The sequence below is a fragment of the Emys orbicularis genome, chromosome 1 (assembly GCF_028017835.1).
Source record: "Emys orbicularis isolate rEmyOrb1 chromosome 1, rEmyOrb1.hap1, whole genome shotgun sequence".
In the NCBI taxonomy this organism is placed as follows: Eukaryota; Metazoa; Chordata; order Testudines; family Emydidae; genus Emys; species Emys orbicularis.
Genome location: NC_088683.1, coordinates 152516663 through 152588751, shown reverse-complemented (window position 1 = coordinate 152588751; position 72089 = coordinate 152516663). Strand labels below are relative to the sequence as shown.

Below are 72089 nucleotides of genomic sequence, written 5' to 3'. Positions count from 1 at the left end.
CTGCTGAACCCCCCCGCGCAGAGCGCCGCCGAACACCCCCCGCCGAGCGCCGCACCGCCGAAACCCCCGCCGAGCGCCGTGCCGCCGAACACCTCCACCCCCCGCGGAGCGCTGCACTGCTGAAGCCCGCCCGCCCCCCCCCCCGCACGGAGCACCACCAAACACCCCCCACTGAGCGCCGCGCCGCCGAACACCCCCCGCCCCCTGCGGAGCACCGCGCCGCCAACCCCCCCCCCGCTGAGCGCCGCGCCGCCCCCTGCCTCCCCAAGATTGGCCGCCCCTTACCAGGTGCCGCCCCAAGCACATGCTTGGTTGCCTGGTGCCTGGAGCCGGCCCTGGTTATCATGTCCCCTTTCAGACTTCTCTTTTCCAGACTAAACAAACCAAATTTTTTCAATCTTCCCTCATAGGTCATGTTTTCTAGACCTTTAATCATTTTTGTTGCTCTTCTCTGGACTCTCTCCAATTTGTCCACATCTTTCCTGAAATGTGACGCCTAGAACTGGACACAATACTCCAGTTGAGGCCTAATCAGCGCGGAGTAGAGCGGAAGAATTACTTCTCATGTCTTGCTTACAACACTCCTGCAAATACATCCCAGAATAATGTTCTCTTTTTTTTTGCAACAGCGTTATACTGTTGACTCATATTTAGCTTGTGGTGCACTATGACCCCCAGATCCCTTTCCGCAGTACTCCTTCCTAGGCAGTCATTTCCCGTTTTGTATGTGTGCAACTGATTGTTCGTACTTTGCATTTGTCTTTATTGACTTTCATCCTATTTACTTCAGACCATTTATCCAGTTTGTTCAGATCATTTTGAATTTTAATCCTATCCTCCAAAGCACTTGCAACCCCTCCCATCTTGGTATCATCCACAAAACTTTATAAGTGTACTCTCTATGCCAGATATTCTTTGCAGATTCTAATAGAGCCTCATTAATTGGGAGAGCAACTCATCCCAGCAAAGATGTGTGCAGAATATCTAACAATTTATATGGAGATTCTTGAAGCCCTTCAAGGTGGAGCTATTGTGATTCTGTCACTCTTTCAATGAAACTTGAAGTCATTGGATAAGATGATGTCGAAGGAATCACCACCTCATCCAAAGACAAAGAGGAGATGGCCACCACTGCCTGAATTTCCTCTTCCCTGGGCTGCTTTTCCTCCTCTGAGGGTTCTCCAGGTTGTTTAATCTGAACAGAAAGTTCCTGTGGCTAAGTAGACTTATGCCTGAGTCACTCTCTCACTCTGTGATTGGAAGTATGTTGCCAATAATGTCTGAGGGATTCCATTTTGGCCATGGTGGGGCACCATAAGGGAAAGAAAAAAGGGGCCCAAGGGGATGAGTACTAGGGCACATGGGAAACTTGATAATCCCTACAGTGTTTAGAGTAGTGGGACATCCTAGAATCCCTCTCTACAACATAATCTAGGGAGTGAGCTCTAGGAGAATAGATGGGCAAAGCGCTTCCACTATGTTGAGAATCAGAAGGTGAATAGCATCCAACTCAGAAGGAGGAGAAGTAGGGGTGGTGGGACATAACCCTTGAATGGAGTTGGTACCAGAGAGGAGGATGGTACCATTGAAATCCTAGCCTCATGTACCAAAGGAATATACAGTCCTCCTGACAGTGATGGGGACCTAGGGTCCTCAGTAGACTGTAGGGCCCTAGATAACATATATTTGATCAGTACTGATTAAGGTTAAGATTTTGTCATGGTTACTTATAGTAAAAGTCATGGACAGGTTGCAGGCAATAAACAAAAATTCACAGGAGCTTGTGATCTGTCTGTGACTTTACTAAAAATAACCCGGGGTCAGGGCTGGGAGGGTGGGGGAGGAATGACAGCTGGAGCTCCATAGGGGGGACTGACAGCCCCAGCCACGGTGCGGGGATGCACAGCCCCGGCTCCAGCACACAGAAGCTCTGCTGACACCAAACTGGGCTGATGTTGTGAATTAAATTGGAAGTTCTTTAAGATTAGATGGCTAAAAGGCCACAATTCCACAATCATGAAAGAGGACAACTTTGGTTAAAAAGTCCATCCTGGTTCAGTGGTGACGTGAAGGCAGTAATTAGAAATAAAAAAGCAACATTTAACAAATAGAAAAGGGAGAAATAAATAGCAATTGATATGAATTTGAATTTATGAAGTGTAGAAAATTGATAAGGGAAGCTAAAGACAACAGGGAAAAGTCCATGGCTTGCAGAACTTAGGACAATAAGGTATTTTAAAATAGATTAGGAACAAAAGAAATCCCAGCAATGGTATTATTAGATTGAGATGTTAAAATTGTTAATAATGATGCAGAAAGGGCAGAAGTGGTCAAAAATATTTCTTGTTGTGTGTTTGGAAAGAAACAGGATCATGTACTCATATATATGAGGATGACGTAGGGATTACCATTCCATTAGTAATGAAGGAGGATGTTAAACAACTTCTACTAGGGATAAATGTTTTTTAAATCTGCAGGCGTGGATAACTTGCACCCAAGAGTCCTAAAAAAATTAACTGAGGAGATTTCTGGCCTGCTAATGATAATTTTTAATAAATCTTGGAATATGAGGGAAATTGTAGAAGAGTGAATACCAGTACAATAGCACTTTTCCAAACAGGAGAAGTGGAAAAACCCAGTTAACTATAAGCCAGTTAGCCTGACATCAGACCTGGGGGAAATAGTGGAAAAGCTGATACAGGATTCAATTAATTAAGGATAGGAATATAATTAATGCCAGTCAACATATTTTTAATGGACAATATGACTTGTCAAACAAACTTGACTTCATTCTTTGATGAGATCAAGTTTAGTTGATAAAGGTAACTGCATAGTTGTAGCAGACTTTTGTAAAGCATTTGATTTAGCACCACACATTCTGATTTTAAAATTCCCACTATTAAGTATCATAAAGCACAAATTAAATGGATTAAGAACTGGCTATCTGACATACCACAAAAGGTAGTAGTCACTGAGTAATCATGATTGAATGGGAATATTTCTAGTGGGGTTCTACAGCAAGCAGTACTAGGCATAACACTATTCAACATTTTTATCAATGTTCTGGAAGTAAATATAAAATCACTACTGATAAAATTTATGGGTGACAAAGTTTGGTGGAATGATAAGTAATGAGGAGGACAGGGCAGTCATACAGAGTGATCTGAATCGCTTCATAAACTCGGTGTATTCATAGATTCCAAGACCAGTCTGACCTGCTGTCAAACACAGGCCCACAGACCTTCCCCAAAATAATTCCTAGAGCAGATCTTTTAGAAAAATATCCAATCTTGATTTGAAATTGTCAGTAATAGTGAATCCACCACAACCTTTGGTAAATTGTTCCAATGGTTAATTATTCTCAGCATTCAAAAATTACATCTTATTTCTCATCTGAATTTGTCTCGCTTCAAATTTGGGGGGGAGGGATAGCTCAGTGGTTTGAGCATTGGCCTGCTAAACCCAGGGTTGTGAGTTCAATCCTTGAGGGGGCCACTTAGGGATCTAGAGCAAAATCAGTACTTGGTCCTGCTAGTGAAGGCAGGGGGCTGGACTTGATGACCTTTCAAGGTCCCTTCCAGTTCTAGGAGATGGGATATCTCCATTAATTTTAAAAAACTTCCAGCCACTGTATTGTGTTATACCCTTCTCTGCTAGATTGAAGAGCCCATTATTAAATATTTGCTCTTCTTGTAGGTACTTATAGATTTTAATCAAGTCACCCCTTAACCTTCTCTTTGATAAACTAAATAGACTGAAGAAGCGCAATCTAACACGATAAGACCTGTTTAATCATTCTCATGGCTCTTCTCTGAACGCTCTCCAATTTATCAACATCCTTCTGGAATTGTGGGCAGCAGAACTGGACACAATATTCCAGCATTGGTTGCACCACTGCCAAATACAGAGGTAAAATAACCTCTCCTCTCCTATGTGAGACTCCCATTTATGCATCTAAGGATTGCATGAGCCCTTTTGGCCACAGCGTCACACATGCTCGGTTAATTATCTACCATAACCCCCAAACCTTTTTCAGAGTCACTGCTTCCCAGGATAGAGTCCTCCCCATCCTGTAAGTATGGCCTACATTCTTTGTTCCTAGATGTATACATTTACATTCAGTCATATTAAAATGCATATTGTTTGCTTGCTACCAGCTTACCAAGCAATCCAGATTGCTCTGTATCAATGACCTGTCCTCTTCATGATTTACCACTATCCCAATTTTTATGTCATCTGCACACTTCATAAGTGGCGATTTTATGTTTTCTTCAGGTCATTGATAAAAATGTTAAACAGCACAGGGCCAATTATAGATCCCTGCAGGACCCCACTAGAAAAATCACCCATTCCCCGTTTACAAATTATATTTTGAGACCTATCAGTTAGCCAGTTTTTAATCCATTTAATGTGCTAATTTTATATTGTTCTAGTTTTTTTAATCAAAATGTCATGTGGTACCAAGTCAAATGCTTTATAGAAGTCTAAGTATATTACATCAACACTATTATCTTTATCAGCCAAACTTCTAATCTCATTGAAAAAATCAAGTTAGTCTGACAGTATCTATTTTTCAAAAACCCATGCTGACTGGCGTTAATTACATTATCCTCCCTTAATTCTTTATTAATTTAGTCCTTTATCAGCTGCTCCATTATCTGGCTTGGTGTCAATGTCAGACTTACAGGCCTATACTTATCCGGGTCATCCCATTTACCCTTTTTACATATTGCACAACATTAGCTTTCTTCCAGTCTTCTGGAACTTCTCCAGAGTTCCAATACTTATTGGAGCATTAACGGTCCAATGAGCTCCTCAGTCAGCTCTTTTTAAACTCTTTGATGCAAGTTATCCAGTCCTCCTGATTTTAAAATATCAGTTAGTAGCTGCTATTTAACATCCTCCATAGATACTAGTGAAATTGAGTGTTATCAACGTTATATGACTACATCATCTGTTTTTCCCAAACACAGAACAGAAATATTTATTGAACACTTCTGCCTTTTCTGCATTATTATTGATAATTCTACCATTTCCATCTAGTAATAGACCAATACCATTGACAGGATTCCTACTATTCCTAATATACTTAAAAACTGTCTCCTTAAGTCTGCTGGCCATAGATTTCAACTTGTGTCCCTTTCCTTCCCTTGTCAATTTTCTATAATTCCTAGCTTCTGATTTATATTCATTACTATTAACTGTCCCTTTCTTCTATTTGCTATATATACACACATTTTTTTATAGCTGCCTTCACTTCCCATCTAAACCAGGTCTTTTTTAAACCAATATGGCCTTCTTCCTCAATTGCTTTTTAATACAGCTAAATGCAAAGTTATACATCTAAGAACAAGGAATGCCGGACTTATCTCCAGAAAGTAGGGGCTCTATCCTGGAAAGCCATAACTCTGAAAAAGGATTTAGGGCATCCTACTGGACAAGCAACACAACATGAGCTCCCAGGGTGATGTTGGAGAAAAGCATAAGAAACAGCATTTGGAAGCTAAGCCCGGACAAATTCAAATTAGAAATTAGGCTTACATTTTTAACAGTGAAGATGATTAACCATTGGAAGAAAATACCAAGGACAGTGGTGGATTCTCCATCTCTTGATGTCTTCAAATCAAAGCTGGATATCTTTCTGGAAGATAGACTTTTGGAAAATATAAGTGATTGGGCTCAGCACAGGGGTACTTGGTGAAATATAATGACCTATGATACACAGGAGATCAAAGAAGCTGATCTAATGTTTTTTTCTGGTCTTAAATGCTTTGAATCTAAGAAATTTTCTGTGACTTATGGGGGCATCCTAGGAGGGGTTGGTGGACCAAATTCTGGGTCATTTGAGCATGAGATTCCTAAGAAAAAGACTTCCTAAAAATCATGTGGCTATGAAAACCCTTTTATTCTTATTATTTATTCATTCATTTGGTGCACCTAGGGCTCAAACTATGGTTCTGATCCTTCCCAAACTGATATTACCCACTTAAGATTGATCTCAGCTAGTGTCTGGTACTCACTGCCCCTTTGGGAAGCAATATTTTAAAAGCTATTGAGGATAAAGTTGGGAACTCCACCTTGGCTCAAGTTAAACTGATGCACCAAAGAATGAAATGTGCATGTGTAGCAAAACTTTGTCTCTTTTGCAAACCAGAGGATTTGCAAAACCTGACAGCATAACTGGATGGCTCAAGAGGACATGCTATGGCCATTGAACCTGAGCAGCACCCATGTGTAGGGGCCCTACCAAATTCACAACCGTGAAAAACACAACACGGACTGTGAAATCTGGTCTCCCCCGTGAAATCTGGTCTTTTGTGTACTTTTACCCTATACCAGTGGTTCTCAACCAGGAGTACACGTACCCCTGGGGGTATGCAGAGATCTTCCTGGGGGTATGTCAATTCATCTAGATATTTGCCTAGTTTTACAACAGGCTACATAAAAAGCACTAGCGAAGTCAATACAAACTAAAATCTTATACACACACTGACTTGTTTATATTGCTCTATATATTATACACTGAAATGTAAGTACAATATTTATATTCCAATTGATTTATTTTATAATTATACGTAGGGCCCTACCAAATTCACGACCATGAAAAACATGTCATGGACCATGAAATCTGGTCTCCCCCCATCAAATCTGGTCTTTTGTGTGCTTTTATCCTATACTATACATATTTCACAGAGGAGACCGGCATTTCTCAAACTGGGGGTCCTGACCCAAAGGGGGGTCACAAGGTTATTTTAGGGGCATTGTGGTATTGCCACCCTTACTTCTGTGCTGCCTTCAGAGCTGGGCAGCCAGACAGTGGCAGCTGCTAACCGAGAGCCCAGCTCTGTGGGCAGCAGCGCATAAGTAAGGGTGGCAATACCATACCATGCCATCCTTATTTCTGAGCTGCTGCTGGTGGCGGCTGTACCTTCAGAGCTGAACTCCCGGCCTGCAGCTGGTGCTCTGAAGGCAGTGACGCCACCAGCAGCAGTGCAGAAGTAAAGGTAGTAGTACTGCAACACCCCCCCCCCACCCACCCACACACAGTAACCTTGCGACCCCCCCCCCCCCCACACACACACACACAGCTCCTTTTTGGGTCAGAACCTCTACAATTACAACACTGAAATTTCAGATTTAAATATCTGAAATCATGAAATTTATTATTTTTAAAATCCTGACTGTGAAATTGACCAAAATGGACCATGAATTTGGTAGGGCCCTAATTATATGGTAAAAATGAGAAAGTCAGCAATTTTTCAGTAATAGTGGCCTGTGACACTTTTGTATTTTTGTCTGATTTTGTAAGCAAGTAGTTTTTAAATGAGGTGAAACTTGGGGTCTGCAACAAATCAGACTCCTGAAAGGGGTACAGTCATCTGGAAAGGTTGAGAACCACTATATTATACAGATTTCACAGGGGAGACCAGCATTTCTCAAACTGGGGGTCCCAACTCAAAAGGAGGTTGTGGGGGGGGGGTCGCAGTATTGACACCCTTACTTCTGCGCTGTCTTCAGAGTTGGGTGGCTGGAGAGCAGAGAGAGAGCTCTGAAGGCAGTGCCCCACAGGCAGCAGCACAGAAGTAAGGCTGCTGCTCTCTGGCCACCCAAGTCTGAAGGCAGCGCTACCATCAGCAGCAACGCAGAAGTAAGAATGGCAATACCATGACCCCACCCCACAATCCCCTTTTGGGTAAGGACCCCTACAGTTATAACACTGTGAAATTTCAGATTTAAATATCTGAAATAATGAAATTTACAATTTTAAAAATCCTGACTGTGAAATTGACCAAAATGGACCATGAATTTAATAGGGACCTACCCTCAGGGCCGGCTCCAGGGTTTTGGCCGCCCCAAGCAGCCAAAAAAAAAAAAAAAAAAAGCCGCGATCGCGATCTGCGGCGGCAATTCGGCGGGAGGTCCTTCGCTCCGAGGTGGAGTGAGGGACCGTCCGCCGAATTGCCGCCGAATACCTGGACGTGCCGCCCCTCTCCAGAGCGGCCGCCCCAAGCACCTGCTTGACAAGCTGGTGCCTGGAGCCGGCCCTGCCTACCCGTGTGCTTTAAATTTGAGTTCTAACACTGGCAGCTTTCAGAGAATGAGCGTCATATGCATTACTTGCATTCTGCAGGGGCAATTTTTGGAAGTTTTGCCCAGAGGCCAAAGCTTCTGGTTTAAAAGCTGGTATTTCAAAGTGCTCTAAAATCCCCATGCAGATTCTAATATATATATATGGAGATATACCTATCTCATAGAACTGGAAGGGACCCCAAAAGGTCATTGAGTCCAGCCCCCTGCCTTCACTAGCAGGACCAAGTACTGATTTTGCCCCAGATCCTTAAGTGACCCCTTCAGGATTGAACTCACAACCCTGGGTTTAGCAGACCAATGCTCAAACCACTGAGCTACCCCTCCCCTCCTTATTTTAGAAATATTGTCAAGGAAATTAGCCTTAACTAAAGAGAAAATGAAAGATGCTAGTATGCAGCAGCATTAGGGTAGTGTAATCATGCTACATGCACCTCACCCTATTTCCTCAACAATGGGACTGAATGTGATAAAAAAAATGCCAACCACCGAATCATTTGGTCAAGGGGTTCATGATATACAGCCTTCCCTCCCACCCCCCAACATGTGATGCTTATAACATTTTCAGATTCTTATAATTATTATGAGTATAGAGCTAGGGAAAATCTAAGGCACAAATCTTCATGAAATTTATAGTATGGACTGCTAGAATCCAAGGACAATGAGTTCAAATTCTCCACTCAAGCAATTTTTGGTCTGAACATTAGCCCTCTCTCTGAGTGAATGGGACAGATACATAGTGCTCAGACTAGAATAGGAGCTGAGAATGAGCATGCTCAGTGCATGGTACAGGCCCACGAGGGCTGATACTGCTTGCCCTTCAATATTATCTGCTCTAGTTCAAACAGGAATTATTCTGGGGAAGTTGTATGGCCTGTGTTCTACAGGACATCAGACTAGATGATCACAGTGGTCCCTTCTGCCTGAGAATTTATGAAGGTACACATGCACCTCTCAAATCACACCGACAGCTCTGCCAGTCTGCTCCAACTAAACTCTCCACCATTCAGTATTGCTACACCTAACAGTGGACACAACTGCAATGCATGCAGATAAATGCAGCAGTTCAGTAGAGCACAAAAACAAACAATGACACATTCTTATAGTCCTTCCTCATGTCATCTTTTTATGGTACCACCTTTACCGAACCACTCTCAGATCCAAGGGGGCAGAGATAAGATTGTGTTGTTAAGGTGGAATATATCTTAACTCTTTTCCTGGTTTTCAGCAGATTAAGTTTAGCCAGCCATTTAAATTAATAAATAAGGGCAGGCATGAGACACAATTGGGCAACTTTACCTCTGTTAATGAAGTTTTCGGGCTGTTAAGAAGAAGTTGTAAACTTGACACAGGAATTACTGAACAAAGTGTTATGCAGTAGGACAGACTAAACTATCACACTGATCCCTATTGGACTTAATACCTATGAATAAAATAGAAGGAACTATCGTTACCAGCCTGTATCCCAGTTGGGACCCTCAGGCTTTGTTCAATAATGAGGGTTGCAAAGCATACAAATGTTAATGGTAAGTCACTGTATGAGGTTAGTCTAAAACTCAGTCTAAAACTGCAGCATTACATTCCCTAAATCCAAAAACAAAGTCTAATAACTATTTCTATGCCAAATGATAGACCTTCAGCATGACACCATGCACTAGTGCTCACCAAGAACACTGCAGCAACATGTCTTATACTTCCTGCAAAATTCAGCTTTCAACAGGAACCATGTTGCAATTTTAATTGCAGAGCAGCTATTGCTGCCCTATAATACAAATAAAAATCCCGTATTGTTGCTCTCTATGCATGTGTTTCAGCATCTTTTTTTCAACACTACACTCCAACAGTGAAAAAGAATACATTTTTCACTAAAAAAAAGGTTCAGAGTAGATCTCCTATTAACGTCCATGGCAAAAAACAATGCAAAGAAATGTAGCTACTTTGCAGTGCCCTTAATCTCTCTACTTCCAGATATTCCAGCAGGCCCACTGATTCTCTTACAGGCTGTCTTTCAGTTTCTCATATCCTTAAGAAATCCTTGTTTGTAGGTCTTTAGTTATTTGCTCGTCATAATCTATCTCATATATGTATAGATTCCAATGCCAGAAGTGACCATTGTGATCTAGTCTAACATATATCACAAGCCATAGAACTTCCCTAAAATAATTCCTAGAGCATATTTTTAGAAAAATATGCAATCTTCATTTAAAAATGGTAAGTGATGGAGAATCCACCGTGACTCTTGGAAATTGTTCCAATAGCTAATTACTGTCACCGTTAAAAATTTATACCTTATTTCCTGTCTGAATTTGTCTAGTTTCAGCTTCCAGCCATTGGGTCATGGTATACCTGTCTATGTTAGACTGAAGAGCCCATTATTAAAGATTTGTTCTACATGTAGGTACTTACAGACTGTAATCAAGTCACCACTTAATCTTCTCTTTTGTAAGCTAAATAGTTACTCAAGGAGCTCAATCACGATAAGGCAGGTTTTCTAATACTTTAATCATTCTCATTGGCTCCTCTCTGAATCCTCTCCAATGTATCACAATCATTCTTGAATTGTGGACACCAGAAATGGACACAGTGTTCCAGCAGCAGTCACGTCCACATAAAATAACCTCTCCGCTCCTATTTGAGATTCCATTTGTGCATCCCAAGATCACATTAGTTCTTCTGCTTTCTGTCTTACATATTGTCTGCTGTAATTTGTGCTCCTTTCCATTGGCTTCAGTAAAGTTGGATTTCCATTGTCGGAAAGATACTTGCTTGGCTTGATGAACCTCAGACTTTGCCGCTTAGCCATACAGAACTTTTTTGATCTTCCTCCTTTCTTTTTTTAAATAGCTGGCTGGACTTCACTGTGTCCATCTATTCTGGTACCTATCTGGCTCCCATCAGCATAAGATCTGCCTGCTGGAGGTGTTTACCTGTCTTCAGTGTTAAACCATCTGTTTAGTGCTGAGGTTAGAGGGTCCTTTGAAAGGAACCTGATCTTGAGTTACAAAAAACACTACACTGTTAGGAAGTGGCTTTCCAGGTTTATCAGGGCATGAAGGGTTTTCTTAAAAATAATAATAAAAAAACCTACTGAAATTGAAATACAAATATGCATCTAATGCACTATTAAGGTTGAAAATTTAAATACCCCAGAGTCAAGAAAGGAAATGTGAAAGGTTATCAGAGCACGCTGAAGTTCAGCCTCACTGAACCTATGCAGTATTTTTAAGCATGAACCAGGCTGTCAAGTGAGCCCGTAATATACCTTGGGCAAACTCCACAGCCAGTGGTTTCAATCAGGTTAGGCAGATGCAAAGAAGAGTATTTGGCCCAGTAAGTGCAATGTGGCATGCGTATACTGCTCAGACCTTTAACATTTAGCATTTCCTATCTTTCAAAGTACTACACTTAGGAGGGAAAAAACAAATGCACAAATACAAAATGGGGAATAACTAGCCAGGTGAAGTACTGCAGAAAAGGATCTGGGGGTTATAGTGGCTCACAAATTGAATGAGAGCCAACAACATGATGCTGCTGGAAAAAGGCAAATGTAATTCTGGGGTATATTAACAGGACTGTTGTATGTAAGACGCTAGAGGTAATCATCCCCTCTACTTAGCACTGGTGTGGCCTCAGCTAACATATTGTGTCCAATTTTGGTCACCCCACTTTAAGAAAAATGAGGACAAACGAGAGAGTTCAGAGGAGAGCAACAAAAATGGTAAAATATTTAGAAAATCTGACCTATGAGGAAAGGTTAAAAACTGGGTATGTTTAATCTTGAGAAAAGAAGACTTGGGGGAGGCGGGGGACTTGAAAATAGTCTACAAATATGTTAAGGGCTGTTATAAAGAATGAGTGTGATCAATTGTTCTCTATGTCCACTGCAGGTGGGACAAGAAGTAATGGTCTTAATCTGCGGCAAGATTTAGGCCGTATAGTTAAGCACTGGAATGGACTTCCAATGGAGGTTGTGGAATCTCCATCACTGAAGGTTTTTAAGAACAGGTTGGACAAAAAAATGCTCTAGGTAGATTTGGTTCTGCCTCAACACAGCGGGCTGGGCTAGATGACCTCTTGAGGTCCCTTCCAGCCCTATACTTCAAAGATTCTGTGACTTGGTGCACGTCCATCAGATGCCCTTAACACTGCATTAACTGAGAGGTTTTATACTGAATATAAAACAATTCATGATGTTCTGTCCCTCCCAATTCCTGCAGTCAGTTTCATCTTAACAGAAAAAAATCCTGTGTCCAGTGTGCAAGTCTCTGAATGGCTGCTCCTGGTGCACAGGAGCAGGAACACACAATTGTTACACTCCCCAGCTGCTCACACCCATGCTGGTGCACAGGGGCAGAACAACTCATTCCCACAGTGGTTCACCCTCAGTCCTTAGGTACACAAAAACAGGAGTGCATGATTCTCCCATGTTGCTCAGTCAGGCTCCAGTTCACAGCAGCAGATGCACACACATCTCACATTTGGTCACATGGACAGGAGCACATGGTTACCACACACCTAAGCTGCCCATACTCAGGTCCCAGTGCATATGGACAAGAACACCCAATTCACTCCCCTTCCAGATGTCCATTTCCATGCTGGGTTCACCAGAGCAGAAACGTATGATTCTCTTATTTACACCTACTTCCTCCCACACCTCAATGGCAGGTCATACTCAACCTGCAGCCAGAGGAAGGAGTATGATTCATAAACTCTGGTGGCTACATAATTCTCACACCCACTAACAGATGTGTTTATCCTTCTATTCCCATATTAATTCATACTAATACCCTCTGCAAGGGGGACAATACTGCATAATTCTCATAGCCCATAGTCACTGATTCACTTCTGGAGCAGCAGTATATGAATATCACACTCCCATGGCTATTTACCCCCACACTCCATCCACAGGAACACAGAGTTCTCATCATCCCATAGCCATTTCACTCCCTCTCTGGGGAGTAGGGCAAGAGCATGTGCGTCTCCTAGCAAGCCATTCATGCACAGGGGAAGGAGTACACAATTCTCACACTCATACAGCCTCAGGCTGACACCCAGCACATCATTCTCACCTCTCTAGCAGCTGCTCATACTCACACCCAATAGAGGGCCAGGACAATTTCACAGCCCCTTATGCCCAGTACACAGAAAAGGAGTACATAATTCACAAAAAATTAATTGAATTTGAATGCATAGGAATCAATGTCCTGACAAGGCCGAAGGTGGTCTGCTACAGAACACCGAATCAAACCAAACAGGATGAGTTACTCCTTAAACATCTATCTGATGTACAGAAAGAAAAACTGTGTTGATACAGGGAACTTCCTAGCTAGAGGACTCATATAGCCAGTAGAAATTATTAGTTTCTAAAAAGTATAGATGATAATTTTCTAACAAACAAGGTATTGCACCCAACATGAGGTAACATTTTGGATCTCATTATGATGGATACAGATGAAAATCATTCGACTGGAAGTTGGCAGTTGCCTAGGGACCAGTGATCATTACCTGATTACATTCTATACGGGCAAAGAGAGGATGGTCCCAACCAGTAATATGTAACTTGGTGCTTCAAAGGGGCTAATTTCCCAAAGCTGAGGAAAACTATGAGTGAAACTGATTGGGAGGAAATTTTCAGACAGAAAAACGTGAGTGAAAATTGGGAGTTCTTTAAGAATTTATTTGATGGCCAAAAAGCCACAATTCCACAATCACAAAAAAGGATAACTTTGGGTAAAAGCTCATCCTGGTTCAGTGAAGTGAAGACAGCAATTAGAAATAATATATATGTAAAAAATGGAAAAGGGGGGAATATATAGCAATTTATATAAATTAGAAGTTATGAAATGTAGACAATTGATAAGGGAATCTAAAAACATTAAGGAAAAGTCCATGGCAGAGCTAAGGACAACAAGAATGGTTTCAGAGTAGCAGCCGTGTTAGTCTGTATCCGCAAAAATAACAGGAGTACTTGTGGCACCTTAGAGACTAACAAATTTATTAGAGCATAAGCTTTCGTGGGCTACAACCCACTTCTTCGGATGCATATAGAGTGAAACATATATTGAGGAGATATATATACACACATACAGAGAGCAACGATCCATTGTCTACAGCCAAGCTCTAAGATATAACCGCATTTGCTCCAATCCCTCAGATAGAGACAAGCACCTACAAGATCTCTATCAAGCATTCTTAAAACTACAATACCCACCTGCTGAAGTGAAAAAACAGATTGACAGAGCCAGACGAGTACCCAGAAGTCACCTCCTACAAGACAGGGCCAACAAAGAAAATAACAGAACACCACTAGCTGTCACCTTCAGCCCCCAACTAAAACCTCTCCAGCGCATCATCAGAGATCTACAACCTATCCTGAAAGATGATCCTTTACTCTCACTGGACGCCCCATCATCTCAGGCATTGGCACCCTAACATCAGGCTTGTCTGGTTATGTGGACTCTCTCCTCAGACCCTACGCTACCAGCACTCCTAGCTATCTTCGAGATACTACTGACTTCCTGAGGAAACTAGAATCCATCGGTGATCTTCCAGAAAACACCATCCTGGCCACTATGGACGTAGAAGCCCTCTACACCAATATTCCACACACAGATGGACTACAAGCTATCAGGAACAGTATCCCCGATAATGTCACAGCTAACCTGGTGGCTGAACTCTGTGACTTTGTCCTCACCCACAACTATTTCACATTTGGGGACAATATATACCTTCAAGTCAGCGGCACTACTATGGGTACCCGCATGGCCCCACAGTATGCCAACATTTTTATGGCTGACTTAGAACAACGCTTCCTTAGCTCTCGTCCCCTAACGCCCCTACTCTACTTGCGCTACATTGATGACATCTTCATCATCTGGACCCATGGAAAAGAAGCCCTTGAGGAATTCCACCATGATTTCAATAATTTCCATCCCACCATCAACCTCAGCCTAGATCAATCCACACAAGCGGTCCATTTCCTGGACACAACTGTGCTAATAAGCGATGGTCACATAAATACCACCCTGTACCGGAAACCTACTGACCGCTACACTTACCTACATGCCTCCAGCTTCCATCCAGGACACACCACACGATCCATTGTCTACAGCCAAGCTCTAAGATATAACCGCATTTGCTCCAATCCCTCAGATAGAGACAAGCACCTACAAGATCTCTATCAAGCATTCTTAAAACTACAATACCCACCTGCTGAAGTGAAAAAACAGATTGACAGAGCCAGACGAGTACCCAGAAGTCACCTCCTACAAGACAGGGCCAACAAAGAAAATAACAGAACACCACTAGCTGTCACCTTCAGCCCCCAACTAAAACCTCTCCAGCGCATCATCAGAGATCTACAACCTATCCTGAAAGATGATCCTTTACTCTCACAGATCTTGGGAAACAGACCTGTCCTCGCTTACAGACAACCCCCCAACCTAAAGCAAATACTCACCAGCAACCACACATCACTGAACAAAAACACTGACCCAGGAACCTATCCTTGTAACAAAGCCCGATGCCAACTCTGTCCACATATCTATTCAAGTGACACCATCATAGGGCCTAATCACATTAGCCATACCATCAGGGGCTCGTTCACCTGCACATCTACCAATGTGATATATGCCATCATATGCCAGCAATGCCCCTCTGCCATGTACATTGGCCAAACCGGACAGTCTCTACGCAAAAGAATTAATGGACACAAATCTGACATCAGGAATCATAATACTCAAAAACCAGTGGGAGAACACTTTAACCTGCCTGGCCATTCTTTGACAGACCTGCGGGTGGCTATCTTAAAACAGAAAAACTTCAAAAACAGACTCCAAAGAGAGACTGCTGAGCTGGAATTGATATGCAAACTAGACACAATCAACTCAGGGCTAAATAGGGATTGGGAATGGCTGAGCCATTACAAACATTGAATCTATCTCCCCTTGTAAGCATTCTCACACTTGCTTCTTATCAAACTGTCTGTACTGGGCTATCTTGATTATCACTTCAAAAGTTTTTTTTTTTTTTTTTCTCTCTTACTTAATTGGCCTCTCAGACTTGGTAAGACAACTCCCACCTGTTCATGCTCTCTGTATGTGTGTATATATATCTCCACAATATATGTTTCACTCTATATGCATCCGAAGAAGTGGGTTGTAGCCCACGAAAGCTTATGCTCTAATAAATTTGTTAGTCTCTAAGGTGCCACAAGTACTCCTGTTATTTTGACAACAAGAATGCAATTTTAAAGTATTTGAGAAAAAAAGGGTTACTCACCTTTCTGTAACTGTTGTTCTTCGAGATGTGTTGCTCATATCTATTCCAGTTAGGTGCGTGTGCGTGCCACGTGCACAGATGTCAGAAACTTTTTCCCTGGCAGCTACCCATCGGGCCGGCTGGGGAGCCCCCTGGAATGGCGCAGATATGGCGCTCTATACAAGACCCTGCCGGCCTGACCCCCCTTCAGTTCCTTCTTGCCGGCTACTCCGACGGGGGGGGGGGGGGGGGGAGAGAGAAATGGAATAGATATGAGCAACACATCTCGAAGAACAACAGTTACAGAAAGGTGAGTAACCGTTTTTTCTTCTTCGAATGCTTGCTCATATCAATTCCAGTTAGGTGACTCCCAAGCCTTACCTCGGACATGGGGTCGGAGTCAAGGAACCGCAGACTGAAGAATCACTCTGCCAAAGGCCACATCGTCGCGAGAGTACTGAACGATGGCGTAGTGGGACGTGAAGGTGTGCACCGAGGCCCACGTGGCAGCCCTGCAGATTTCCTGGAGGGGAACGTTTGCTAGAAAGGCTGCTGACGATGCCTGAGCTCCTGTGGAGTGAGCCGTGACAGCAGGCGGAGGGATGTTTGCCAAGTTGTAGCAAGTATGGATACACGCGGTGATCCACGAAGATATCCGCTGGGAGGAGACCAGTGCGCCTTTCATCCGCTCTGCGATGGCGATGAACATCTGGGTTGTCTTACGGAATGGCTTTGTTCGGTCTATATAGAAAGCGAGCGCCCTCCTAACGTCCAGCGAATGGAGGCGTTGTTCCCGAACGTCAGCATGTGGTTTTGGATAAAAAAACAGCAGGAAAATATCCTGACTTACATGGAAACGGGACACCACTTTTGGCGGGAAAGCTGGGTGAGGTCTCAGCTGAACTTTATCTTTATGGAAAATGGTATAAGGCGGTTCACACGTGAGAGCTCGTAGCTCAGACACCCGACGTGCCGAAGTGATGGCCACTGGGAAGGCAACCTTCCAGGAAAGATAGAGAAGTGAGCAGGAAGCCAGCGGCTCGAAAGGAGGGCCCATAAGGCAGCAAAGAACCAAGTTAAGGTCCCAGGCAGGCACAGGCGGCTTCCTTGGAGGATGGATTTTTTCCAAGCCTTTGAGGAAACGCCGCACGACTGGGTGTGCAAACACCGAACGCCCAGCCGCTCCTGGGTGGAATGCAGAAATGGCTGCAAGGTGAACCTTAAGGGATCCAAAAGCTAGGTACTGGTTCTCCAAGAACATCAGATAGTCCAGGATGCACGGGATTGAAACCTGGAGCGGGGCACCAGCTGCTGAGCGCACCAGCTGGAAAACCTTTTCCATTTAGTTTTGTAAGTAAGTCTAGTCAAAGGCTTGCAACTTTCCAGGAGCACCCGCCTTACCAAGTCCGAACAGGCACGCTCATCCTGGTTCAACCACAGATCCTCCAGGCCGTGAGGTGGAGCGACTGAAGGTCCGGGTGTAGGAGACGACCGTGGTTCTGCAAGATGAGGTCGGGGCTGAGAGGTAGGCGTAGGGGAGCCTGAATTGACAGGTCCAGCAGGATAGGGTACCAACATTGGCGCGGCCAGGCAGGGGCCACCAGTATGATGTCCGCCTTGTCCCAGCGGACCTTGAGGAGCACCTTGTGGACCAGCGGAAATGGCGGGAAGGCGTAAAGCAGTTGGTCTGACCATGTGATCAGAAAGGTGTCTGCGATTGAGCCTGGGCTGTGACCCCGGAAGGAGCAGAAGGCTGGGCACTTCCTGTTGGTCCACAAAGCGAACAAGTTGATTCAGGGAAATCCCCAGATGCGGAAAACAGAGTGAATGATGTCCGGGTGAATCGACCATTAGTGCGTGAGAAAACACCTGCTCAAGCTGTCCGTCAGTACATTCTGGACACCCGGCAGGTATGAGGCCTGAAGGGTGATGGAGTGGGCTAAACAGGGAAGGGCTTCTTGGCAGAGCGGCAATGACCAAGCTCTGCCTTGTTTGTTCAGATAGAACATGGCCGTGGTGTTGTCTGTTAGGACTGCTATGCAACGGTCTTGTAAGCAGGGAAGGAATACTTGGCACGCAAGGCAAATCGCCCTGAGCTCCTTGATATTGATGTGCAGGGGCAGCTCGTTCTCGTTCCATAAACCCTGCGTTGTCAGGCTCCTGAGGTGCACCCCCCATCCCAGGGCAGATGCGTCTGTAACCAGGGTCAGGGTGGGTTGAGGGGGATGGAACGGGACCCCGGCACCCACCATACGGGGATCCAGCCACCAACGGAAATGGATAGAAATATCCCACCTGTACCGTGTGGCGGACCCAATGGTCCGATGTAATGAGGGACCAGGCATGGTAGAAACGGGATAGATGGTTCAGAAAGGGATAATTGTTCGGGATGTGAGCCTGTCCTCGAGCGTACCTTCAAAATGGATGCTTAGGTCCCGGAGGTGACTTGGATTGCCCTTGACCCTGCCCGGGGGGGGGGGGGGGAGGGAGGGGCGTGATGGTCTACATTGAGAGTACCTGCTTCTCTGACGGGAGAAGTCCTGCCTGGGTCTAGGTGGGAAGGGGCATTGTTGGGTGGTCTGGGGCTTAAACGGCTTCCTTTGAGTAGCCAGGGTATGCATGCCCAAGGATGTAATAGTATTTCTTGTATCCTTCAGGGTATGCAGGCGGGAATCGGTTTGCTCTGCAAACAGGCCTTGGCCATCAGAGGGGAGATCTTGTATGGTGTGTTGCACCTTGGGCAGAAGACCCGAAGACTGGAGCCAGGCGTTTTGACACATGGCGATGCCGGATGCCAGAGTGCATGCAACCGTGTCCGCAGCATCGAGGGAACCCTGAAGGGAGGTTCGAGCTACCAACTTGCCCTCCTCGGCAATGGCCCTCAGTTCCGTATGAGCCTCAGCTGGGAGAAAGTCTTGGAACTTACGGACTGCAGACCACGAGTTGAAATTATATCTACTGAGGATCGCAAGCTGGTTCGTGATCCACAGCGAAAGGCCACCAGTAGAATAAACTTTTCTTCCGAAAAGGTCCAGCCGCTTGGCGTCCTTTGATTTGGGCGAGGTGGGTGAAAAGGTATTTGTATCCCCTGGTGGGGACAAAGTATTTTCTTTCCACCCCCTTGGCTGTGGGGGGGATGGAGGCTGGAGTTTGCCAGAGAGCTTTGGCATTGGTTTGAATGGTTTTGTTCATGGGGAGAGCCACCCTGGAAGGCCCTTCTGGGCCTAAGATGTCCACCATAGGATTCTCCTCCTCCACAACCTCCTCAACTTGGAGGTTCATATTTAGGGCTACGCGCCTAAGTAGATCTTGCAGGACTCTAAAGTCCATCGGAGGTGGGCCAGACGTGGACGTGCCAGCCACGGCCTTGTCAGGGGAGGACAAGGACGATGCTGCTGGGAGAGCCAGATCGGAAGTGGCCCCTTGGTCTGCTGTGGCTAGATCTTCCTGGGCGCCTGGGGTAGTCCCTACCACAGGTGCTGACTCCACGGGTTGCTCCGGGTCTGGAGGAGGGCGGTTGAGGGTCGCCTCAGGAGGCTGGGCGTCTGATCGTGTCGACGGGCAGGCAACGGGAGGGGCGCCCTGGGCCTGATTATATGCCCGGGGGTCCAAAATTGCCACTGGGGTTGCCAGTGGGGCACCAAGGGGTCATGACCAAGGCTTCCTGGGCCCGACTGGGGAATGTCCGAAGCCCCTGAAGCTCTACCCGATCTACTGGAAGGGGATTGGGAGTGTGACGGCCAAGGGGGAGCGGTGCGCGAATGGAGCGAGGGGGGCACCGAGTCCCTTGACGGACGAGGGTCATACGGTGATCGGCGTTGTAATGCTGGCCGTGACTGTAACTGGTGCCATGTTGAAGAGTGGTGCCACTCCGGGGACTGGTGCCGCTCCGGGGACCGGTCTGTGAAGAGGATTGGCGACACATCATGGGTCGGTGCCGAGGTGACAGCTGGCGTGGGGATTGGTGCCCCGAATGGTGTCGCGAGGTTGCTGAGCGCGATCTGGACCTCGAGTGGGACCATGTTCTGGCAGTCGACGGCGACATCGAGCGTGAACAGCTCCGAAGGTCGGGGCTCCAGGACCAGCGCCGCGAGTCTAACCGGTGTCGTGAGTCAGACCGGTACGTGGAGCGGTGCCCAGACTCTGAATGACGCTGGGACTCAGAGCGGTGTGGAGATGCTGGTCCAAACATCGCCAGTTTGCCCTAGACGGTACCGGGACTTGTGCCGGAGCTGGTGCTTGAATCGGGGACACCGGTGCCGTCATTTCGATGAGCCCTTTGGCAGCCTCGAAGGTATCTGGAATGGAAGGCAATGTAACATCTTCCACTTGTAAAGTCCCTTGTGGCGCGGGACTAGCATGAGCAGACCGGGGCCTAGCAGCTTTGTCAGGTTTAGAGGCCTGGTCCGAAGTTTGCTTGGTTGGGGCCGCAGCGACCGCTTCTGGCCTAACGGCGGGTCCTCCCAAAGCTTGCTTTTTTCGAGCAACTGGGGAGTGAGAGCGGTGCAGGGGTGGACGCCTTTGGGGCCCGGGAGATCGTCGGTCCCGAGGCAGGCACGGGATCTTTTGCGGTGCCGTGGCCAGTACCATTGGGGAAGCACTGCGCACCAAGGTGCTTGGTCCCACGTCTTGGGAGGGATGCAATGCGGACTCCATGAGGAGTTGCTTGAGGCGGCTTTCCCTCTCTTTTCTTGTTCGGCACTTGAACGCTTTGCAGATCTTGCACTTGTCAGCCTGATGGCCCTCCCCCAGACACCTAAGTCAGGAGTCATGGGGATCGCCCGTGGGCATGGGCTTGTTACAAGAACTGCAGGGTTTGAAGCCCTGGGACGGCATGCCCCAGAGCCCCACAGGGCAGTCATTGAAGGGCGGAACTGTCCCCTACTAAACTACACTTAACACTACAATAACCACTAAACTACACTTAACACTAAGATAACTATCAACAATTAACTAACACAGGTAACTACGAAGATAAGAGAAAGCTAGGGATTAGCGGTACACTTGATAAACAAGAGACCACTTTTCCAACAACCGTCACGGGCAGTAAGAAGGAACTGAAGGGGGGTTGGGCCGGCAGGGTCTTATATAGAGCACCATATTGGTGCCACTCCAGGGGGCTCCCCAGCCGGCCCGACGGGTAGCTGCTAGGGAAAAAGTTTCCGACATCCGTGCATGAGGCGCGCACACGCACCTAACTGGAATTGATATGAGCAAGCACTCGAAGAAGAAGAAAAGAAATCCAATCAATGGCACGGGCCCATTACTAAATGGAGATGACAAAATTGTTAATGATGCAGGCAAGGATAAATGTTCAATAAATATTCCTGTTCTGTATTTGGAAAGAAACAGGATGATGTAATGATGATGATGATGATGATGAAGTACTTTCCAATCCATTAGTAACTAAGGAGGATGTTAAATATCCTCTAAAAGGGATACACATTTTTTTGATCAGCAGGCCTGGATAACTTGCATTTAAGAATCCTAAAAGGGTTGGCTGAGATCTCTGGCCCATTAAGGTTATTTTTTAATAACTCTCAGAATACCAGGGAAATTCTAGAAGATTGGAGTGCCAATGTCATGCCAATATTCAAGAAGGGGACATGGGATGTGTGACAGTCTGTACCGTTATATTCACCCCTTTTACAAAACTATGATAAATTTTGTACAAAGTATGTCCTGTGAGGTATCATTTGAAGACTCATAATTTGCTGATCATTATTGTCCTGGCAAAATATGTGTGGCAACAATTTATAAGATTCTACTGTACAGGCAGTCCTCGACTTTATGACATTTGAGTTACGACGAATGGCACTTACGTTTATAAATTGTCATTGTGTTTCGACTTTAAGATGTTGGGTTCAACTTTACGACACTCGATCCAACATTGATCCTGTGGGAAATTCGCGTTACGACGTTTTCAACTTAAGATGAGATTTTCAGGAACTAATTGTATCGTAAGTCTGAGGACTGCCTGTATAATGTTAAGACATCCCAAATCTGGGGAAGCAGGTACAAACTAGTTCCTCAGAGACAAAAGGCAAACTGATGCCTCAGTCAGGTGTCAATGAAATCAAATGGACTATCACCTGGTTGAGAGGCCATTCTTTGGCAGGAAAAAGGGTGTAAGTGAGAAATTAACATCTTGGAAAAGGAACAGCTGGAGGTTCCAGTCCCCACAGACTTCCTGTCTCCTGAACCCCAGCTGGAGATGATTCTCAAAGAATAGGAAAAGATACCAGAATGGGGAACAGATGCTCCCTTTCTCTCTACCCACGGCAGCTGCAACACCTGAGAAACAAAGAAACTGCTTTGTACTGAGGAAGTCAGCCAGTAAGACTGCTGAAACATGTGGTGAGAGAGACTTTTGCTTTCAATTCACTTAGCTTGTTAAATTGGGTATTAGTTGCATTTTACCTTTTATTTCTTTGTAACCAGTTCTGACTTTTATGCCTCATTACCTGTAATCACTTAAAATCTTTCAGTAGTTAATAAACTTGTTTTATTGTCTTATCTAAACCAGTGTGCTTGGATTCAAGTGTTTGGGAAACTCCATTTGAGATAACAGGATTTGTGCATATCATTTCCTATTAATAAATGACAGACTTTATATGAGCTTGTGTTGTCCAGGAGAGGGCTGGGCAGTACAAGACACACATTTCTGGGGGAAGTCTGGGACTGGGAATTTGCTGGTGTTGCCTCACAGTGTATTAATGAGTGGCTGGCCATAGCACTCATACAGTATAACTGGAAGTAATTTACATGCTGGAGGCTGTGTGTGAGCAGACCAGGAGTGGTTGCTCTCACAGCCGTGTAAAAGGCATCCCAGGGTGGAGAATTTAGGGGGGACAGCTGTTCAACAGTGCAGACTGTATCCTGGGTAATATCACAGGATTGACCCAAATAACAGCACAAGAACATTCTGATTAAAAAATAGCACTATATAATATCACTAGAGCACATGTTAAACTGGCTGACAGATCTCAAAAAGTAGTTGGCAGTGGAAAATTATCACTGAAGAGAAGTGTTTCTAGTGGGGTTCCACAGGGATTGCTACTAGGCCAGATTTTCAGCAGTGATCTGGAAATATAAAAATCACTGTTTGCACAATTTGTTGATGACACAAAGATTGTCAGAATGAGGACAGAGCATTTCTACAAAGCAATCTGAATTGCTTGGTAAGCTGGGCCCATTCAAACAAAATGTGTTTTAATACACCCAAATGCAAAGTTATACACCTAGGAACAAGGAATGATTGCTCACACCTACAGACTGTATTCTGGAAAGCAGGGGCACTGAAAGGGATTTAGGTGTCATAATAGACAAGCAACTCCCAGTGCTGCAAAAAGGACCAATAAGATCCTTAGATATATAAACAGGGGAGTACTGAGCAGAAGGGGGTGATTTTACCCCTGTACATGGTATTAGTCAGACTGATACCAGAATACTGCATCCAGTTTTGGAGTCTATATTTTAAGGATGTGGAGAAACTGGACAGAGCATAGAGAAGAGCCACAAAAATGATTTCTGAGCTGTGGAGAATGCTTTACAGTAACAGACCTAAAGAGCTTCATCTGTTTATCTTCTCAGACTGAAGTGACTTGATTTCAGTATCAAAGTATCTTCATGGGGAGAAAATATTGGGTACTAAAGGGGTCTTTAATCTAGCAGAGAAAGGCATAACAAGAACTGCTGGCTAGAGCCTGAAGCTAGATTAATTTAAGTTAGAAATTAGGCACAATTTTTAACACTAAGGGTAACTAGTGGACCAAACTACCAAGGGAAGTGGTGGATTCTCTACCTCTTCAAATCAAGCATGGATGCCTCTCCGGAAGATAGGCTTTAACCAAACACAAAAGTGATTGAGCGCCACAAAGGGGTAACTGGTTAAATGTAATGGTCTGCAATATACAGATCTGACTAGATGATCTAATGGTCCCTTCCAGACTAAATTTTGATGATACAATGCATGCATAGGAGCATAAGGACATAACGCTCACAACTCCAGCCCACTCATGCCCAGCACACAGAGGGAGGAGTATGTTCCTCTCTGTCAGAATTGTTCACACTCAAAGGCAGAGACGCACATTTATACAGCTGCTCACATAGATACGCTGGTGGACACAGGAAGGAACACACAATTCTCGCCCGCTTACCTTGTGCATGGGGCAGAAAGATGTTCATGCTCACACCAGCACCTCCATGCCCCAGTAAGCCTTTTACACCAATTTCTTTCTATACAATGTTGTAAAACACCCACCCTCCCGCAGTAGTTTATACAGAAACTTGCGATCTTGGGGTTTTTGGGTTTAATCTCAATAAATATTTTTTCTCCTACTTCCTTGTTCTCTTTCTTCTGAGCCAGCCTTCATGATCCAATTAAAAGCCAGACAGATAATTACATGATAATCCAGAAACCATATGGACCAAAAAAGGGGGTGTTGAAAAAAACTCAAAGACAAAAAGAGGAAAGGGGGGAGGGGGGGACACAAAGATTGAAAATAAAAATTTGCCTGGATAATGCATTTTATAAACACAGAGATAGAAACAGTTACAGCAATAACAGAGCGGGCCAGGGGTAGGAAATAGATTTTTTTTTTAATAAATTCAAGGGGCTTTCAGTTTATTCTTGGCGGCTCCCCCTTCTCATTGGTTTGGTCTCTCCTTGTGGGGGTATCTGTTCCCTTCCCTCAATTGTCCACCTTCTGGGGAATCCATCTGGTCCTGTTTCTAAAAGAGGCCACCATTACCATGTGAGTCCAGCCCGTCTTGGCAAGAGGGAGCCTGGAAGAATGCCCATGGTGAGACGCGAGCAGGAGGAATTAGCCTTTTCCTGCCTCCTTGAAGAGGCTGGTCTGTTCCGCCTCCTGCTTTGGGAAGCAGAAGCCAGACTGCTGAATTGAGTGGAGGAAGGGTGAGGGTCAGAACCCTGCCCCTCGTTCCTGGGAAGGGGACATGGGAGGGGTGGGCAATGAGCATTGTGGCAGTCTCTTATCCTCCCACTGCTTTTTTGGTTTCCTGATGCTGCCCGCAGACTCTGAGCTACTATTGCATTATTCACAAAGGGAAGGCCCAGCAGTGACCTGGAACCCACTCCCCTGGATCTCTGTGGGGTGGTCTCTCTCCTACAGTTGGGTGGCAGACAGGGCAGCTGGACCAGACACAGACCCTGCCCGTGTTCTCCAGTGGGGGAGAAGAGAAATTGCAGCCCTCCCACATCCTCCAACAGCTTAGGCAATGTCAAACCCAGGGAATACGCATCACCTCCCGTCCCCAAGAGTTCTCCCTTTCACCCAGGGAGCAGGGAAATTATCCAAGCCTGGGGCGGGAGAACTGACCCCTCCTCACTTTCACAAGTAGGAGAGGGGAATGAATGTTTTCCTTTAGCCACATTAGAAAATCCTAAAAAAACCCCACACAGTGAACCCTGTCAGAACCTTCAATGCCCTGCTTCCAGCATGCATCCAAGTCCCTCTGCACAAAAACAGCCTCTTTCCATCCCATCCCGCCACGTGTGGCCCAGAGGGTGCCCCCTCCACCAGCCTTCAAGACACATTTTAAAATTATACAGGAGGCAAAAATTAGGCCTTTCTTGAGTGTGTGAACTCAAAGGCTCGTGTGTGAGGAGCTGGCTCCCAGCACAGAAAGGGGGCTCTTGCAGGTGAGAGTATCCCCTCTTTGGAGCAGGCTGTTGCATAAGATGCCTGTGAAGACAAGCTATCACTCCAGGGGCTGCCATTAACAGGGTACACTGCCAGGAGAGGCTGTTGCACAAGGAGAGGCCAGAGGCTGTTGCACAAGGAGGGGCCATTGCACAAGCATTGCCCCTGGGTATAGGCTATGCACGAGAGGTTTTCTGCTCCCTGGGTCAAAGTCTCTCTTAGGAGCTGGAGAGATGTTCCACCTGGATGGTGCTGGTGCTGACAGTGAGGCAGATGTTCTTGTGGTGCTCTGAAGTCTTGTAAGGGGTCAGGTCAAAGGAGCAATGGGATGGAGGGTTGGGGGGGTTAGTGTCTCCAGAAGGGCCCCCCGCTGCCCCACCACCCTGCGGCTGGAAGTGCTGCTGTTGGGAGGCCTGAACTTGGGCCTGTGCCACTTGCTGCTGTGGGTCAGGGATGTTGTGTTTCCGCATGTGCTTCATCAGGTATGTCTCCTGTGAGGGGGAAGGAAGGAAGGAAGGAATCAGGGTGAGAGCGAGCTCCTGGAAAAGCAGGTATCAATGATCCACTGGGGACAGATCTCAAGACCTCTCCCACCCAGCACCTCTTCAGGGATGAGGACTAAATCTCTGCCCACCGGGGGAGTACTTCCATGCCTGCTCTGCCTTCAGTGATACTCACTGAGGTGTAGGCCCGGCTGCAGATGGAGCAGGTATAGACCTTGGCGTGCTTCACTGTGTGCGTAGCCAGGTGAACTTCCAGCGAGGCAGCATCTGTGTATGCGCGGTGGCAATTGTGGCACTTGAAAGGTTTGTCTTTGTTGTGCTGCCGCCTGTGGGACTGCAAAGGGGTGGAGGAAGGAGGGAGAGAGAGTGGAGGGGAGGGGAATTGGATGTTAGAGCTGAAGATGCCCCCTCATGACCTACTCCTTCTCAGGCCACAGGCCTCCTTATTCCCAGTATCCCAAGTGATTGGGCTCTGGGCTCGTTCCTTGGGGAAGAGCTCTCAGTTCTTGTCCCCCACCATCCCAGTCTCCCTCCTGCTGGTTCATTGGCTGTATTTGAAGAGGGGAATCTCCCAACCCTCAGCAGGCTCCACTCCTACCCCTCTCCTCTGTCCTTCCCTTCCTCTCAACTCCTTTCTTACATCCCACATTGCTCTCCTAGGCTCTCACCACTGCCTGATTCACTTTAACCCTATATACCGAACTCCTCCTCCACAGCCCCTTTATTCCTTGCCCTCCTTGTTATTTATAGCTCCTCCCCATTTACTGTCACCTATGACCTCCCTTAACATGTTGCTCACCCCCTCTTCCAGGGCACTAAAGAAGCCAACAGCCCAGCCCATGACATCTCTGATCACCCAGCTCTTCTCTTTTCCCTCCACACCATGGGGGCAAGGGCAGTGCTACCAGCTCTTGTGACTTTACCACAAGTTTCATGATATCTGATGTTTTCCTGAGAGCCCCAGCTCCAGAGTATCATAGGGAAGAAAAGGTTGAACATGTGACCTCAAAAGCCAGACAGCAAATGAAAAGAACCCAACATTTTTCAAAATCTCATGATATTATAGGGCTTTATTTGGGGGGGGGGGGGGCAATGTTGCAAGTCTCCTCCTCTGCTACAACTCCACCACACCTGGAGCAGCCTCCCTGGATTTCTCTGCTTTCCTCCCCTGCAGCCTTGTGTGCTCCCTCCACGGGGGCTTGGGGTGAGCTCACACCCTTACCTGCAGGTTGGAGAGCTGGGTGAAAGCCTTTTCACAGCCTGGGTGGGCACATTTGTAGGGTCGGTCACCAGTGTGGATGCTGTCAGGGAGGAAGAGCACAAATAGGAAGCAGTGAACAAGAAGCCAAAATGGATCCCCATGGCCTGATGCCCTGACAAGATCCCATAGCCACTCAAGCAGGAATGAGTGCGATGCTACCCGCAGACACTATTCTATAACTTTACTGAGACAAGGGGGCCCTGCTCTGTTCCTATGCCCAGCTAGAAGAGAAACTGGAGAGATTATATAGGATCAGGCTGGGTACAGAGGATGACAAGGACAGGAGTGATAGGCCAGCTTGGTATCTGTAGCAGTGCCAGGAGAAGTGGCTGTATGTCTAGGTTCTCTGTCCCCAGCATAGGCGTCCACATGTCTAAGGTGCATCTCTGCCCATACAGTGCCAGGAGACACGCTCCTGCTCAGGACACACACAAAATCTCTGCCTCTCAGGGTGATATCTGTGTCTCTGCGCCCCCTGCAATGCCAGGGAAAGCTTCCACACACTCAGTCTCAGTGCCCAACCCCCATAGTGCCAGGCTGGGATCCCTCATGACCAATGTCTCTCTCTCTGTGCCCCCCACGGTGCAAGACCAAGGATCCCCCAAGGCCAGAATGTGCCAACCTCTGCCCTGACGTGGTCAGTGTCTCCTGCGCAGCCTCCACTCCATCCTCTCTCTGGTGGGCCGCGTCCTCCTGGGGGTGCAGCTTGCCGCATCCCCTGCCCGCCCCCCGCATGCTCGGCGCGCGTACTCCACAGGTGCATGCCGGCGGTGGGGGGCGGGGCCAGGGCCAGGCCCCAGCCTCTTGTGGCCCTTACCGTGTGTGCTGCTGCAGGTGGGAGAGCTGACGGAAGGCCTTCTGGCAGTAACGGCAGCTGTAGGGCTTGGCCCCCGAGTGGATGCGGAGGTGCTGGGCCAGGTAGGACGTGTTGGCGAAGCTCTTGGAGCAGTGAGGACACTTGTGCGGCTTGACAATCGCTGTGTGAAGCTTGGAGTGGATCCTGCCGAAGAGGAGGAGGAGCAGCAGCAGTTGGACACGACCACCATCTGGCTAGTGTGGATGGAATGAGGGCACGAAGGGGGTGGGACAGCACCACGCTACCTGGCTACATATAGGAACTCCAGACGTGGACTGAACCCACACGCCCCCAGGGTGTATGACACCAAGGCCTGTCTGCACCAGGGGGCCAGAGAGAGGAGCTGAACAGTCTAGACTGAGGGGCATTGGCAGAGCTGTGTGTGGGAAGCCCAGGACTGGAATAGCAGAGGGGTGGCAAGACAGGTGGTGGTACAGGCAGAGCTGTTTTGGGGGTGAGGGGGAAGTGGACTGCCCTATACCTACTCAAGACTCCCACTGGTAACGTCAGGCTAGGATTCACAGGAAGTATCACCTCTCTTCAGATGCCCCTAAGAAGAGGCTGTCCTGACCTTCACTGTGGCAACAGTTCCCACGTGTTTGGGAGCACCACTACAGAACTGGTGTGTGGAGGAGATACCCAGCCTGTGGGAAACAGTGACTGCCCCAGTCACCTGCTCCTGTATTTTTCACTTCATGCATCCGATGAAGTGGGTTCTAGCCCACGAAAGCTTATGCCCAAATAAATTTGTTAGTCTCTAAGGTGCCACAAGGACTCTTTTTCTGAAACCTACCCCAGCCTAGTGTGTTTGCAGCATGCTGGGATGACGGCAGCATGCAGTGAGCAAGGCCCCAGCCTTCTCCACCCTTACCGTGTGTGCTGCTGCAGGTGGGAGAGCTGGCGGAAGGCCTTCTGGCAGTAGCTGCACGTGTAGGGCTTGGCCCCTGAGTGGATGCGAATGTGCTGGGCCAGGTAGGAGCTGTTGGCAAAGCTCTTGGAGCAGTGAGGACACTTGTGTGGCTTTGTCTCCGTATGAGACTTGGAGTGGATCTGCATCTCCGACTTGGAATAGAACGTCAGCGAACACATCCGGCACCTGGGACCGGGATGAGGGGAAGAGAGAGTGTCATATGGGGCAGGCCCCAACATGTACCAAAATTAACAGGGTGGGGTCCTCACTGCCAGAGGCTTAATGTCCCAGAGCAGGGAGGGGATAGTCCCTCTGTGTCTCTGGGGAGACCCCACCTGGGATTCTGTGCTCAGCTGTGGGCTCCTCCATCTCAGAAAAAGAGCGACAGATTGGAGGAGATCAGAGAAGAGCCACAGACACACTCCAGGGACCAGGCTGGTCAAGTTCTTGGGAGAGTCAGAGCTAAATCCACTTAGCTTGGTGAAGAGATGAGAAATGGGAGACAAGACAGGACCCTAGAAAGTGCATAAGCAGATAGGTATGATGGGAATAGAAATAAAAATTCCCAGACAAAAAACTTTGTTCATCTATTATTTATTTGTTGGGGGGTGAAAAAAGGACAGAAAACCTGGGATTTCCAGGTTAAGGTTCCACTTCACAATAAAAGCTGACCAGGAAGTGCTGGAATGTCTGCAAAAGCAGTTAAGATCACCAGCACCTTAACTCTGCCCCCTCTTTGGAGACGGTATTGTACTTGTACAGTTTGAGTAGAATGTTGAAAATGAGAAGTACAGAGAATGCTTTTATAACTGGTTTCACATGTGCCTTGAATACCAAACATGATGCTTCATCACCTCAACACTTTTATTGTTTCCATAACCTTGCCATATTTCATTACATTGCTCTAGGAGTTTGGACACATTAGCGCTATGGTCATATGTATCTCTGGTGGCACATAGGCTCTTTAAACAGGGGGAAATGATTGACCTGTCTGCTATTTATCAGTAATTGAGAAAAAGTTTTTTTCCAAGGACTGCACATGGCTCCAAGACACCATTTGTCTAATAGTGTCTAAAAGTTTTAATGATTGCTGCTGCAATGGGAAGGTAAGGCTGTCTAAGTCTCTGGCTACTTTTCATGGTGCCACTACAGGGGCAGAGTAACGTATGTTGTGGCCTTAACTATTCATTTGCAGACTTTTCAATATTTTGTGGGGTTTTTAGCAAAATGAAACATGCCCATGGAACGTGCACTTGGAACTTCCAGGTTAATGTTTGAGAAAATTAAAAGGCCACCTAAAGGATTTTTGACTAATACAAAGATCATTCCAACTTTCACTCCAGATTGATGACTTTTTTGTCTGGGAATTTCCTTAAGTATTAAAAAATGTTTAAGAATTGCTTGGTGACAGAAGTCCCAGTAGATACTGTAAGTCAGCAGGAATTAGAACCCATTGTTCTTAGACATCCCCTCAAATTCAGATGTGGCTTTTCCCTCTTCCCCAGGAGATCCCTTCCCCTCCATGTGTTTGTGTCTACCCCATCTCTCTCTCTCACACACACACACACATGGCTATTCACATTGGGGCCATGTGACAGTTATGAAATATGCATCAGTTTGATTAGTATATGCAATGCAGAAATGCATTTATCCAACACTTACCTGACACTTTCACAGACCCTATCCAGCCATGCCCTTGTTCCAAGTCCAGTTGCTGAAGTCCCACCTCCCTGGTGCAGATACTTACCACTGCTCAGAGCTCCTTCCTCCCGCACCATTCATTAACTCCTTTTTTCAGTCATTCCCACATTCATCTTCCCCTGCTTCTCATTCAACCTTTTTTCCGGACCCTAGTATAAGGTATGCATCCAAATAATGCACTGACACCGCACTCGGCTATCTAACTCACACGCTACCTGAGTGCGCCATTATTTTTTCAAGTAAAGTTAAATATCTCCTCAGACAATCATAGGCATCAGTGTTCTCCAGGACCAACAGAGTGGAAGATGTTTTGAATGTTAACATTAAACTGTTTTGAAGATGTGAAGATCCAAAAGAAGCATTAGAATGATTTCCAAGAACCAAAAGCTCATTTATTAACCCAAATGTTTTATCCAATTTGCCCCAAACTTTCCAAAGACTTTCAACCCTGGACTTAGATACAGCATGTGAAATTTTGGGTGAATTTTTACCTCATACTTACAGGATGGCTGACCACATCCTTGAACGCAGATGCTGAAAAGAACATCCAGTTGAACACAAGCTCCCAATGCAATGCTGTGGCTAGGAGGGCTAATGTGACTAGAAGCTGTACAAGTTATCAGGCAGATGTGCTGAATACTGGGTAGGAGTAATATTACCTCCATACAGCGTTGGTGAGACTGTTACTGGAATATCATGTCATATCATGGTATCCACACTTCAAAAATTATGTTGAAAAAACTGGACAGGGCTCAGAGAAGGCTGGTTTTGTTCAATATCTTCATTAATGATCTGGAGGATGGCGTGGACTGTACTCTCAGCAAGTTTGCAGATGACACTAAACTAGGAGGAGTGGTAGATACGCTGGAGGGTAGGGATAGAATACAGAGGGACCTAGACAAATTAGAGGATTGGGCCAAAAGAAACCTGATCTACAAGGGTCTACAAGGACAAGTGCAGAGTCCTGCATTGCTACAGACTAGGGACCGAATGGCTAGGCAGCTGTTCTGCAGAAAAGGACCTAGGGGTTACAGTGGACGAGAAGCTGGATATGGGTCGACAGTGTACCCTTGTTGCCAAGAAGGCTAACGGCATTTTGGGCTGTATAAGTAGGGGCATTGCCAGCAGATCGAGGGACGTGATCATTCCCCTCTATTCAATATTGGTGAGGTCTCATCTGGAGTACTCTGTCCAGCCCCAAACTACAAGAAGGATGTGGAAAAATTGGAAAGAGTCCAGCGGAGGGCAACAAAAATGATTAAGGGGCTGGAGCACATGACTTATGAGGAGAGGCTGAGGGAACTGGGATAGTTTAGTCTGCAGAAGAGAAGAATGAGGGGGGGATTTCAACTACCTGAAAGGGGGTTCCAAAGAGGATGGTTCTAGACTGTTCTCAGTGGTACCAGATGACAGAACAAGGAGTCATGGTCTCAAGTTGCAGTGGGGGAGGTTTAGGTTGGATATTAGGAAAAACTTTTTCACTAGGAGGGTGGTGAAGCACTGGAATGGGTTACCTAGGGAGGTGGTGGAATCTCCTTCCTTGGAGGTTTTTAAGGTCAGGCTTGACAATGCCCTGGCTGGGATGATTTAGTTGGGAATTGGTCCTGCTTTGAGCAGGGGGTTGGACTAGATGACCTCCCGAGGTCCCTTCCAACCCTGATATTCTATGATTCTATAAGAATGATTCACGGTTTGGAAAACCTGTTTGCCTGAGAGACTGAAGGAGTCCAATGTATTAGCTTGTTTCAAAGCTTAGACAAAGAGATGATTTGATCACTGTCTCCAAGTAACTATATGGGGGAGAAAATATCCAATAGTAGAGGACCCTTTAATGTAGCAAATAAGTGCATAATGAGATCCCAGGACTGGAAGCAGAAGTCAGAAAAATTCAAACTGGAAATAAGACAAATTTTCAGCAGTGAGGGTATTTTACCATTGAAACAATTTACTAAAGCATGTGGTAGATACTCCGTCACCTGGAGTCTAAGTCACGACTGGAGGACAGATTTTTAGATGTGCTTAGTGCCGTTTTGAAAATCTGGCCCTAGATATCTTTCTAACATATCTGTTCCAGTTTAAATGCAAGTTATTGGATTTGATGCAGGAGGTCTGACTCTACGATCACAACAGTCCCTTTAGGCCTTTTAAAAAAACAACAACAATGAATATTGTCACAGTATCAAATCTAAATAACATCATTCACTGCATTCCCTTTAGCAACTAATTTTGTAATGCAATAAAAAAAGCCATCAAGTTTGCCTGCCAGGGTTCTCCTGACATACAGGGTATATAAACACTCCTTTTCCCTGCTCCAATGTGGCTTCAGGTAAAACACAGGCAAATAAATTGGCTAGCTGATATGGAAGGATGACACTACCTTTGGGATGAACCTCGAATGAGGACACAGGTAAACCTTGTCCTTAAAGGATATAGTATAGAGACACCCAGACATTAAGGCAACACAGCTCTCCTACTCTTTTGGCCAAGATGATGGCAACCAAAAATGCCACCTTTGTTGATAGATGCAGCAGAGAGCAAGTAGCCAAACGCTCAAACAAGGGACCAATAAGGCTTGATAACACTAAGTTTAGATCTCACAGAGGAACAGGGTCTTGCACCTGAGGATCTAATTTGATTAGGCCTTTCAAAAACCTTATGGATATGTCATTAAAGAAAATACAGCAATTATCCACCTTTGGGTTGAAGGCTGAAACAGCTGCCACGTGTACTTTGATCAAACTAACAGCCAACAGCTGGTGTTTCAGGTACAATGAGTAGTCCAGAATATGTTGAACCAAAGAACGGGACAGTAGTATCACATACTGGTGAGACAAGATGCAAAAAAGTCTCCACTTAGGGTACGTCTATACTTACCTCCGGGTTCGGCGGTAAGCAATCGATCTTCTGGGACCGATTTATAAATCGATCCCGGAAGTGCTCGCCGTCGACACCGGTACTCCTGCTCCGCGAGAGGAGTACGCGGAGTTGACGGGGGAGCCTGCCTGCCGCGTGTGGACCCGCGGTAAGTACCTTGTAGTTCGAACTAAGATACTTCGACTTCAGCTACGTGAATAACGTAGCTGAAGTTGCGTATCTTAGTTCGAACTGGGGGGTTAGTGTGGACCAGCCCTTAGAGAGGTAAGTAGCTCTTGTAAAACACCACCTACTATTTAGCAGGATCTCTTAAATCTCTTTCAAGCAAGACCACTCTCTAATATCTAGCCAGGAGCATCCATATAGTTAAATGAATGGATTGTAGGCTCAGCTGGAATAGGTAACCGTGATTTTGGGAGATTGAGTCCAAGTCTAGTGGAAGCGAGATTGGAGGATTCACTGACAATGCCAGGAGAGTGGAGAACCAGTGTTGGGAGTCTCACACTGGGGATATAAGTTAGACTCCGGCCTGGTCTTGTCTTATCTTATCTTTAGTAATACCACGTGAATACGCAGGATTGGGGGAAAGGCACAGAGAAGCCTGCCTGACCACGGCAGCAAAAACATGTCTGTCAGGGAACAGAACTGCGATCCTGTAGGGAACAGAACTGCTGACTTTTTTCTGCTGGTTCTTGATGCAAATAAGTCTAGCTAGAGAAACCCACCATGATGGAAGATTTATCTGGCCATATCTGCATGAAGAGATCACTTGTGATAACTTGCAAATGTTTAACTCAGGCAGTCTGCTAAATTATTTTGGATCCCCAAGAGGCAAGAAGCTTCTATATCTAGCAAGTTGGCAATGCAGAGCTCCCAAAGCAGAGCTGCCTCTTGACAGAGTAGAGAACAGCAGGCTCCTCCCTGCATGTTGAGGTAGAACATTGCTGCTGTGTTGTCTGTGTGGACTAACAGTCTCTTTCCCCTGATAGGTGGCAGAAACACTTGGTATGCCAGTCAGAGAGCTTTCAGGTCTCTGATGCTGATGTGTACAGGTAAGTCCTCTGGGGACCATAAACCCCGAGTCTGCAGAGAACCCTGATGGGCCTCCCCAGCCAAGGGCATATGTGTCCATCACTAACATGAGTGTCTGTTGTGGGCCAGCAAAGGGAACTTATCCACCAATTTAGAGAGGTGAGGACATAGGAAGGCACCCTCACCACTGAGTCTAGAGGACAGCTCAGCAAAGAGACTCACTTCAGCCCACCCTGTAGAATTCTAGGGTGCAGTATGGCGTATTGAACCAAGGAAATGCAGGAGGCCATATGCCTCAGGAGCCTCAAATGATTTCATGCTGTTGTGACCAGGTGAGCTTCCATATCTATAAAAACTGATCAAATTGCCTGAAACCTTTAGTCTGGAAGAAAAGCTCTGTCTTGAGTAGAGTCCAGTACAGCCCCTATAAAACTGTATCCTCTGGACCAGGGAGAGGAGAGACTTGTCGGCATTGACTAGCAGTCCCAGAACACTGAATATTGACTGGATGAGCTATACACTACACTGTACCTGAAGTCTAGATCAGCCCTTGACAAGCCAGTTGTACAGGTAGGGGTAAACTTGAACTCCCAATTTTTTGAGAAATGCAGCTACTACTGCCATAACTTTTGTAAAGACTCAGGGAGCTGGTGACAGGCCACATGGTAGTATGGTGAACTGGTAATGATTTTGATTTACCAGAAATCTGAGGTACTTCCTGTGAGCTTGGTTGACTGCCACATGAAAGCAGACATCTTTAAAGCTGAGGGCAGCATACCAATCTCCTCCCTGAATTGTGGGGACAATAGAAGCTAAGGTAACCATGCAACACCATCATTTTAAAGAAATTGTTAAGTTGACGCAGAACTAAAATTGGTCTGAGAACCTGCTCCCCATCCCTTTGCTATTAGAAAAATAGAGGGAATAAAACCCCACCCCCTGAGACACCGTGGAACTCCTCTAAGGCCCCCACGGAAGGAGAGATTGTACGTCCTGGAAGAGTTCCTTGCGAGAGTGGTCCCTAAGAGGGACGGGGACGGAGGGATTGAAACAAACTGGAAGGTACAGACCACCTCCACAGCGCTCAAGACACACTGGTCCGAAGTAATTTGGGACCAAGCACCAAGGAAGTGGGACAGAGTGTTTGCAAAAGTGGGGAAATTTGGGTCTGGAGAGATGGAGACTGATATGGTGACCTTGACAGGTCCACCAAAATGACTGTTTGGCACTTTCTGGATGTCTTGAAGGGCCTGGAGCTGGAGCCAAAGCAACAGGAAGGGGCGGCCTGCACCTATGACCCCTGGACTTCTTTTTTTGATAGGTCCTGCTAAAGGTGCGTCTGCTAAGGTCGACAGTGCTTTTTGACTGGAGCAGGAGCGTACAGGGATTTTAAGGTGGTCCTTCAGCCTATGGAGCTTGCTGTCTACCTGGTCTACGAACAGAGAAGGATTCTCAAAAGACAAGTCTTGAATAGTATTCTGGACTTTGCAGGGAAAACCAGAAGACTGTAACCAAAAGGGATCTCCCACATAGCAACCGCAGAAGCCATGGTTCTAGATGCTGAGAATGCTGCGTCCAGTCCAGTGTGCAGCAATGTTCTCACTAAAAGCCTGCCCTCATTCACCAAGGAAGAGAATTCCTGCCTAGCGTTAGGAAACAGTTTTTTGAACCTCTCCATGAAGCCCCAGAAATTAAAATCATACCACCCCAGTAGAGCCTGTTGGTTGGCAATTCAAATCTGCAATGCCCCAGTTGAATAAATCTTCCTCCAAAAAAGTCCAATCTCTTTGTGTCCTTTGATTTTGGGAGTGGGGGGAAGGGAACGACGGGACACAGCCAGATGCCCTGTTACACACACTCATTAGCTGCTGTAACGACGAATGACCCTGAAGGCGGGTGGGAGTAAAGATATTCAAAGCCTTGGAACGGCACATAGGACTTTCACTCTGCCTGCTTTGAGGTGGGAGGCAATGAAGGGTCTGAGAGCTGTGCTGTCTACCGGGCGCTAAGATACGGGATGTGGACCTGCGGTTGAAAAGGATCCTAAAAGGAGCAGGTAAGAACCCCTTGATCATCCTTCACGTAGGAACGAACGACACTGCTAGGTTCTCGCTAGAGAGAATCAAGGGAGATTATGCCAGGCTGGGGAAGACGCTTAAGGAAATCGAGGCTCAGATCATCTTCAGTGGGATTCTGCCTGTTCCTAGAGAAGGGCAGCAAAGGGCTGACAGGATTGTGATGATAAGTAGTTGGCTAAGGGAGTGGTGCTATAAGGAGGGCTTTGGGATGTATGGCCACTGGGAGGCTTTCGGGGACAGACAACTGTTCTCACGGGATGGACTTCACCTAAGTAGGGAAGGAAATAGACTTCTGGGAGGGAGGCTGGCTCATCTCATCAAAAGAGCTTTAAACTAGGAATTTGGGGGAGACGGTTGGGAGATGTCCAGTTAATCTCCACACCAGATTACAACATTGAGAAGGAGGGTGACGAGATAAGAACGGATATAGCCAGGGGGAAGAGATTGGACATAAGGAAGACAGGGGGGATGGATACTAGACTAATAGGTCATACTGGCGGTACGGTGTCCGTACCAAATTGGATAACTAATGTGAGAGAGGCTAAACGGCATAAATTAAGATGTTTATACACCAATGCGAGAAGCCTAGGTAACAAAATGGAGGAATTGGAGCTCCTGGTCCAAGAAATGAAACCAGATATCGTAGGAATAACCGAAACGTGGTGGAACGGTAGTCATGACTGGAGTACACGTATGGAAGGGTATGTGCTGTTTAAGAACAACCGGAACAAAGGTAAAGGTGGGGGAGTAGCATTGTATGTCAATAATGAGGTAAACTGTAAAGAAATAATAAGTGATGGAATGGATAAGACGGAGTCTGTCTGGGCAATACTCACATTGGGTAAAAAAAAACTACTAGAGCCTCCCCTGGGATAGTGCTTGGGGTGTGTTATAGACCGCCAGGATCTACCCTGGATATGGACAGAGAACTCTTTAATGTTTTTAGGGAAGTAAACACTAATAGGAACTGTGTAATCATGGGAGACTTTAACTTCCCGGATATAGATTGGGGAACAAATGCTAGTAACAATAATAGGGCTCAGATGTTCCTAGACGTGCTAGCTGATGAATTCCTTCATCAAGTAGTTGCTGAACCGACGAGGGGGGATGCCATTTTAGATTTGGTTTTGGTGAGTAGTGAGGACCTCGTTGAGGAAATGGTTGTAGGGGACAACCTTGGCTCGAGTGATCATGAGCTAATTCGGTTTAAACTAAATGGAAGGATTAACAGAATTAAATCGGAGACTAGGGTTTACGATTTCAAAAGGGCTAACTTTAATAAATTAAGGCGACTAATTAGGGAAGTGGATTGGACTAACATGTTTATGGATCTAAAGGCGGAAGGCGCCTGGGATTATTTCAAGTTGAAGTTGCAGGAGCTGTCGGAGGCCTGTATCCCGAGAAAGGGAAAACGGTTCGTAGGCAGGAGATTTAGACCGAGCTGGATGAGCGAGCGTCTCAGAGGGGTGATTAAGAAAAAATAGAAAGCGTACGAACAGTGGAAGAGGGGAGGGATCAGCAAAGAAACCTACCTTATTGAGGTCAGAGCATGTAGAGATGGAGTGAGAAAGGCCAAAAGCCGTGTAGAGTTGGACCTTGCGAGAGGAATTAAAACCAATAGTAAGAGGTTTTATAGCCATATAAATAGGAAGAAAACAAAGAAAGAAGAAGTGGGACCGCTGAAGACTGTAGATGGAGTGGAGATTAAGGATAATCTAGGCATGGCACAATATCTAAACGAATATTTTGCATTGGTCTTTAATGAGGCGTTTAGGAATAGAGGCAGCGTGACAGAGGGGAATAAAGGAGGGGGGGGTTGACATTACCGTATCCGAGGTAGAAGCCAAACTCGAACATCTTAACGGGACTAAATCGGGCGGACCGGATGATCTTCATCCGAGAATATTAAAGGAACTGGCGCGAGAAATTGCAAGCCCGTTAGCGATAATTTTTAATGAATCTGTAAACTCGGGGGTGGTACCGTTGGACTGGAGAATAGCTAATGTGGTTCCTATTTTCAAGAAGGGGAAAAAAAGTGACCCGGGTAACTACAGGCCTGTTAGTTTAACATCTGTAATATGCAAGGTCTTGGAAAAAATTTTGAAGGAGAAAGTAGTTAAGGATCTTGAGGTCAATGGCAATTGGGACAAATTACAACATGGTTTTACGAAAGGCAGATCGTGCCAAACCAACCTGATCTCCTTCTTTGAGAAAGTAACAGATTTTTTAGATAAAGGAAATGCGGTGGATCTAATATACCTCGATTTCAGTAAAGCGTTTGATACGGTACCGCATGAGGAATTATTGGTTAATTGGAAAAGATGGGGATCGATATGAAAATCCAGAGGTGGATAAAGAACTGGTTAAAGGGGAGACTGCAGCGGGTAGTACTGAAAGGTGAACTGTCAGGTTGGAGGGAGGTTACCAGTGGAGTTCCTCAAGGTTCGGTTTTGGGTCCGATTTTATTTAATCTGTTTATTACTGACTTCGGAACCGAATGTAGAAGTGGGCTGATAAAGTTTGCGGATGACACAAAGTTGGGAGGTATTGCCAATTCGGAGAAGGATCGGGATATCCTGCAGGGAGACTTGGATGACCTTGTAAACTGGAGTAATAGTAATAGGATGAAATTTAATAGTGAGAAGTGTACGGTGATGCATTTAGGGATGACTAACAAGAATTTTAGTTATAAGCTGGGGACGCATCGGTTGGAAGTAACGGAGGAGGAGAAGGACCTCGGAGTCCTGGTTGATTGCAGGATGACTATGAGTCGGCAATGTGACGTGGCCGTGAAAAAAGCTAATGTGGTCTTGGGATGCATTAGGCGAGGTATTTCTAGTAGGGATAAGGAGGTGCTGCTTCCGTTATACAAGGCACTGGTGAGACCTCATTTGGAGTAGTGTGCGCAGTTCTGGTCTCCCATGTTTAAAAAGGATGAACTCAAACTGGAACGGGTACAGAGAAGGGCCACTAGGATGATCCGAGGAATGGAAAACCTGTCGTATGAAAGGAGACTCGAGGAGCTCGGTTTGTTTACCCTAACCAAAAGAAGGCTGAGGGGGGATATGATTGCTCTCTTTAAATATATCAGAGGGATAAATACCAGGGAGGGAGAGGAATTATTTCAGCTCAGTACTAATGTGGACACGAGAACAAATGGATATAAACTGGCCATCGGGAAGTTTAGGCTTGAAATTAGACGACGGTTTCTAACCGTCAGAAGGGTGAAGTTCTGGAACAGCCTTCCGAGGGAAACAGTGGGGGCGAAAGACCTCTCTGGCTTTAAGATTAAGCTTGATAAGTTTATGGAGGGGATGGTTTGATAGGATAACGTGATTTTAGTCAATAGGTCAATAACATGCCATCGCTGGTAATTAGTATCAATGGTCAATGTGGATCTGGCTGGAGAATCTTGCCCGCATGCTCGGGGTTCTGCTGATCGCCATATTTGGGGTCAGGAAGGAATTTTCCTCCAGGGTAGATTGGCAGAGGTCCTGGAGGTTTTTCGCCTTCCTCCGCAGCATGGGGCAGGGGTCGCTGGCTGGAGGATTCTCTGCGACTTGAAGTCTTTAAATCATGATTTGGGGACTTCAACAGCTGAGTCAAGGGAGAGAATTATTCCAGGAGTGGGTGGGTCAGCTTTTGTGGCCTGCATCATGCGGGAGGTCAGACTAGATGATCATAATGGTCCCTTCTGACCTTAAAGTCTATGAGTCTGCCACAGAGCCTTCATAGGCTCTAGTATTGCCTCATTTACTAGCAGTGCTACCCTAGAGGGACCTATCCCTAATAAAATGTCAGACATGAGGACTCCCTGACCTTTTCAAACATGAATGCCCAAGTCTGAAGCCACCCTCTAATGATTCCTGATAAACTTGAAAGTCACCAGGAGGGGTGAAATTGCCTCAGAGGAAACCGCCTCGTCCAGAGAGGAGGAAGCCAAGACTGGAGGGGGTTGAATTTCTTCCACAGACTGTTTCTCTGCTTCCAGTGCCTCTTCTTGATTGCTCAGTACCAGGCCTGGTACTGGACACTGAAAGTGGAGCAGCTCAGTGTGAGGACACCACCTGCCTAGATGAGGGCATGGAGTAGGCATGACGAGGGGAGGATCTAGAAGCTGTGGAGGAAATCCCAGAGGTTCCAAAAAGGCCACTGATATGGGGCTGGACCCCAGTGACCTCCTGACACAATTCCCATGGTAGCTCCCATCATGGGGTCACAATGGTAAGCAGAGAGAGAGGATCTCAGAGGGGACTGGTGGGTTCTGCTCTGGGATTGTGAGATGTAAGTTCCAACCTCCGAGTCTGATGACAAAGTTTCCCCTTCCTCTGACCATGGAGGGGCTGCTTCAGTTGGTGCTGGGGACCAGCACCGAGAACCTGGTGATGGGCAAAGTGTCACCATCATTGCTGGCTTCCCCTTAGACAGTACTACTGGGCTAACTGTCTGGGAATTAAGCAGCTGGTGTAATCCCGCAAGTTGCAGTGTTGGTGCTGGGGGATCCAACTCCTGCACCGCCAGCACCATCAGCACCAAGAGGCAGAGCAAATTCTTTGCCACCGTGAATCCCTCCACGGTAGCCAGCACGGAGACTGTACCTTGCTGTGGTGCCGCTGAAGTTGGTGGGTGGGCTCAAAGGTACCGGAGCCAAGTGTGCTGATTTAGGCACTGACTTGGAGGGGGAGTGCTTAGATTTCAAATGCACTCCATTCAGCTCGTTCTCTTACCAGACTTAGAGGGTGGAGATCGTCTCCTGGTCAGAGCCTCTTTGGAAGACTTATTTCTTCTTCGGCACGTGTGAAGATGATCAGTGCCAGGACTCTGACAATGCTGCAGGCATGCGTCTCACTGAAGCTGCAGCTCTCAGCACCAAACTGGACTGGGGCAGCGCCGATGGTGGTCTGAACGCCACCTCCCTATCCTTTTTCATTCTAGGTTTGAATTCCTGTTCTTTCATGTATGCTTCGCCCAGGCACTTAAGACAACTACTGTACGGGTCGCTCAATGGCATAGGCTTTGAGCAAGAAGCACACCGCTTGAAGCCCAGTGACCAGGGCACAGAGAAAACCATTCTGGCAATGAACAGGAGCTCCAACAACTGTCACGGGCAGTAAGGAGGAATTGAGGGAGGATAAGGGCAGCTCTGCCCTTTATACCTGCACAATGTGTGGCAGCAGAGGGTGCTCGAGCTGCCCTACGGGTAAAAAAAGTTTCTGATGGCCATGTGCTGTGTGCACAGACACCAAGAATGGGATGCACATGTGCAATCACTGGAAAAACTATTTTTCCATTATAAGTCTCTACCACTCAGACAAAATGAAACTGATCAACTAGAAATTTTGTATACGTGATCCTTGGCTAGAAGGCAAGTTTGTGGGGACATTATAAAGAGTTAATTAGTTTGAGAAACAGGATGTTTTTCACTTTAGGAAAAGTTTTCACAAATATTTTTGCACCAAATATTATGCATCAGAGCAGTGTGGCCTAGAAACTCATTTAGTTTGCTCTGCTTTCCTCACCAAGGCCCATGGCCTTAAAGGAGTTGACTTTTAGTTCTTGTATAATGGCTTTTCATCTATAAATCTAGGAAAGCTTTGCAGAAAGGTCAGTATCATCCTCATCAAACAGAAACTGAGGCACTCAGAGTTGAATGAAGTGACTTGCCCAAAATTACACAGCAAGTCAGCAGTAGAACTGCCAAACTTCCAGTTATGGTCCTGGACCAACATATCTCTTATAGTCAGAGTATGTTGCAACATCCCCAATAAAGGTTGCTGAAGGGATCTCCTTTAATCTTTCCATTATTTATAAACTCTGTCAAATTGTCACCTTAAAGTCAGAAATTCCCCTGGTTGGTCTCTGCCCAAGGGAGTTTTTTTTTTTTTTTAAAGTCAGACCGAAAATGATTTTGCCATATTTTCAGAATAAAATCATTTTTAAAAATGTGATTTATTTAAAAAGCCTTTCTGGCACCTAAGTAGAAAGGGGGGAGGGGGGAGGAGGACTTGATGCTGAGGAAAGAGATTATCCTTAGGTCACATGCCCTTTTGGTGTTTGGGTGAAAAATCTGTCTGCATTTAGCAGTTATAACCATTTAAAGATAGTATTTCATCCATGCTATATTTAAAATAATTCCTGGCTGTTTTTGTAAACAACCGTTTCCCACTATTCTAATAGTACAGTAACTCCTCGCTTAACCTTGTAGTTATGTTCCTGAAAAATGCGACTAAGTGAAACGATGTTAAGCGAATCCAATTTCCCCATAAGAATTAATGTAAATGGGGGGGGGGGGGGGGGGTTAGGTTACAGGGAAATTTTTTTCACCAGACAAAAAACTATATATTATATAGATATACACACAGTATACGTTTTAAACAAACAATTTAATACTGTTCATAGCTATGATGATTGTGAAGCTTGGCTGAGGTGGTGAAGTTAGAGGGTGGAAGAGGGAGGGATATTTCCCAGGGAATGCCTTGCTGCTAAATGATGAACTAGCACTTGGCTGAGCCCTCAAGGGTTAACACATTGTTGCTGATGTAGCCTCTCACACAAGGCAGCACGAACAGGAGGGAGGGGAGACAGCATAGCAGACAGAGACAGACACACACCTTGTGTGTGTGGGGGGGGGGGGGGGAGAGAGAGAGAGAGATGCACACTGCCCCTTTAAGTAAGCTGACCTACTCTTAAGTGCATTGTCTTTTTAAGTGGATCAGGAAATTGAGACAGCAGCTGCTGCCCCAAGCTCTCTGTCTCTCTCTGTTCGTGTCCCCTCCCTGCTCTATATGGAAAAGGCGTAAGCGGGGTGCAGGAGCAGGGGGGAGGGGGACACCCTGACATTAGCCCCCACCCCTTCCCCCCCTGCACAGCAAGCAGGAGTCTCTGGAGCAGCTCCAAGGCAGAGGGCAGGAGCAGCACATGGCAGTGGGGGGAGGGACAGCTGAACTGCCGGCGATTGATAGCCTGCTGGGCGGCTGCAGCACAGGGAATTTAGGGGAGCAGGGAGCTGATAGGGGGGCTGCCGGTCCACCCTGGTTACGAGCCCCCACCAGCTAGCTGCAATGGGCTACTCTTCCTGCAAGCAGTGGACAAAGCAGGCAGCTGCCAAACGATGTTAGAAGGGAGCATTGCACAACTTTAAACGAGCATGTTCCCTAATTGATCAGCAACGTAACAATGAAACAACATTAACCAGGATGACTTTAAGTGAGGAGTTACTGTATCACACATGGGGGTGTAACAATTTTGTATGGAATTCTAGATTGTACTAAAAGATTTGGGAAATTCTGTAAGAAGGCAGTGATCCATATTCCAGACAGCTTCATATTACCTGGAAACAGGAATTGTCAATGCGTAAGATCAATGGTCCACCTAAATTAGTGTCCTGTATCCAACAGCCACGAGTATCACATGCTTCAGAGGGAGATGCAAGCAGCCACCTAGTGGACAATTATGGAATAATCTGCCCAAAGGGGAAGTTTCTTCCAAACCCCAAGCAGTGATTTGGCTTAGGCCTGAAGCAAGAGGAGTTATCTACCTTTAAAAGAAATTTGTATTTATTATATACACACATACATAATTAATCAGTGGAACTTATTATCCTATTGAGACTAAGAGCTTAGCTGGATTCAAAATAGGTTATTTATATGGATAATGAGAAAGTTCACGTTACCTTAGGTAAGAAAATAATTTCCTTTTATAATTTTTGAATTTGCTGCCTCTCAATTTCATTGAAGGTCTCCTTGCCCTTGTATTATGATAAAAGTTTAAGAAGGGCATCTTAATCAACCTTTTTTCTACTCCATTCATTAGTTTGTATTCCTCTCACTCATCTGTTCTCTTTACTGAACAGTCCCAATCTCCCCAAGCCTCTAATCATTTTCACTCTCTGTCTCTGAACCACCACTATTTTGGTATATCCTTTTTGAGAGGGAGGCCCAGAAATTGCAGGTGAAGTCCTTTATAAAATGACACAATATTCCCAAAATGATTTCTTATCCCACTGTATGTGTGTTCTAACAGTTTTGTTTTTCTTAACTGGTGCTGCACACTGTAGAGTTTCAATGAAAATTTATTCTCAGTAGAGCCCAGGATTTTTTCCTGAGTGGTTAGAGTTAATATAGTTCCCAACCTGTCAAAGGAGTTCAAATTACTCCTTCCAGTATGCATTACCTTAACAGTGTGTAGTTACACAGAAGCCCTCACAACTTGGAAATGCCAAAGTTAAGGGTGGATGTGCAACCTTAACTCTGTTCCCATAAATCTGGGTGATTGTGACACTATCTTCAAGAACACAATCACACTTATATCCGTGAGACCCCTGCTTCATCTGGTGCCCAGAGACAACTGAACAGTACTTTTGCCCCCTCACTGTTCAATTAACAGTTCCTCTGCCTCACTCATTGGGCCCTGTTTAACTGTATAAGGCAAGAGGCCTGCAAAAACACAACCAGATAATAATGACCTATTATAATACAGATATGCAAGGATTTTGATTCAAGTCCTTAACCATACAATGTATTGTATTTAGTTATTAAATCCAGTTTTTACATGATTCTAAATGTCCCTCTGGGTCTGGTATGGGCTTTAGGAAGTCAGCATGGTCCAGCAGACAAAAGAAGGGCTTGAGTCAAGGTTTCATATACATAATAGTAGTTTATGAGGACAAAAGAGCATTGCAGATTAAAAATAATATCTGAAAACCAGACAACTCAGAGGTTACTCTAAGAACAAAATTGGAAAGAAGGGAAATGCAAAATTAAAGTAGCTTAAGCAACTTTAACTCTGTCTCCCAAGCCACCCTTCATTCAAACTAAAGACTAAATTTTATGCCTGCACATGGCAGGGCATGTATAGTATCCGTGTTCTTAATTACACTGTTCAACAGTCATCCTACTAATGTACATACTATCAAATCTATATGTGCCACCTACAACCAGCTAGCCATCCCAGCCATGTCCAGTCCTCCTATCACCTGAGGTGGCTTGACAAGACCAGACAATACCCTACATCGCCTTCCCTACAAGACAGCAACACTAATACCTGCTTGCTTTCTGTAAACACACCAGTGACCTGCCAAACACCTATGCTAGCTTCTCACTACTGAGCAGTCACATCAGTTACTGGAAACTTCAAACACGTTAACACTTTTCTGTTTCCATTTGGTTGGATTCCCTGGGGCTACAGACACCTTAAAATAGGTATATCATCCTGGTCCAACTAGATACATCATAGAATATCAGAGTTGGAAGGGACTTCAGGAGATCATCTAGTCCAAGCCCCTGCTCAAAGCAGGACCAATCCCCAACTAAATCATTCCAGCCAGGGCTTTGTCAAGCCTGACCTCAATCCTGCTATACAAAGTCAGGAGAATGTGAGCCAACATATCTAGCTTTGTTAAGGAGGCTGTAGGTTTCTGAAAGTCCTCAGATGAAGCCTCCAACACAGCAGTCAAAATCAACTTACAGCAATACATTCATGCTAATCACAGAAATCTACTAGGCTCAACAACTCCACTTGTTTCTAAGTGGTGAATGAGGAGGCCCCATGACTGCAGAATTTAAGCTCTCAATTATTTAAAAAGTTAGATATCTATGCCTGTCACCCTAGCACCAGAGTTCTGTATATAAACTGCCCCAATCACCATCTGATCTTACATATGTGACTCAAGTTACTAATGTAGTGTCACTTTCCTGAATCTCCAAACAACTGGTTCTGGTCACTGCTGCTATTCAGAGCTTTGCTAAGTAGCAGTACAATCAAGTGAAATTAACCACCACTCTTGTCGGCTCAGGACTGTTATTCAGAACCCAGCCTGTGACAGTGGATGACAGTGAACCTTATGAAGATGTCAATTTCACATTTCTGGATTGCATGGGAAAGCTCTGGGAGAGGCCTCTGACCCATAAGGTGTGCTCTACATTTTCTTTTCGTTAAGCTAAACAGATTGAGCTCTAAGTCTCTCACTACAAGACATTTTTTCCAGCCCTCAAATAATTTATGTGGCCTTTCTCCAAACACTCAACATCCTCAATTTTTTCAACATCCCTTTCAAAGTGTAGATGCCAGAAATGGATGCACTATTCCAGGATCAGTCTCACCAATGCCGTAGACAGAAGTAAAACCACCTCCCTACTCCTGCTCATACATACAAGGATCAGGGCCACCATTTTGCAACAGTGTTGCATTGGGAGCTCCTGTTAAGTTCTTTGTCCATTATGACACAATCCTTTAGAGCAGGTGTCCCCAACGCGGTGCCCGCCAGGGCATCTATGTGTGCCCGCCTACTGGCCGCTGGACAAGTGGCCGCCGAAATGCCGCTGAGAAGCGGCAACGCGAAGAAGCGTCGCTGCCGAAATGCCGCTGATTTTTGGCAGCATTTCGGCGGCGACGCCTCTTGACGACGCTACTTCTCGGCGGCGATGCTTCTTCGCGTTGCCGCTTCCCGGCGGCCACGCTCCTCGGCGGCTAATCATCCGGCGCCCGCCACACGGAAAGTTTGGGGACCACTGCTTTAGAGAGTCACTGCTTTCGGTGATACAGTCCTCCATTCTGTAGGTATGGCCTGCATTTTTGATTCCTAGATGTATAACTTGGCATTTGGCTGTACTAAAATCCATTTTATTTGAATGGGCTCAGCTTACCAAGTGATCCAGATTGCTCTGTATGACTGCAATATCCTCGTTATCTGCCACTCTGCCAATCTGTGCGTCATCTGTAAATTTTATATTTACTTTCCAGATCATTGATGAAAATATAGAATAGTTCTGAGCCTAAATCTAATCCGTGCAGAACACCACTAGAAACATCCCTATTGGATGAGGATTCCCCACTGACCACTGGTTTTGAGATCCATCAGTTAGCCAATTCTTAATCCATTTAATGTGTACGCTATTGTTTTGTATTGTACTAGATTTTTAATCAGAATGTCATGCAGTACCAAGTCTGGGCTTTCAGTACTGGGAAGCTGGCAGAGGAAATGGTGACTCATTAACCTACTGCTGATGTGGAACTAGACGTTAACCAGTATACTAATTACACACAAAAAAAATACATTTAAAGAAGAGTGAAACTGCAAAGTCAAGCACTTGAAAGTTAGGAAATGTCAGAATTAAGGAGGCCTGTGCAACAAGTTTGATTGATAGAAATAACAGCATTGATACACAATAGACTTGGCACCACATGGCATTTTGATTAAAGAAATTAAACAGCATAAAACCAGCATGGCACACATTAAATGGATTAAACTTGGGGTTAAATGATAGGTCTCAAAAAGTAACCGCAAACAGGGAATCATCATCAAACCAGTAGACTTCTAGTGGGGTCCCACAAGGATCAGTTCTTGGCCCTATGCTATTTAACATTTTTATCAATGACTTAGAAGAAAACAAAATCATCACTGATAAAGTTTGCAGATGATGCATATATATTGGGGGAGTGGTAAATGACGAAGAGGACAGGTCACTGATACAGAGCAATCTGGATCACTTGGTAAACTGGGCACAATCAAACACAGTTTTCCTATAGCTAAATGTAAATATATATAGCTAGGAACAAAGAATGTAGGCCATACTCTCACAATGGGGGACTCTCTTCTGGGAAACAGTGACTCTGGAAAAGATTTGGGGATCATGGTGGCTAATCAGCTGAACACGAGCTCCCAGTGCAGCTCCGTGGCCAAAAGAAGCTAATGCAATCCTTGGATGCATAAACAGGGGAATCTCAAGTAGTAGTAGAGAGATTATTTTACTCCTGTATTTGGCATTGATGTAACCACTGTTTGAATACTGTGTGCAGTTCTGGTGTCTACAATTCAAGGATGGTGATAAATTTGGGAGGGTTCAAAGAGCCGCCACAAGAATGATTAAAGGATTAGAAAACCTGCCTGCTGGTGATAGATTCAAGAAGCTCCACCTAGTTAGCTCAACAAAGAGAAGACTATGGGGTGACTTGGTTAGTCTATAAGTACCTACATGGGGACCAAATATTTAATAATGAACTCTTCAGTTTAGCAGAGAAAAGTATACAACATGAGCCATGGCTGGAAGTTGAAGCTAGACAAATTCAGACTTGAAATAAGATGAAATAGTCTGGAACAAGTTACCAAGGGTCATGGTGGATTCTCCATCACTGACCATTTTTAAATTCAGATTGGATGTTTTTTGTAAAAGACCTGCTCTAGGAATTATTTTGGGGAACTTCTATGGCCTGTGTTATACAGGAGATCAGACTAGATTATTATAATGGTTCCTTCTGGCTTTAGAATGTATTAATGTTAATTTGCCCCCTTGTGCATATGCATTATGATAAAGTCTTTAATTCCATTTTCACATATTTCCAAAGGACCACTACCTCATTCAACATACAGGGTGAACAGTGCTCACCATTTTGTTTTGTCCTCATTGTTTAATATGTGGCCCTTTAAAATCCTGCTCTTAAAACAGAATTATTAATTTCCTCATAGGCTTTTCCATGGCGCTCATCACGATAGTATCTAAGTGCTTCACAAACATTAATGAATATATTTTCACAACACTGTTCTCAGGTGAGGTATTATCCCCATTCTATGGAGCTGAGGCACAGAGGTAAAGGTCAAAAATGTCCACTAATTAAGGGGCACCAATTTGAAACGCCATGGGCCTGATTTCTATAGAGTACTTAGCATTATATATATATATATTCAATGCATAGGTTCCACTGATCTCGGTTGGAGCTAGGAATGCTCAGTACTTCTGCAAATCAGACCCCAGGGTCTCACATTTGACACTCAGAAAACGAGGAACACACAATTAATCACCACCTGGGAAAGGTTTGGTGTGACTTGATGGAATGCTGTAGCAGGGCAAGGATAGAATCCAATTTTCTAGGACAGCATTCAGTTGCCTTAACCATAAGACCATCTTCTTTCTTCCCGCAGCCCCCGTCTCATTCACTACAGACCTTCCAACTTCCGCAACAAACAAGACGGGGTCCTACAGACAACAAGGAACTTCTCTACACTAAGGTTGCCAGAATTAAGCCTGTGCATTTCTTACTTTGCAACCCTAATTTTCTTTTAAGTGAGTGTGTGTGTGTGTGAGAGAGTGTGTGAGTGTGTGTGTGTGTGAGAGAGTGTGTGAGTGTGTGTGTGTGTGTGAGAGAGTGTGTGAGTGTGTGTGTGTGTGAGAGAGAGAGAGAATTTCCTTGGTTTCTTAAAAAGCAAACTGAAAAAACCTCAAGAATTCCACTCTGTGGCATACTATTGCCATCCACCTGGGTCATTAGATCCTCTGCTACTTGAACTAACCGAGTAACTGAGAGCAAGAGCAGGTTGTCATCCCCTGTAAGGACTAGCACTAAAGGGGGATGAGACATTTTGCCAGTGGGTTTCACAGATATTTACTGACAGCAGTGGAATGGTGAGACTCAGGAATTTTGGGTTCCATTCCAGGAGAAGCTCTCCTGCCGACATAGCGCTGTCCACACAGAGGGTTAGGTTCGTTTAACTATGTTGCTTAGGGGTGTGGATTTTTCACACCCCTGAGTGATGTAGTTATATCAATACAAATCTGTAGTGTAAACCAGACCTGAGGATCTATCCCAGATTCAGGTGTCAATAGAGGAGGTTTTGGAACAAATTGATAAACTAAACAGTAATAAGTCACCAGGACCAAATGGTATTCACTCAAGAGTTCTGAAGGAACTCAAATATGAAATTGCACAACTATTCACTGTGGTATGTCATTTAAATCACCAAGTCACCTTTTGTATTACTTGACTGGAGGAGAGTTAATGTGTCACCAATTTTAAAAAAGGCTAAAGAGGGGATCCTTGCAATTACAGGCTGGTAAGCCTAACTTCAGTACCAGGCAAACTGGTTGAAACTATAAGAACAGAATTTTCAGACATAGCTGAACATGATTTGTTGGAGAAGAGTCAACATGATTTTTGTAAAGGGAAATCATGCCTCACAAATCTATTAGAATTCTTTGAGAAGGTCAACAAACATGTGGACAAGAGTGATCCAGTGGATATAGTGTACCTGGACTTTCAGAAAGCCTTTGACAAGGTCCCTCACCAAAGGCTCTTAAGCAAAGTAAGAAGTCATGGGATAAAAGGAAAGGTCCTCTCCTGGATCAGTAACTGGTTAAAAGACAGGAAACAAATGGTAGGAATAAATGGTCAGTTTTCAGAATGGAGAGAGGTAAACAGCAGTACCCCCGAAGGATCTGTACTGGTATCAGTACTATTCAACATATTCATAAATGATCTGGAAAAAGGGGTAAACAGTGAGGTGGCGAAATCTGTAGATGATACAAAATTACTCAAGATAGTTAAATCCAAAGCAGACTAGAAGAGTTACAAAGGGATCTCACAAAACTAGGTAACTGGGCAACAAAATGGCAGATGAAATTCAATGTTGATAAATGCAAAGTAATGCACATTGGAAAACAATTCCTACTATACATAGAACATGATGGGATCTAAATTAACTGTTATCACTCAAAAAAAAAAAAAAGATCTTGGAGACATTGTGGATAGTTCTCTGAAAACATCTGCTCAGTGTGCAGCGGTCATCAATAAAAGCTAACAGAATGTTAAGAACCATAAGACAGAAAATATAATAATGACACTATATAAATCCATGGTACACCCACACTTTGAAAACAGCATGCAGTTCTGGTTGTCCCATCTCAAATAAGATATACTGGAATTGCAAAAAGGACAGAGAAGAGCAACAAAAATGATTAGGGGTATAGAACACCTTTCATTTCCTCTGAAGCATCTGACATTGGCCACTGTTGGAAGACAGGATACTGGGCTAGATGGACCATTGGTCTGACTCAGTATGGCCGTTCTTATGTACTTATGAGAGTGTCCGCACCAAATTAGGACTTAACTCGTTTCAATGATTCTGTGGATTGCATTCGAGTAAATATCAGTTGAGAAACTAACCGGTTTTTAAACAAAGCTTATCATTTCCTTGAATTTTTAGCTGACAGGGAGTTCCAGGCCCCAGGATTTCCTGTCTCTCCAGCCTTTCTGATGCTCCGCAATTGTCCTCATCCCAACACTGAAAGAGAGGAGAACTGGCAGAGAAAGTCTTTTGTCAGGCAGAGCTCCATTTCTGATGAATGTGCATGGGTAGCCAGGTGAGGAGTTCTGCGACAACCAGCCAACAGAAGTTCATTGGGTTGCGACTCTAGCCCCTCTGATCAAACAAGTAAAAGCCTTGGGGTGAGGACAGAGGAAATGGAACTTGGGGTTCGAGGTGGCACAGAGAAGCTGGCAAGCATGAAGTCCTGTATGACTATTGTACCTGAGCCTGTGGCTCCTCCGCCCTGCCCTCTCCTTTTTCCTGGACCCTGGGCTTCCCTAGCCACTCACAACTTTCCCTCCATCCCCCAAAGTCAATCTGCTCCTGTGCCCCCATTTCTCTGTGCTCCTCACTCTGTCCCCTCATCTCAGTCTTCCCAGCACATCTCCTATTTTCCAGTCGCCCATCTCCCCCAGCCCTAAGAAAGCTGTTGATCAAAGAGCAATGGAAGGTAGGGGAACTGGGGAACCAGTGAAATGGCAGGGGGAGGTACAGGAGCACAAGGCAGGGAGCAGTGGGAAGGCTTTTTTGTCCCCCCCTCTTTAAAAAAAAAAAAATCACAACCAGCGAAGTTATTCCATATAGCGAACTGGCTAATCATCCTGGTCTGCACAATCCAGACATCAGAACCAAACACCACATGCAAAGAGCTTTCATGTTATTTTAGAGGGAAAATGAGCCACATAGAAGAGGGGCTTGCCAAGGCAGAGAACTAAACTGGACCAGACAGCAGTAACTGCCTCACCAGCCCTGGCAGAGCTGTGCCATATCACACACCAGGAAACTCAGAAGCCCTGAGAAACATTTCAGCCACCATCCGTGAACAGATCTACGTCCCGGTGTAATGAAAGCCTGCCCATGAGTGAACATAAGATGTCCTTCCTAACAGAAAGCATTATTACCTCCTTCAGAAAAGTGAACCCCTCAATCTCCCTGAAAAATACTGTTATCTCTGTCTGATCAGAAAAGCAAACCCTGGGTGCAGAAATTCATCTACTGTCCAGTTTCAAACCACCTGTTCCTAAACAAAGTTGTGATAACCAAGTCACCCAGATCCTGGATGTTTTGCTATGCAGACTAGGGAACAGCATGAGAAACCCTTAGAGGCACCAAATAATTACCTCCTCATGTCAATGGAAAGAAGGCACAGCTACTTCCTGGCCTCCCTGCTAACTTCAACAATTGACCACAAGGTGCTGCTGACTGCGTACATAACACAACTAGAACACAAGGTATAGCTTTACAATGGCTCTTATAATTCCACTCCAACAGGCCCCCAAGTAGTCATGGATAACAGCTCCTCTTTCCCCAGTACCCACAGGGATCTATGCTGTCCTCCCTCCCCTTTAACACCTACAGCAGACCATTTGAAGATGTGGTGAGAAGCAATGTGCTCCACTGAACTCCACAACCAGTTATCCAGCTCATCTCCCACGAACACAGCCATCACATCGCAAGGATGTCAAAATGCTGAGAAATCAGCACATAGCTGAAGCAACAGTTGGCTGACACTGCACGCAGGCAAGAGTGAAGTGATGCTATTCAGAAAGGAAGAAATTTCAAAGAACTGGTTTAGACACTATCCTCTGTCTCGGCAGGCATTCCCCAGCAGTACAATGCAAACCCATAGGGTTCTGTTGGACTCGTCGCTAACCCTAGATGAGCAGTTAGTGCTAATACCAAGATGATCCTTCCACCCCCAGCTTGCTGAAAACTCCACCATTTCCTCCCAGAGGAGGATTTAGCCACTCTGGAGCCTCACATTCATCATCTCCAGACCAAGTTACTGTAACTTGCTGGGTGAAGGCTGCCCATTCCTCGGTGAGCTGATGTGCTGTGAGTACATCACCTCTAAGCTATGGTTCCTCCACAGGCTCCAGCCTATTTCTGTTGCCACTTCAGGGCCTTAGTCTCTATCTTCTTCAGTAGTGAGTTAGAAGCTAGGTATTATCAGCAACCTGCACAGCAAGGCATCTCAGAAAAGCTAGGAAGAAACACATGGAAGCCAAACATTAAGCCATCTCAGAGCAGGGTTGGAGTTATAGAACGAACTCCTAGACAGCAGACTGATCTAGTTTAATCCTCTTCAGAGCACCTGGCCAGACTCTCAACAATGAAACATTTCTACCAGAATCAGTGTTTTTATGAAAACACCACCACACATGTACATCCACACCCCAAGCAAAGCTTCCTCCAACCAGGAAAGGAAAAGAGTAGAGACTTCATGAAGACCACTACGAACCTCATCAGGCAGAAGTAATTTACCTAACAAGCACTTTGACACTATAGCAATGAGCACTATAGAAACCCCACTAGAGCAAGGAACAGAACCCAGGAGTCCTCAAAGTTTGGCCATATTTGCACTATATGTGATTTTTACAGAGGGAAAAGTTAAATTTTTTCCTTCTCTGCCACAGCTCAAATAGAAGATAAGATTTTACTCAATTTCAAAAAAAAATCTACCTTTGGGCTGAGAGTAAGCATGGAAGATGGCAGCAAAGAGACTGCAAAGCAGGGAGAGCTACTACCTGATCACCAGTGAACCTCACCTCAGTTTCCCTCTCCCCTTGCACAAGTGCTTGAGGAAGGGCTGTTTGGGACGTGGGAGAGGAGGTAGGTTCCACACCCACAGAAATCTGCCCATTGTAGAGTTCAGTCTGGTTACTGGTATCTGGTTATCAACTCATTTTCCTTTGTTCCAAACATTGGCCCGCGAGGGAAAAGCCCAAACTTTGCACAGAGGTTTTTGCGGAGTCATTCCACCTGCTTAGAGGCATTTTTCAGACTTACAAGCAAACAGGGCTATAATTAAAGTCCTAGTATAGCTTTAATTCTAGTGTTCACTGCCAAGTGCATCCTTTATAAATACACCTTCAACAAACTAACTAGCGACCCAGAACGTATGACGCTTGAGTCGCACAGAGTTGTGGTCGATGCCCAAAATAAATGGTGGGGCTGCAAGTAGCAAACTCCCCCAAACCTCCTGCAGGTTGATCATATTTTCAAAGTGAAAAACTAGGACATTGGTCAAAGGGCTGGCTTCACATCAAGTTTCTGTATCAATTTAACATATCAGTATAGTTAAAGTGATACAAGCCCCAGCTTGGACACAGTTATACAGCAAAAGGTGCTTGTACTGAAATAGCTTACAGAAATTGAGTTATACTGGTACAAAAACTATCCAGAGAAGCCCAAAGGACAGGCTTTGTTAAGGGATTAAAGAAGGTTAGTAAGGAAGTGGGGAAAAGAGCCCCACCACCACTTCCCTCTCCCACTCCAAATACAGAACTGGGACACTGCTGTAAAGGCCAGGGTGGCAGAAAATATTTAGCCTTATGACCTCTTCAGCTCTCCCAAACTCTACTTACCACTATTCACCTTCCCATTCACCCCTGTCAACCCAACCCACTCAGCTCAGAAACACCCCCGGCCTCCTCAACAACATTCAATGTTCACCTTTTCAGAAACACCTACACTCTACCCTCCCCCAGACTGAGACCCTCTCCTCTTCCTACTTATCCTCTCCACAGCTCAGAACCAGTCCCCTCTCCCACCAATCCCTCATAAACATAAAAGACACACCCCTCCCAAGCTCAGAAAATGCATCTCTGGGCTCATAACTCTCCCCCGGCCCTTATCTGACACCCACCACCAGTCTCAGAAACACTCCAACCCCTAGCTCAGAAATCCCTCAACCTTTTGCTGGGGTGGAAGAGTAGGAGCAGAGCCATCAGGGAGCATGTGACCTGAAATTACCCCACAGAAGTCTATTCCTTGCTCACTGCTGTCTGGGGTCTATGTACTGCAGAGGCAGGAGTCCCATCCCAGTTGCAAGCAGGTGTACTGCAGCTCCTAGTTGCCGCAAGTGGTACTACACCCTGCAGTACAGCCGACACACTACACAGCTGTGACATTATCAGGTGAGGTTTAGACTAATTAGACTCATTAACTAGCTGCTCCAGGAGCATTACTTCCTGACACTGCAGCAATCCTTAAAATCAGATTGATCTGCACTTTTTAATTTGCCTGATTTGTTAAAAGAGAAAAGGAGATGAAATCTCAACTCTTTCTGCAGCTGAAAGTGTCTGCACATTGGGACTTCACAGGGAGAAAGCACAAATCTCCTCTTTCCCATGTAACCGCTTCCCCCACCCCATGCAGTGAAACAGCCATGGTTGAGCCCCACTCCCCACCTGTATGTCTTGCCATCCTTGTGCTGGTCCTCATCATCCTCGTTTGACAGCACAAATGAATCGCTCATCTCTGGCAGACCTGACTCCTGCAGTCGCTTCTTCTTCCGGCCCCGGGGAGGTTTAGGGGCAACTCCCCCACCCCCACCTTCAGAAAGGGAGGTTATCACCTTCTTCGACAGGTCAGGCACCACCTGGAGGGCAGCCTGGGAGCCAGGGGGTAGTGCAGAGACAATCATTGGGGCTGAGATGGGGAAGGTTTGGGCAGAGGGGGCTGTGGTCACCAGGGAACCCGAGTGGGAAGTAATCACCAGGCCAGGACCTGCAGGGAAAGAAAGGGGAAAGAGCTCAGAGATCAGCCCCTCCAGACATCGGGGCAGGGTCCAATCACCCTTCAGATCCCCCACCCCAATAAAGTGGGGCCTCAAAATCCATTTTTAACCCTGATCCACAAGGAACAGTAGCTATCCTCCCTATTCCATCCCGCTGTCCGATATTGGAAGTCAAATGCTCAGCAATACCTGGAGAGGAGAAACACCAGAAGTACACTGGGCACAATTAAGAGAGGTATGGCCAGGACCCCCCATGCCATCTGCTGTCCAAGACCTGAGTCAATCTACAGCCCCAAAAGAAAAACATTCAGAACCCTATGCACTTCATTCCCTTCAGATGCTGAGATTACCCTTCCATTCCTCCACAACCCCATGGTGCTCCCTACCTGCTGTCATGAGCCCGGCAGACTGCACTGGCACCACGGTGATGTTCTGGGTCACGGGGGCTTGGCTGTGTGGGGTCAGCTGCTCCGACTTGGTGTCTGAATCCATGGAGATGCCGGTGGGTAGGGCCACAGAGGTGGGTATGGTCAGCAGGGTGGGGTAGTGGGGGGGAGCCAGGCTGCAGCCCTTTTCTGGGGGCAATAGCTGCTCCTTCATCTTGTTAATGAACATGGTATTCTCGATCTACATGAGTATGAAAGAGTTCTTTTAGAATACCCCAGAATTGACACCTCCCAGCAGTTGGCACTGTAGGAAATAGGTCAGGAGCACTCTGGTCCCAGCACGGAGCAGAACCAAACAGACCATGGTGGAAGACAGAGGCCCTTACCTGTCCCGAGACTGTGGGCGCTGCTGGCCAGAAGTACGGGGAGGAGTTGAAATGAGATTCTTCCATCCTAGCTGGGCAGAGGGGGGAAGACAAGGAAAGGGAGACAGAGACACATGTAAAAGGAAAACATTAAACCCAGAGAGTCTGTGATAATCACGATCTGGAGACTTCAACAGCTGAGTTAAGGGAAAGTGGGTGGGTCAGCTTTTGTGGCCTGCATCATGCGAGAGGTCAGACTAGATGACCAAAATGGTCCCTTCTGACCTTAAAGTCTATGAGTCTATGAGGAACTGGCTCAGCCTAATGCAGTGACCCCTGTGGGATCTCCCTTTTTATACTAAGCAACATGGCCCCTCTTCTGATCTTTCTGCCAAGACCCTGTCTCCCAGCAAGGAAAAGAGGCTGCTTCTCACCACTCACCCAGGACTAGGTTCCTCTCAATTACCTCCTGACTGAAGCTTCGAACTTACAGTCCCCCACCCCAAAGATGACTAATTTCCCCTGTGGGGAAGGGGTGGGTGGGTTTTGTTTCTGCAGCCATGACCCTCACAGGTGGAAACAAATTCTCCCAACATTGCATATAATCCAACCCCCAAACAGTGTGAATTCCAGATCCTGCCTGCCCCTGCCCCTTCATCCTAACATAACGTCAGGCACTAACTACCCCTCACCCGCAGGTAGCAGGAGAATGTTAGCATAGTGTTACACAGGGGGGAAGAGACAGGGAGGGAAACAGATCTGCCCAAGATAACAGTGAGCCAACAGATGATCAAGAAATAAAATCCAGGACTCCCAATTTCCTGTTTCCTAGTGCTCTAATCCACTGGACCCCACTCCCATGGGAAAGCCTAAAACAGAACCTAAGGATCCTGGAGTCCAAGCAGACTCCACTGCCCTCCCCTGGGAAGAGAACCCAGGAGTCCTGATTTCCACATTCCCCCTCCTTCCAAAAGGGGTGAAGGAGTGACTCACTATGCCACCCCCCTTTTAGTACCATCCTTCAGCCATGTTTTGGGCACACGATCATATACCACCACCCCTCAAGTCACTGCTGCCCAACCCCAGCTCTCAAGCCAACCTGAGGCTATGGCTACACTGCAGAGACTACACCATCCTAGCTACCTCAGCACAGCTATGCCAGCATAACCCGGTTGTGTAGTGCAGCTTACATCAACAGAAAGGGGTTTTCCATTGGTGTAGGAACACAACCTCCCCTAACAATGGTAGCTATGTCAACAGAAGCATTCTTCCACCACCAGAACTGCATCTTCACTGAGGGTTAGGTCAGCTTAGCTATGTCCGTCAGAGGTATGGATTTTTCACACCCTTGACCAATGTAGCTATACTGACCTAATGTTGAAGTGTAGACCAGGCCAGAGACCAAATGGCAGCCCTCTCCAGACTGGAGGAGCTTCACCTCTATGAGCACAGCAATTGGGAGAGACATAAAAAATCCACTCCCTGTGATATGCTCAGCTGGCAAAGCTTTCAACACCAATGAAATGACTATTTAAAAACTAAGGACATTCATATACAAAAACTGTGTTATGATAGAGTGAAGGCTTAGACCATTCACTCAAATATATGTTGATAATTAAATATATGTTGATCACTTGATAATTAAATTCCATTAAATAAAAACTATGTTTGGAGAACATTAAGTTTGAAAAGTGAGGTGCTCATAGTTAGAAAGTGTCTAGGGTAAGGTTACCAGTGCAGCCTCAACTTGGTACATTTCTACATCAGTTATGAAATACAGTCTTTAATTACATGACCACATATTATTTTTCTGTAGGCCCCATCTCATTAAATAGACAGGTTGCTGAGCAGTGTGCAATGAATAATGTAGAAAAGAAATTTTTAAAAAGTGTAATAAACCCAAAATGAAGATGAATGCTGTACACACCACAATTCCTATATATCAGCCAAAAATCAAAGAATTTTAAATAAACCCAATTACTTGTAATTTTTTTTAATGAACTACTTCCTTTCTGTGTAGTGAACCCACCCTTGCCTCATTCATTACCTACTGTCCAACAAATATACTTAAAGGCCAAATTTTGTTCTTAGCTACTCCAATATAAATTCACTGTAAATTAATAGACTTTGATTGAATTACTGTGGATTTACACTATTGTCATTCAATCATAACCTGGTCCAGAACATGAGGGAGTTACAGAAGCCATCTCATCTTCATTTCCTTAACACCACTCAGCCCATGACTGAAGCAGGGGCCTGTGTAAATTAGAGCCTAATTACATGACAGAACATAATCATAATGCAAGTATATGAGGGGGCAGAGTTAATGCATTTTTGTGACTTCTGAGCGTTTCCCATGGCATTTCTATAGTTTCCCAAGGCATTTTTAAAAAAAAACCCACAAGATTTAAGTACCTTCACTATTTGCCCAGATAGAATCTTAAAACCAAAATGAAATTGGGTTTGTTCAATACAATATTGAGGTTTTTATGCACTATGCAAACAAAGTTGATGGTGGTGCCAGATTCCCATTGTTCCACCTGTAAAGTTTTAGGTGTAGAAGACAAGGGCTCATAAAATTAAGTAAAATCCTGATTTTGACACACACACACACACACACTTACTTACACTTCTTTCATTTAGAAAATTGGAAGATAGCTAAAAGCAATTCAGTTTTCAAACTCAAAGCCAAACCAATGTTGATGGCGACAGTCAATAACTTCCTACCCCCAACTAGTCCACTATTAGAGTCGTTAGTCACAATTTTATTTATAAAGGCAAAAGTATATTTTCCACTGTACTGGTTCTCAAAATATGGCTAACCCCCAAAACCCTTCATATTTGGGGAGAGATGAGGCTTGGAAAATTTCAGTTTAAAAGATGAAAGCTTGACAAAGTTATTATGAACTGCGGGGTGGGGGACAGAGGGAATAGTCACAACAGAAGATTTCATGCAATTTCAGCGGCATGCCAACCTTCAAAATGAGGAAATTTGAAGATAAAGTTCCTCCAACAGACTTCTGTCCTCCTACCCACAGCTAGCCACCCATTGTAGTATAATAACCCTTTTGGAAATATGAATCCCTATTCATCATCCCACCCCCTTAACACCGCTCACACTTACTTTACCAGAACTCTGCATGTAACCTTTCCAATTGCTCTACCACTATCACATACGGGATGGAGCTTCAACCCTGTACCACAGCATGATCCCACTGAAGAGCCTTCATCATCTCAGCTTCCACAAACAGGCCACAGATGGGACCTTCTTCCCATTCACCAGTCTAGTATCAGACAGATGTCAACGTGCCCTCCTGATATAAACCAGAAACAATACCTTCCATGTACAGGCCAAATTCACATGCACTGAACAAACAATTGAATAAACAAGAGAATTCGATTACTGCTTATCATGAGGGACAAGGTATCACCACTATGGCGCTCACAGATTCACACACTTCACAGGCCGGGCTTACATTTCATGGAGTTACAGCACTGAATCACTGGCACATACATGAAAAGCATAGCAAGGACTTAGAGTTGAGAAGTGGTGTGTACAAGGGGGTACAATTAAGGCTAAATATGCAAGAATAGGTAAAGTAGACTTTAAATATAATTTCCTTACTTTCACACAGTTAATTTATTTATTGTGATGTTCCATTTCCAACTTTATAATAATAATAATAAAAAACCCTGAGGATGACACACGGGAGTGGTACCTAACACATCATTATATCTGTACAAGACCTGATTTCATGGTGGGGAAGTTTTAGGCCCAAGTGATGCTGGAACACAGGGCATTTGATGAGATGCAAAAGCATCTTCACAGAGTTCTGAGGAAGAAGAATTAAGGAATTCTATGTAACAATTTGAAAAGCCATAACTGGATTCTCCTTCCCCAACCACTACTAATACACTAGAGGTCAACAATCTTCATGTCATTCCCTCAGACATCCAATCCCACCTCCCCCATACCTTGAAGCTAGACAGGAAGTGATGCCCTAGAGGTGAAGCACCCTATAGCCAACCCTTAAACAGGTCAGTCCCTGGACCGGAACTAACTCCCAGAAGAAGAAAGGCCTCAGATCCCAGAGCTGGGCACTAGGGCCACCATACAGAAAAGGGGCGGGGAGGGGGCAGCCAGTACTGAATCATACCCGCAGCTCCCTGCATTTTCCTGGAAGTTTCTTACCCCCTCTCCCTCTCACTCTCCCTCCTCTTGCATTTCTCCTCCTTCCAGGGCTGTTTCTGCGAACAAACTACCAGCGTTACTGGACGCGTTGGCGAAACCAGGGCTCGGGGGGCTGCATGGCGGCGCTGGTGGGGGGAGAGAGACGCGCCCCGCAGCCAGCGCAGGGGCCCGGCCACAGGGAAACGGGGACCCCCCCGCGCGCGCACACATCCCACAGGGGGCAGCCCCGCCCACGCGGGCAGTGTCCGCCCCCGGGGGGAGCCCACCCCCCGCGGGCACCGAGCCCCAGCTGCGCAGCGGCCGAGCCCGAGGGAGGGGCCGACACGATCCGGAATCTCAATCCCCGCGCGGCGGAGCCCAGAGGCTGACGGCACTCTGCACCGACACCCAATCAAGCCTCCCCGCTTCCGCTTCCGGGTCATTCTAACCCGGAAGTACCCTTGCCACGGGTCTCTCTTGGTCTCGCCCACCGCCGATTACCGGACACCACCCCCCAGCTGCGACCCCGACCCCGGCTCCAGCGGCGACAGCAACCTCCTCACCGGAAAGGGGAGCGGCAAGTCGCTTCCGGTTCAGGAGGCGGGGCGTGTTTTGGCACGTCCGGGGCTCTAGAAAGGACGGAACTGACGTCATAAACAGATACTTTTGCAGTGCAGAAGGAAATGAATGAATGGACTTGCAAACCGGAAGTGCTAATCATGGGCGCGGAAGACGGAGGCAGCGCTCTCACCGCACCGGACCAGCAATAGCGCCAACCGCGGAAGGGCGGGAATCATCTAAGACAAATCAGAACATCAGCAACCTTTGAGGACGAGGTGAGATTTTCCTGCCGGAAGTAGTTAACGAGGTCGGCGAAGGGGTGACTCCAGGCCGGAAGTAAGGGCTGAAGTAACGATTTTTCATAGCGGATGATGCTCCGCTTTCAGAAGCGGAAATAACTCGAGTTCCTAGACCGTGATGTCATTTCCGCTCGGGGCGGCTTTATCGGAATGCTTTATCTGCTGAATATTCATGAGGCTCATGAATAATTGACTGTCGGTTGATTGACAGCGTTTCCCGCTGCCGAGCGACAGGGCGTGGTCCCGCCTCCTCCCAGCCCTGCAGAGCGGCCCATTGCGGAGCCCGGGCGGGGCAGGCTCGGGGAGAGGCCTGCGGAGTAGCGTGGGCTGGGCTGTGTGTCCCGTAGGAGGGAATGGCCCTGGGGGAGCCTGTGAGCCGAGCAGCTGGTGCAAACGTGCCCCCAGTCACGGCCTTGCAGCTTCTCCCTGCCTGTGCCTGCAGCGCCTCCCCTAGGCCTGCGGGGACTCCTGCAGTGGTTTGGCTGAGTGTCTGGTAATTCTGGTGTGACGACAACCCCCCCCCCCCCCAAATATACACCCTGAGGTGGGCCCAGGTACTGTGTACAGGCCAGAGGGCTGGATTGAGGGACGGGGACTATCCTCACTCCCTGCGTCTCTTCCCTGCCTGCACTTGATCCTCTTCTGTTGGTCCTCTGGGCACGCAGGGACCTTGGGGTCCGAGGGCTTCCTGTGCTGGACAGGCAAGACGCGGCATGGAGCCAGTGGGGGGGCTATAGCAGATATTACAATCCCAGACCATATCTCTGGCCACCACTGTGACGTTGCACTCCATAATGTTTTATTCAAATATGCTTATGAGTGTAAATATGATGTAACTGGAATATGCTTTATGCAAAAGGTCTCTTGAGTTTATAATCTACTGAGTATGTTCATCCTATTTGTATGTATCATTCATGTATCTGAAGCTAGAAATAGAAAGTATAACTCTGAAGTCCTATTGTAATTATGCAACGTGTAGGCCATTGATGATGGTTTAGAACAGGGGTAGGCAACCTATGGCACGCGTGCCGAAGGCGGCACGCAAGCTGATTTTCAGTGGCACTCACACTGCCCAGGTCCTGGCCACTGGTCCAGGGCGCTCTGCATTTTAATTTAATTTTACATGAAGCTTCTTAAACATTTAAAAAACCTTATTTACTTTACATACAACGATAGTTTAGTTATATATTATAGACTTATAGAAAGAGACCTTCTAAAAATGTTAAAATGTATTACTGGCACGTGAAACCTTAAATTAGAGTGAATAAATGAAGACTCAGCACACCACTTCTGAAAGGTTGCCGAACCCTGGTTTAGAATCTTGATGGCTCCTATTGACTAGGACAGTTGGTTGTAAATGGCTCTGTTTACTTGCAAACCTTCCTGTGTTCCTGTAAGCTAGCCCAGGAAGAATGGTGGAATCCATCTTAAACCTGGTGCTCTTCCATTTAGAAGGAGGGGTGGGGATCCAGAGAGACAAAATATTCCTGCCTTATGCTAGAGCTATAAAAGGGGGTGGAAGAGAACAAAGGAGGGTCCCAGTCATGAAAAAAAAAAAACCTGCTTTTCACCTAAGATGCCTGCTGGAACTAACAAGGATTGTACAAGGGGAAAGGATTGGGCCCAGACTAGGAAGGAGTCTGTGAAAGAAGCTCATTGTAACATCTCTGAGGGTGAGATTTACCTGTAAACAGTCTCTTAATGTATTAAGCTTAGACTGGCGTGTTTTGTTTTATTTTGCTTGGTAACTTACTTTGTTCTGTCTGTTATTACTTGAAACCACTTAAATCCTACTTTTTATACTTAATTAATAAACAAAAGTGATTTTATTAACCCAGAGTAAGTGATTAATATCTGGGGGAGCAAACAGAGCGATATGCACAGCTCTATTATATATTATAGAGGGTGGACAATTTATGAGTTTATCCTGTATAAGCTTTATACAGAGTAAAACGGATTTATTTGGGGTTTGGATCCAATTGGGAACTGGGTGCTGGAGATAGGTGACCTACAGAGCAGTTTTGGTTAAAGTCTGCAGCTTTGGGGGCGTGGACCAGACCTGGGTCTGTGTGTCTCGCTCAACAAGGCAGGGTTCTGGAGTCCCAAGCTGGCACAGAAAACTGGCTCAGAGGTAATTTCAGCACATCAGGTGACAGTCCCACAGGGGTCTCTGTGACCAAACCTGTCACAACCACTGTATTACATTCATGAAAGTTCTCTGTATGATTGTGTTCTACTCCACAGGGGCAGGTTACCCCAGCTCCTCCACGAACTAAAAACAGTGGGAGCGATTACCCTGGGGGATTGTAAACCACCCTGGAGAAAACGGAGTGGTTTGCATTATTGGTTCAAGCTGGGTTTTCCACAGATTAAGCAAGGGCTTTTGGTTTAAAACATGGGTGGCCAAACAGCGGCTCATGGAGCCAACCCCACCACATTCTCTGCCTACCAGACTGGTGTGGGGAGCTTGGAGCTCCTGTTCTGAGGCAGAGTGGTGTGGCTAGGGGCTTAGAAATGACTGGTGCCTGCTGAAAGTGTGTGTGGGTGGGGAGGCACAATTCAAAGGTTCAGGCCCCTTCCTGCAGCTCCCAGCTGTTAGCTCCTAGCTTGCTGGCTCCAGCAGCTGCGGTGCAGGAAGGGGGCCCGGTGGCACCATGTGACTGAATGGGGCCAGCAAATGTGGTAAATACTGGGGAGGGCACATGATCCGTGTGTCCCCCTCACACATGGCCTTTGGCTTCTGCCCAGCAGGGTGGGTGTAGTCTCGGGGCTTCAGCCCTGTGTGGTGACCTGCCAGGGTTTGGAGCTTCAGCAGGAGTGGGGCTGAAGCCCTGAGCCCAAGCAGGCACCTCCTGAAGCACCGAGACCCCCACCCCGCTGGACAGAAGCCCCAAGACACACACCCAGCACAGCAAAAGCCCCTAACCCCACCAGCCCATTGCGGGGCTGAAACCCTGAGCCCAGCAGGTACCTCCCAGCAGGGCTGAAGTCCCAAGACCCTGGCAGGCACACCCCGGCTCTTGAACTTCTGAAGATTGTCATATGCAGCTCAGAGGGTCAGTAAGTTTGGCCACTCCTGGTATAAAAAGATAAGCTTGAACTGATACAAGGCTTTCTTTTGATTCAGCAAACAAGCAGGACTTCAAGGGCTCCAACCCTTGTGGAAGGGTTGGAAGAACTTTGGATTGCTAGAGCCCTATCAGACTGCTGGTTGGTAATCTCTGGTAAGCTCTTAGCATGCATAGAGGAACTTTTATTGATTGTTATGTTTTCTCTGTAGTGCTTTTACCTTTAAGAATAAATTTATCTTCCTTTGTGAGGGCTGGTTGGTAACTGGTAAACATTGTTGTGACCCCTGAAGAGGGGGTAAGCACAGGTGCTATACTACAGTCAGACTTGCTGGGGAAATCAGTGAGGTGCAGAGGGACTGCAAATGTAAACCCACTGGTCTGCTGGGAGAGAGAGACATGAGTCTCCTCCCAAGAGGTGTGGTGGCTGGGAGTGTCAAACCTTAAGTGGGTGCCCTCATGAAAGACCAGTAGTGAGGTCAAAGGTACCTGTTAACTCTGGAAATTGTGACATGGGTCCTGAGCTGCAACAGAGGTGGCAGGTGAGGAGGCTGCCAGAGAGGCATAAGGGAGAATCTTAGTGGGGGCCGGGTAAGGAGCTGCAATAACCCAAATCATAGGGGACAGAGGACAACCAGGGGTCTCAGCAGAAATGGAGTCTGGAGAATAGTGGGCAAGAGATCCTAAAATTTGCAGGCCATCTGTAGCAAAACTGGCTGCCCTCCTGTCTGTGCTGTTAGCATGGAATCTGGAGGACAGGGAAATGAGCACATGTTCTTAGACAGCTTGACTGCATGCTCAGCAACCTTATTGCGGGACAGTATTGAGAAGGAGCTCTTGATGTAGGGAAAAAAATACCAATGGGTACAAAGGACAGATGACACTTGAACAGCAACTCCCTTTCTCGCTCTCTGACAGCCCAAGTAACTGGGATCTCACTGTGCTCCCTAGGGAGCCTCCTACAGGGATACGCTGAGATTACTTCTGCAGTCTTCAGTAGGATACATCATGAGCGGGGAATTGTTGATGTATTTAAATAAAGGGAATTGACAGCCTAATCAGTTTGGTAATTAATGTCCTTGTTAATTTGGGTTGTTTGAATTGCCTCATGAATATTCATGAATCCTGTAATTTATTTCTATATTTGACAGTTCAACCCTGAAGGTGACATTTCTCCCTCTGTGCCAGGACCCAGCAAGTGAGTTAGGATCTTAGGGGCCCAAATCTTATCTTTGTGCAGAGGGGCTGGAGCCAGGTACTCCTGCCTACCCTCCTTACTATGCTTCAGGCCAGACACACATCCCCAGCCCCTGCTGGGGACTCTCCACTCCCCTGCCAAGGAAGGGATGAGATTGAAAGTCAATTGCAGGGGGAGGGCTGTCACAAGCTGAGCAGCTGGATTGCCTATGAAAATGCTTTGTACCAGACAAATTCATTTTCTTAAATACTGACTAAAGGATTGGGGAGGAAAATAGCTAATTCTGTTTTATTCTTTACCAGTTTTTATACCACTCTCGTCACTCCTGAGCATCTTCCAGTAGTGCATTAAGGGACGTGACTAACATCTGTCACGTTTGATTCATTCTCTCTCATCCTCTCCCCAGAAGGAGACAAAACAAAAGAATCATGAGAATAAGTTTCTCTTTATTATTCAACAGTATGACGTGTTTTTTCTGAGCCAGCTCTTGACCATTTTCCCCAGGGCTTTGTTGACCCTCCTTGAAACTCCTGCCTCTACTGTCTCTTTCCCTTGGTTTTGCTCTACATGATAGAAGTTTGTCATGGTCCACGTTGTTTTTCTCTGTCATACAGGTGTAATGCACCCCACAGTCTTATGTGGCAGGAAAAACATCACAGTGGCCCAACACTATAGCATTTAATTTCAGAAAGGGGAACTACACAAGTGAAATCTCTGCAAGCTGCATGGAAACTTTTAAAAGACGCCATAATAGAGGCTCAACTTAAATGTATACCCCAAATTAAAAAAAACATAGTAAGAGAACCAAAAAAGAGCCACCATGGCTAAACAACAAAGTAAAAGATGCAGTGAGAGGCAAAAAGGCATCCTTTAAAAAGTGGAAGTTAAATCCTAGTGAGGAAAATAGAAAGGAGACTGAACGCTGGCAATTGAAGTGTAAAAATACAATTAGGCCAAAAAGGAATTTGAGGAACAGCTAGCCAAAGACTCAAAAAGTAATAGCAATTTTTTTTTTAAGTACATCAGAAACAGGAAACCTGCTAAACAACCAATGGGGCTACTGGACGATCGCGGTGCTAAAGGAGCACTCAAGGACAATAAGGCCATTGCGGAGAAACTAAATGTATTCTTTGCATCGGTCTTCACAGCTGAGGATGTGAGGGAGATTTCCAAACCTGAGCCATTCTTTTTAGGTGACAGATCTGAGGAACTGTCCCAGATTGAGGTATCATTAGAGGAGTTTTTGGAACAAATTGATAAATTAAACAGCAATAAGTCACCAGTACCAGATGGTATTCACCCAAAAGTTCTGAAGGAACTCAGATGTGAAATTGCAGAATTACTAACTGTAGTCTGTAACCTATCATTTAAATCAGCTTCTGTACCAGATGACTGGAGGATAGCTAATGTGATGCCAATTTTTAAAAAGGGCTCCAGAGGTGATCCCAGCAATTACAGGCCTGTAAGCCTGACTTCAGTACCACGCAAACTGGTTAAAACTATAATAAAGAACAATATTGTCAGACATATAGATGAACATAATTTGTTGAGGAAGAGTCAGCATGGTTTTAGTAAAGGGAAATCATGCCTCACCAATCTATTACAATTCTTTGAGGGGGTCAACAAGCGTATGGACCAAGGGGATCCAGTGGATATAGTGTACTTAGATTTTCAGAAAGCCTTTGACAGGGTCCCTCACCAAAGGCTCTTACACAAAGTAAGCTGCCACGGGATAAGAGGGAAGGTGCTCTCATGGATTGGTAACTGGTTAAAAGATAGGTAACAAAGGGTAGGTATAAATGGTCTGTTTTCAGAATGGAGAGAGGTAAATAGTGGTGTCCCTCAGGGGTCTGTTCTGGGACCAGTCCTATTCAACATATTCATAAATGATCTGGAAAAAGGGGTAAACAGTGAGGTGGTAAAATTTTCGGATGATACAAAATTACAAAAGATAGTTAAGACCCAGGCAAAACTGGGTGACTGGGCAACAAAATGGCAGATGAAATTTCATGTTGATAAATGCAAAGTAATGCACATTGAAAAGCATAATCCCAACTATACATATAAAATGATGGGGTCTAAATTAGCTGTTACCACACAAGAAAGATCTTGGAATCATTGTGGATAGTTCTCTGAAAACATTCACTCAATGTGCAGCGGCAGTCAAAAAAGCGAACAGAATGGACAGAAAATATCATGTTGCCTCTATATAAATCCATGGTATGCCCACATCTTGAATACTGTGTGCAGAGGTGGTCGCCCCATCTCAAAAAAGATATATTGGAATTGGAAAAGGTTCAGAAAAGGGCAACAAAAATGATTAGGGGTATGGAATGGCTTCTGTATGAGGAGAGATTAATAAGACTGGGACTTTTCAGCTTGGAAAAGAGATGGCTAAGGGGAGATATGATTGAGGTCTAATGATACCTCAATCTGGGACAGTTCCTCAGATCTGTCATCTAAAAAATGGCTCAGGTTTGGGAATTTCCCTCATATCCTCAGCCGTGAAGACCGATTAAAAGAATACATTTAGTTTCTCCGCAATGGCCTTATCGTCCTTGAGTGCTCCTTTAGCACGTTGATCGTCCAGTGGCCCCACTGGTGGTTTAGCAGGCTTCCTGCTTCTGATGTACTTTAAAAAAAAAAATTGCTATTACTTTTTGAGTCTTTGGCTAACCGTTCCTCAAATTCTTTTTTGGCCTTCCTAATTTTATTTTTACACTTCATTTGCCAGTGTTTATTCTCCTTTCTATTTTCCTCACTAGGATTTAACTTCCGCTTTTTAAAGGATGCCTTTTTGCCTCTCACTGCATCTTTTACTTTGTTGTTTAGTCATGGTGGCTCATTTTTGGTTCTCTTACTATGTTTTTTTTTTTTTTTAATTTGGGGTATACATTTAAGTTGAGCCTCTATTATGGCGTCTTTAAAAAGTTTCCACGCAGCTTGCAGAAGTAAATCCCACAACACTCCTTTTCTGATTGGCAGTCCAGGCTTCGGGCAAGACAACCTGGGACCAGTGCCATCACAGTCAGACTGGCCACCATGCAGGGCAGACACCACAAAAACAGGGAGGATCTGCTTGCTATTGGGCTTTCAGAAAAAGATGGCTCAGGAATATGACTAGTCCCTGTCATCTGGAAGAGGAAAAATAGAGGAATGGATAAGACTGTAGCCATTCAGCATGATGAAGACATGCACAAAGATGAGAAGAAATTACAAATAGGGTACAACTATTTCAAAAGTTTTTCCACACCCAATGTACTACTAATGTATTGCCTCAACAGGATCCCACTCCTGCCCTCCTGCACTGTACTATGCCCTCCAAAAGTTGGAAGACTTAAGTGTATAGAAAGGGCCTGATAGGCTCTCACAACCAGATCCAGGACTTCCCACCACAATGGCATACTGAGGGAGAGAACAATTTCCCTGATGTCATGGGTTTTTGTTAAGAGAACACTGTTTTCATTTTTATGCTAGGTTTGTTTTGTTATGGCAGCTAGCCGCAATTAATTTTTCTTTTGAAAGATAACATCTCTGATCTTTGCATTTCCACTCTATACCTCCCCCAAGTTCCCATTGGCCGCGGTTCCCCGTTCCTGACCAATGGGAGCTGCGGGGGGTGGTGCCTGGAGGTGAGGGCAGCGCACGGAGTCCTCTGCTCCTCCCTCCCCTAGGGGCCGCAGGGACGTGGTGCCGGCCGCTTCCAGCAGCGGTGCGGGGCCTGCAGCGCCACAGGGGTGGCAATCCTGCGAGCCAAATCCAAAGCCCTGATGGGCCGGATCCAGCCCTCGGGCCATAGTTTGCCCACCCCTGGCCTATGGCCTGGTCTACGCTAGGAATTTACTTCAGTATAGCTATGTCTCTCAGGGGTATGAAAAATCCACATCTCTGAGAGATGTAGCTATGCCGACCTAACCCCCAAGCGTAGACCAGAATTCTTCCATTGACCTAGCTCCCGCTTTGCAGGGAGGTGGATTACCTACACTGCTTGGAGAAGCCCTCTTGTTGACATAGGTAGTGTGTACACTGAAGCACTACAACAACACAGCTGCTCCACTGCGGTGTTTTAAGTGTAGACATACCTTAAGTCTGCTTGGGATTCGCAGCTCTGAACCTCTCCTGGAGTTGGGTGTCTAAGCCAGGTCAGCCCTTTCTCAGGAAAAGACAGTGAAGGAAGAGGTGGTGCTACAACCATTAGCCCAGCAGTTAGCCTACTGATCCAGGATGTGGGAGACCCTGGTTCAATTCCCCTCTCTGTCTCATGTGGAGAAGGAATTTGAAGTTGGGTTTCTCACCTGCCAGGAGCATGTTCTAGCTAGTAGGCTGCAGGGTATTCTAGGACAGGGATCTCTCACTCTCCTGTTGAAGTTGTTCCCCTGTGTATGCCAAGGTTGAGGATTCTGCTGCGGCTTAGGTATGCAACAGCACCCATGTGTGTGCTCACTGGCAGATTTTCAGGCTCTTTAACAGTGGAAGTTTTGGTGCCTAGGATTAGGCAGCAGTTGAGTGGAGATTTTGATGATTTCAGTGGTGCCAAAAATGTTGGGCGTAGGCCCCTAAAGTGGCAGTTAAGCACCTAAGTCCCTTTGTCGATCTTGCCCTAGAGTATTGGAGCAAAATTAAGGTTTAAATTTATTGAAGGAAATCCATCATTATTACTCTCCTATATCCTCACCATAAACACTCAGTAGATGTGCACAGAACATTGCAGTGTGTGCTGTACACCCTCTGCAAGTAATGTTCATGGTCTTGAATCCTGCTGCTCATGTTTCTAGCTGCCTAAAGATAGAGACAGGAAGTTTGGCGTGGGTGGTTCAGTTCTCGCTATTTACTCCACCTTTGCTTCTCCAATTGCTGTGTAAAATGCAGTTGGCAGCCAAGACAACAGTACCCTGGACCACTGAAAATCATTGCCTCTGAGCAGATGTCTCCATCTGGCTTTTAGCCTCCCCAAGGCATACTCAGCCAATCCTGCACTTGTTCCAGCTGTGGCTAAATCATCTAGATGAGTATATTTGGTCTGGGAATGGCTATATGAGCCAGAGCATACAGGGTCCTCCAGGATGGCAGTGGGCATTGAAACTGAGAACAGTGTGTGGAAGATTTTGCCTGTGTGTCCAGAGAGCAGACCCTGCCTTTGTCAGCTCCAGAAAGATCAGCACTAAGACATGTATTTTTCCAGAAAGCAAGCTTTATTCCTGAAAGTGTAACATGAA

The 72089-nt window shown here is 45.9% G+C and overlaps 1 protein-coding gene across 2 annotated transcripts; it reads right to left on the bottom strand.

The window, feature by feature from the left end:
• Positions 1-24858: 24858 nt before the first annotated feature.
• Positions 24859-61827, bottom strand: ZNF384 (zinc finger protein 384). 2 transcript variants are annotated; one of them, XM_065403061.1, is made up of 10 exons: positions 61769-61827; positions 60701-60890; positions 57598-57664; positions 57212-57452; positions 56497-56815; positions 29504-29728; positions 28594-28776; positions 27738-27816; positions 26691-26849; positions 24859-26503 (listed from the first exon to the last, which is right to left on the bottom strand). In XM_065403061.1, the coding sequence occupies exons 3-10, from the start codon at positions 57661-57663 to the stop codon at positions 26231-26233; spliced, it is 1545 nt and encodes a 514-aa protein (XP_065259133.1). In that variant the 5' UTR covers position 57664; positions 60701-60890; positions 61769-61827; the 3' UTR covers positions 24859-26230. The 2 variants fall into 2 exon arrangements, with proteins under 2 accessions (XP_065259133.1, XP_065259141.1); XM_065403069.1 differs by lacking the exon at positions 61769-61827 and adding an exon at positions 61734-61751.
• Positions 61828-72089: the final 10262 nt, after the last annotated feature.

What these genes read in the sequence shown, in the direction of transcription:
- ZNF384 (XM_065403061.1), bottom strand. Translation starts at nt 57,663, where the DNA reads ATGGAAGAATCTCATTTCAACTCCTCCCCGTACTTCTGGCCAGCAGCG. An exon ending in TGCCGGGCTCATGACAGCAG is followed by an intron (nt 56,816 to 57,211) that starts GTAGGGAGCACC and finishes CTTTCCCTGCAG; the next exon opens with GTCCTGGCCTGGTGATTACT. An exon ending in CACCTGCAGCAGCACACACG is followed by an intron (nt 27,817 to 28,593) that starts GTAAGGGCCACA and finishes CCTCCCTGACAG; the next exon opens with CATCCACACTGGTGACCGAC.